Below are 71,243 nucleotides of genomic sequence, written 5' to 3'. Positions count from 1 at the left end.
ATTCCCATATTGACTGGGAACATGTCACCTCAAGACAAGATGCAGAGATAAAATTTCTAGACACCATTAATGACGGCTTCTTGGAGCAGCTAATGTTGGAATTCACAAGGGGAGAGGCAACTCTTGAGTTAGTCCTAAGTGATGCACAAAATCTGGTCCAAGAGGTGCCTACAGCTGAATCACTCGGTTATAGTGACCATAATGTAGTTAAATGTAACATCCCTGCAGATGGAAAATATCAAAGAAACCTACCACAGTAGCATTTAACTTCACAAAGACAAACTACACAAAAATGAAGAGTCTAGGTCATCAGAAATTAAAAGAGAACAGTCACAAGAGTGAAATGCCTACAAGCTGCATGGAAACTTTTTAAAAACACCATAAGAGAGGATCAAACTATATGTATACCCCAAACAAAAACAAAACAGTAAGAGGAGCAGGTCCTCAAAGAATCAATCCTGAAGCACTTGCATGAGAGGAAAGTGATCAGGAACAGCCAGCATGGATTCACCAAGGGAAGGTCATGCCTGACTAATCTAATCGCCTTTTATGATGAGATTACTGGTTCTGTGGATGAAGGGAAAGCAGTGGATGTATTGTTTCTTGACTTTAGCAAAGCTTTTGACACGGTCTCCCACAGTATTCTTGTCAGCAAGTTAAGGAAGTATGGGCTGGATGAATGCACTATAAGGTGGGTAGAAAGCTGGCTAGATTGTCGGGCTCAACGGGTAGTTATCAATGGCTCCATGTCTAGTTGGCAGCCGGTGTCAAGTGGAGTGCCCCAAGGGTTGGTCCTGGGGCCGGTTTTGTTCAATATCTTCATAAATGATCTGGAGGATGGTGTGGATTGCACTCTCAGCAAATTTGCGGATGATACTAAACTGGGAGGAGTGGTAGATACGCTGGAGGGGAGGGATAGGATACAGAAGGACCTAGACAAATTGGAGGATTGGGCCAAAAGAAATCTGATGAGGTTCAATAAGGATAAGTGCAGGGTCCTGCACTTAGGACGGAAGAACCCAATGCACAGCTACAGACTAGGGACCGAATGGCTAGGCAGCAGTTCTGCGGAAAAGGACCTAGGGGTGACAGTGGACGAGAAGCTGGATATGAGTCAGCAGTGTGCCCTTGTTGCCAAGAAGGCCAATGGCATTTTGGGATGTATAAGTAGGGGCATAGCGAGCAGATCGAGGGACGTGATCGTTCCCCTCTATTTGACATTGGTGAGGCCTCATCTGGAGTACTGTGTCCAGTTTTGGGCCCCACACTTCAAGAAGGATGTGGATAAATTGGAGAGAGTCCAGCGAAGGGCAACAAAAATGATTAGGGGTCTGGAACACATGAGTTATGAGGAGAGGCTGAGGGAGCTGGGATTGTTTAGCCTGCAGAAGAGAAGAATGAGGGGGGATTTGATAGCTGCTTTCAACTACCTGAAAGGGGGTTCCAAAGAGGATGGCTCTAGACTGTTCTCAATGGTAGCAGATGACAGAACGAGGAGTAATGGTCTCAAGCTGCAGTGGGGGAGGTTTAGATTGGATATTAGGAAAAACTTTTTCACTAGGAGGGTGGTGAAACACTGGAATGCGTTACCTAGGGAGGTGGTAGAATCTCCTTCCTTAGAGGTTTTTAAGGTCAGGCTTGACAAAGCCCTGGCTGGGATGATTTAACTGGGAATTGGTCCTGCTTCGAGCAGGGGGTTGGACTAGATGATCTTCTGGGGTCCCTTCCAACCCTTATATTCTATGATTCTATGATTCTATGAGGACCAAGAAAAGTCACAATGGCTAAACAACAGAATAAAAGAGGCTGTTATATACAAAAAGATCCCTTTTAAAATTGGAAATCAAATTCTACTGAAGAAAATAGAAAGGAGCATAAACTCTGGCAAGTCAAGTGTAATTAGGCAGGCCACAAAAGAATTTGAAGAGCATCTAACAAACGCCACAAAAACCAACAATTTTTAAAGTACATGAGAAACAGGAAGCCTGCCAAACAATCAGTGGAGCCACTGGATGATCAGGTTGCTAAAGGAGCACTCAAGGAAGACAAGGCCGTTGCAGAGAAGCTAAATGAATTCTTTGCATCAGTCTTCACTGCAGAGGATATGAGGGAGATTCCCACACCTGAGCCATTCTTTTCTGGTGACAAATCTGAGGAACTGTCCCAGACTGAGGTGTCAGTAGAGGAGGTTTTGGAATTGGTAATTGATAAATTAAACAGTAATAAGTCACCAGGACCACATGGTATTCACCCAAGAGTTCTGAAGGAACTCAATATGAAATTGCAGAACTGCTAACTGTGGTATGTAACCTATCACTTAAATCAGCTTTTGTACCAGATGACTGGAAGATAGCTAATGTGACACCATTTTTTTAAAAAAGGCTCCAGAGGCAATCTTGGCATTTACAAACTGGTGAGTCTAGCTTCAGTACCAGACAAATTCGTTGAAACTACAGTAAAGAACTGAACTATGAGATGAACACGATATGTTGGGGTAGAGTCAGCATGGCTTTTGTAAAGGGAAATCTTGCATTGCCAATCTATTAGAATTCTTTGAGGGGGTCAACAAACATGTGGACAAGAGTGATCCAGTGGATATAGTGTACTTGGCCTTTCAGAAAGTCTTTGACAAGGTCCCTCACCAAAGGCTCTTAAGCAAACTAAGCAGTCATGGGATAAGAGGGAAGGTGCTCTCATGGATCAGTGATTGGTTACAAGATAGGAAACAAAGGATAGGAATAAATGGTCAGTTTTCACAGTGGAGTGAGGTAAATAGTGGGGTACTCCAAAGATCTGTACTGGGACCATGAATTAGACCCCAGGAGTCTTGACCCCAGGTCCCCTTCTCTAATCCCTATACACCATTCCCGCCCCAGAGCCAGAGATGGAATGAGCCCTGTATGCATGTGGGTAAGTGAGGCCCCTGCCAAATCTGAGTCAGTTAATTGTTCCTGTCACAGTAGCCAGGACCCTGATCTGCCCTGACAAATTCCCGCCTTTGAACCTACAGGGCCTGAACCTTTCTGTTTTGGTTGTGGCTCAGGCTAGAGCACAGAGGGGCACATGTGCTTTCACCAAAGGAAGTGTCTTATTAAAGGTGACTTGGAAGAGTCAGCCTCTGGGGGTAGTGAATCCCACAAGGTTAACTGTAAGTGCCACTGCCTGACAGAAGAAAGGCCACCCCTTCTTCTTCCTCATCAATTAAAGGGAGTGGGGACCCCCACCCCCACCCCCCAGCTTCACCCCCAGGCACCAGAGAAATGACAGGGGAGATTATTTCCAGGTTGTTGTCTCCAGTTTAATTTTCTCCACTCTAATTAGATTGTGAGCGCTTTGGGGCAGGAATCGAGCCTCGCTGTTTATGCCTGGCCTGGCACAATGGGGCCCTGAGGAGCTTGATTACTATGATCCAATCCAGTGATTCTGTGCAAGGAGCTGGACTAAGAGCCCTGGAGGGCAAGGGCTTCTGTTTGTTCATAGAGCAGTGTCCTTCAAGAGTGCCTTGCCCTGATCCAGAGGGCCTTGCGCTAGGGGGCGAAAACAGGCATTGGGGCTGGAGTGGCCTGAGCTGGTGCATGTGTTGCTTTGGCTCCCCAGCTTGCTCTGCTGCTGGTGTTGGATGCTCTCCTTTGTTGCTCCTACCCTGTTAGGGCCCCACTCCTGTAGCACTTCTCCCCCCATCACAGCAGAGAAGAGAGCAAAAAATTAAATGCTGAAGCACTGGGACTTGGAAGTAAGAGACAAGAGGGGGGAGGAGGAGGAAAGTGCTCTAGCCCTATTCTCTTCCCGGCAGGTACAAGGCGCTGGAACGGAGGATGGCAGACTGCTGTCTGCTCCCATTTCCCTTTCTCTTCATTTTGTCTTAGCACTTCCCGAACAGACACATCTCTATTTGCTGCCACAACTGCCCTGGTGCATTATAACAAGATGACAATCAATTAACTGCTCACTCTATTGCAATAAAGAAGCCACCCAACCTTATATAACTCTTTTTAATTGTTTTCTTACATTATAACATTTTGCTAAACTTATTCTGCCATAAGTTATATCGTTTAATTTCTCAAAGTGCTAATAATTTAATGGCTTCCTTCCTGAAGACAAAGTGCCTGAACTGTCTTCTCCCATTCAGAAGATTATAAAAAAGGAGCTGGCATGAATACCTAAAAGGGCCGTTTTGGCTGGAAAAGAGGTTTCTCCGAAGTCTCTATGTTGAGTCTGAGACACAGTTGCAGAGGTGCAAAATACCTGTCCACTGCTGTCTCCTTGTGACTAGGGTATACGTTAATTGTAGTCAGTCACCTAATTATAGGATTGTTCTGTAAATATCGAGTCTCGCACGAAGAATCCTGTGGCTGTTGGGAAGCTCCTTAGTGCCATGAACAACCCCTTGGGAATGAAAGAGGAAATTTCCTTCAAGTTGCTAATAAGACCTTTCATGATGCTGCAAAGCTTAGACAGATTAGTCCGTAATTCGCAGTGCAATCACTTTACACTTTACATAGTTGTGCTTGAAAAAGTGAATTTACTAGCAGGCTTTGATTAATAATCGGCTGTCTGCAATTTAGACTTCCCTAGTCCTCTGCCAGTTGTATTTACCCTGTTTCTAGGAATATGGATTGATTATACCAGTGCTGTTCCTGGCCTTCCCTAGGCACACACCTCTCCTAGTTCCAGATTCCGTCTGCAGATGAGTTATGATGGGGATGCCATCAAATATCCTTCTAGGAACTGGGATTGTTTCACTTAACTGTTCTGGCTCAACTTAATGCTTCAGCTCACAGGGTTACAGACCCAGAGGGCAGTGTCCAATTCAGTCAGCTCTCTGACAGTGACACATCCTTGGGGATAGATCAACTGCTAATAATCGGATTACATTATTAAAATGAAATAACGTATTAAATGGTAAGAGGCAGTTGAATCGCTAGGACTCATGCAGCCTGACCACTTTGTCTTCTTACACTACCACATCTCTGAAGGTCAACAGGGTTATGGCAGGTAGGTTCTGGAATGGGAGATCTCCAAGTAACATCTAGGCCTGCTAGAAGTAGGGTTGCCATTACTGTCCTTTGAGCTAGTACCCGAGCAAGGTGGTGAAGGGCATAGTCATACCAGCTATAGACAGTTGGCTGTGGTGTAAAATCATGGTCCTGATTCTGTGTGATTCTTGAAGGTCCCATGACACTTTGTGTAAGTGTTGGTGTGTGAACTCCACTGCCCTGATCAATTTACATTTCTGCCAAACTAAACTCTGCACTGCAGTTTCAGTTGGGTACAAGACTCTTCTCTTTTTCTGTGTGTCACATTCCTGCTTGCTGCTAACCAGTGGCTATGTTACACACCAGATTTTCAGTGGCAGCTAGTGTGACTGTGTGTAGTTTGAGTTAGTAAGTGCTTTGGGATCCTGCAGAATGAAAGGCCCTACAGAAAATATAAATTGTTTTTGTGATCATAATTGTAATCCATCTTTCTGTAGCATTCGCAGCTGGGAAGGCATGTGGTAGGAGCATGAATTTCTTCTGGTTTAGGGATTTCACTTAACAAATTCCACAAGTAATAACAGCAGCTGGGATCTCATCTTTGGACCTGATTCCTGTTGATCATGACAAAGAACTGGCCTGATCCTGCAGTCCTTTATGCAAGCAAATTCCAGACAAAGTCAATGGATCTTTTTCCGCATGAGGACGGCAAGATGATTTCTAATATTGATATGATAGATAGCAGTGGACAAGTCTAGGTAATACTTGCTCTCTAGCCCTCACTGGTACTTTGGAGATGTTTCATCTGTGCTGTGGCATAATGAACTCTTCTAAAAGCAGCCCAGATTAGAGAGAGAGCCATTTCTACTGCTGAATGAGATCTACAAGAATTGCCACAACACCGAGCTCCCAGGCCTAAAGTGATGCCTGCAGCAGAAATGCAATAGGTTAGGTAGAGGGCTATGTATAAGAATGAGAGCGAGAGCGTAAACTCACACATAATGCTCTTTCTCCTTGTGCTACTCCATAACAGTAAGGAGAGCTCAGCCCTGAGCTCCAGACTCTGCTGCCACTCTCTTCCTGGAGCAGGTCAGGTCAGGGCATGCTCAGCAAGATTCCTGCCCAAGTCACTTCATATCAGGCTGCAGGGAAGACACCCGCCTGCCCAAAGGGCAAACAGTACAGGCTTGTCAGCAGAGCAAACCCACTCACACACTCAAGGGCTATCAGCAGGGTTTGCCCTTCAGACCTCCCGCACCACAGCGCACTCCACCGGCAACAGAGCTAAAGGAGTAGCTGAGTGAGCTGGTAGCAATAATAGGGTGCTGTTTTTGAAGTAGGGGACTGGCCACTAGCAAGGGTTAGAGCAAACTCTTTGCCAGTATGTTACATGAACATCCATGAAAATGATAACCAGGAACTTTGGGTCAGTCCTTCTGGGGACAGCCCTCTTGGGCAATGCTCATTCATCTGCTGGAGTTTCCCCTTTCACAATCAACTACCCCTTCCGTTTCAGCTCCTTGCAGTGTCAGAAGCCAACTTTCTGTCTCCAGTCACACGCCTCTTCCTGCAGAATGAGAGATGGAGGCAGCCCAGGCTGGGAAAGGGTTAGAGAGGCAGGCTGCTCCTTTCTGACCCCCGACCCCCCTCCCCCCGTGCCTGAAGGCTGCCATGTGCAGTTCCATCCCACACCACACACAGGCATTGGAAACGTGTCTCTAGTGTTAGGATTTCTGTGTTTTCTCAGATATCACAGCATCTTGCTAGACAAAGATGGCTAATAGCAATAGGCAATGAGTAGACTTAACACCTTATTCAGGATATTCCTGTCCAGGGAACAACCGGGTATTGAAGAGTGGATGGGCTGGTTTCACTCCAGATGTTAGGAAACCTGAGCTCTTCATCCAGCTGTGTATTATTATTTTTATAAAACATAAAGGTCTGTTCATGCCTCCCTCCTGAAAAACAGGCCCTTTTTTCAAAATTCAGTTTGCCACATTTTTAAGACATTTGCCATTTGTTCCTTTTGTATCAGAATCCATGACTGAGAAATCTGCATTGTACTAACCATAAATGGTGCGATTTACAGGGCAAGGAGCTGAGAACGAGAACTGGCTTTTCTCAGACCAACAGGCTGAGGAGGCAGGTGAATGGGTTGGGGGGGTGGGCTTAGCACAGAACTTAAGTGCTACTTAAAAAGAAACAAGCCACCAAGCAGTGAAAGAAACATCAGACGCAGGTGACATAGGTCTGATTGTTTGGAGTAAATCCATGGCTAGTCCTGAGGGAGCAAGAGCCAATTGCCCTCTGTTTTATATTTCCCTTCAGTACTTCCACACTGGCAGAATCCCAGTAATTAATCATCCTGAGTGTTAATTTCTGGGCTGGGAAGGATGGACACCGGAACCATGTGTCCAAGCCCAGTAGCTTGGGCCTTTGTTAACTAGACTGGACAAACCGAAAGAACAAACACAACAGGGACCAGTTCGGGTCTAGCAGGAGGGTGAATTGGATGATCTAATAGGTCTCTTCTATCTATAACTTGTATGACTCTATGATTCCTTTGCTCAGTCGGAATTTTCCCATCCTGGCCTCAGCTCCTTTAGCACAAACGACACAAGCCCTCAGTGTTTTCCCCACTCCTGAATGATGCAGTGCCCTGCAATAAGAATGTTAATGTCTATTTTGCTTCTATTTTATTTGTATGAGAGTTGAAGAAAAGATTTGCTTGCTAGCTTGCTCTGGGGCATGAGTCTTCCCCAAAGCTATTGTTGTCATTGAGGGATAAATCAGAGAATTGACCTTGCTAGTGATAAGTAGCCTCTGTTTCACATTGAGACACTTAACTCACCAATGAGGTCAGCCGTCCCTATGATAATTACTGCTTCATTCTATTACTGCCTCTCTTGTATCGTAGCGTAATGGGTTTCTTTGCTCTTAAGGCAATGTGCTACCTGCTTTTTATTTCCAGCCTAGGAGCTCATAATATGAGTGAAACATCTCAAATAATTGGACTAAATTGCCCAGACCAATGCGGGAAAGACATCTTTTTAGTTTTAGTCATTTTTATGCTTTTGCTCTCTTCCTTGCTAATTACAGCCTGGATAGAAGTATCAGAACCCAGAAGAAGCCTGGTGAATCCTGGCCATCATATCCTGGGCATTCTCCAGAAACCAAGAAGTTCAACAACCAGTCTGTTCCCACTATTGCAAATCCCGTGCATTCAAAACGCATAAGTCAGGCCCCCAACGCTCATGAGATTGGCTTGAAAATCATAATTTTTTTTAACAAAAAAGATAAATTGGGGGTTCTGTTTATGGCTTTCTGGTTTATGAGCCTTTGTGGTTCATGTTTTCCACCTTTTCACTGCTACAAACTAGTCAGGAGCTGTGGTTTTAGGAGGAACACCAAATATCTCTAGACTCACAATAAAATCTTGAGAGTTGTCAACACTGTGTTCCCATGGATTTTCCTTTGACGTTTAGTGTTTACGCTGATCCACTGCAAGACGTGAGGCTGAGGCTGTGCTCTAAAGGGAAACACGAATCCAGAGGGTGAAGTTCTGCTCTGGGTGGAGGGCACCAGATCGAGACCCAGCACCCAGGGACCACTTGGCCTCCTCCTAACACACTGCACAGGAGGGAATTGAACCTAGCAGGAACATACAGGCCAAGCTCCCCTAGGAGGAGGAGTCATTTCTTAGAATTCCAGCAGTGAAGTGGGGAAATCCCTATGATGACTGTTCCTAGTGGGATTCAAACTTCAGCCCAGCAATTAATTAATATTATCTACCTCAGTGGTCTCCAAACTTTTTGGCTTGCGCACCCCTAGGATGAAGACCAGAAGACCAGCCGCAGGCGCGCCGCCGACAGAAGAAGACTGGAAGATTTACCGCAGGCGGGCTGCTGACAGAAGAAGAATGGAAGACTTATCGCAGGCAGGCCACCAGAGGGGAACACCAGCCGTGGACGTGCAGAGCTGCCACTGAAGAAAAAAACGGCAGAGTGCCATCTGGCAGCACTTCTGCTGCCGCACACCCCCTGGGACCATCTCGTGCACCCCAGTTTGGAGACCACTGATCTACCTAACTGACTTATATGGCACTTTGTGCAGGGCTCAAAGCGCTTTGAAGAATTTCAGACTTTGGATCAGATCCTGCTTCTGCTGAATCCATGGCAAAATTCTCACTGAATTCCTTGGCAGAAAGATTGGGCCCTATATACCATAGCTACGAGGAATCAGATGGCTCTCATAAATATAGATATAGATGTAGATAAAATCTTCATACCATGTATGCATGCACACAGATGCACAGGCATGCACAAACACACATACATATATACACATTTGCACAAGCTTGTCTCATCCAGGTGTAACAAGGCCCCAGTCTAGACTAGTACCTCTGGGCACTACTGGAATACAAACAAATGATCAATAAAATAATAATAATTAATGGTAGCCTTGCAACAGATTTTAATGAATCACAGTGAAAAATGGCATCACCATCCAATTAGTGAAAAGGGTGACTACTATAACACACAAACGCCGTGTGACTCTCTCACATATTTGTTCACACTTGCTCACAGTGGGAAAAGGGAAAGGGAAGCAGTAGCTTTGCAGTAGACTGTCTGTACAACACGGGCGTGACCCTGGACCCTGCAGAACATTTGCTTGCAGCCTGAAATGGGGTTGGCTTTGTTTTAGACTTTATATCCTGTGCAGGTGAGACAGACCAGACCAGGGACTCAGAGAAGCCCAGGGCCAGGATCTGGGATTCTGACAGCCTGGGGCCATAGTATTGGGAGTATACCACCTTTCCACCTCTTCACACACTGGGGTAAGTAGCAACAGGGCCCTTCCATTCCCTTTGCCCTGACTGCTGCTTCCAGAAAGCCTGCCACTAGCCATCCTCTCCCTAACATGCCACAAGGTGGCAGCCTCTCAAAGCATTACTGCGGTGGCCATGCTGGTTTGGCTCAGGGTTCTGCACTCAGAAGAGTTAAAGGTCATGCACTGCGGTAACCCAGAGGCTGTGAGGACGGTGATTACTCAGGGCTGTTGTTATGGGAGATGATACTAATTTACATCACAGCCCCCCTCATCCTAAAGGGCTTTACAGAGGGCAGTGTGGGTACACACCGGAATCACGGTGCCACTGCAGGGCAGCCAGCTTTTGTGTGAAGGCTGATAACACACTGCACAGTAAGGCAGCTTAAGGCAAGGACACCAGGGAAAAGCTCCTGTGAGAAGACTCTGAATCGCCACCATCTCAATTGCAAAGGCTAAGGGAACCTTGCCAGGCTTCATACCTGTGACACCAAGGGATCTGGGCGGATGAACTAATGCACATGCCGCTTGGTATCTGCCTCAAGTGCTCAGGACATGTCTTGCACAAAACTGTCTCTTACAACAAAAAGAAAAGGAGTACTTGTGGCACCTTAGAGACTAACCAATTTATTTGAGCATGAGCTTTCGTGAGCTACAGCTCACTTCATCAGATGTTTACCGTGGAAACTGCAGCAGACTTTATATACACACAGAGAATATGAAACAATACCTCCTCCCACCCCACTGTCCTGCTGGTAATAGCTTATCTAAAGTCATCAACAGGTGGGCCATTTCCAGCACAAATCCAGGTTTTCTCACCCTCCACCCCCCACACAAATTCACTCTCCTGCTGGTGCTAGCCCATCCAAAGTGACAACTCTTTACATAATCAAGTAGGGCTATTTCCTGCATAGATCAAGGTTTTCTCACATCCCCCCCACCCCCATACACACACAAACTCACTCTCCTGCTGGTAATAGCTCATCTAAACTGACCACTCTCCAAGTTTAAATCCAAGTTAAACCAGAACATCTGGGGGGGGGGGGGGGGTAGGAAAAAACAAGAAGAAACAGGCTACCTTGCATAATGACTTAGCCACTCCCAGTCTCTATTTAAGCCTAAATTAATAGTATCCAATTTGCAAATGAATTCCAATTCAGCAGTTTCTCGCTGGAGTCTGGATTTGAAGTTTTTTTGTTTTAAGATAGCGACCTTCATGTCTGTGATTGCGTGACCAGAGAGATTGAAGTGTTCTCCGACTGGTTTATGAATGTTATAATTCTTGACATCTGATTTGTGTCCATTTATTCTTTTACGTAGAGACTGTCCAGTTTGACCAATGTACATGGCAGAGGGGCATTGCTGGCACATGATGGCATATATCACATTGGTGGATGTGCAGGTGAACGAGCCTCTGATAGCGTGGCTGATGTTATTAGGCCCTGTGATGGTGTCCCCTGAATAGATATGTGGGCACAATTGGCAACGGGCTTTGTTGCAAGGATAAGTTCCTGGGTTAGTGGTTCTGTTGTGTGGTATGTGGTTGTTGGTGAGTATTTGCTTCAGGTTGCGGGGCTGTCTGTAGGCAAGGACTGGCCTGTCTCCCAAGACTTGTGAGAGTGTTGGGTCATCCTTTAGGATAGGTTGTAGATCCTTAATAATGCGTTGGAGGGGTTTTAGTTGGGGGCTGAAGGTGACCGCTAGTGGCGTTCTGTTATTTTCTTTGTTAGGCCTGTCCTGTAGTAGGTAACTTCTGGGAACTCTTCTGGCTCTATCAATCTGTTTCTTTACTTCTGCAGGTGGGTATTGTAGTTGTAAGAAAGCTTGACAGAGATCTTGTAGGTGTTTGTCTCTGTCTGAGGGGTTGGAGCAAATGCGGTTGTATCGCAGAGCTTGGCTGTAGACGATGGATCGTGTGGTGTGGTCAGGGTGAAAGCTGGAGGCATGCAGGTAGGAATAGCGGTCAGTAGGTTTCCACTTACAACAGTGGGTCAAAGCCAGCACCCCAGTGAGTTGGCTCCTAACGACCACAGCTATGGCTTTGTTAGAGCCTAATCTGGGATAAACCACTACTGTGGGGCTGAGTAACACGCTCTTGTTTGGGGTGACAAGCACTGTTGTGCACAGGGCTGGTGTCCCGAGAGTGAAGGGACTTAAGTCCTGTGCTAGCTCTTTGCACAGGGTTGAATTTCACCCTGATTCCATCTTATTCAAGGCCTGTTAAACCCAGAAGCATCCACTAGGTGGCAAGCTTCTGGCCAGAACAGAAAGGACAGGCCTTAGGGTCCCCGAATGCTTTCAGCATCCAGGTGAGGACATGTACCCTTCTTAAGCCTCAGCAAAGCAAAATATCTCCTTGGCGCGTGCCCACTGGGAGCCCCATGTCACATGCAAGCTCTGCAGCTACAGGGCGCACCCTAGTTCTTCCTCTGGCAGCAGGCATGGAGGAGAGGAAACCAAATTTGCTAGACACCCACCCACACAAACATGCCTGTCCTGACTCTCCCTCCTCCCTTGGCAGAGTAGGGTCCTGTGCATTGCAAAGCTGGACCCCCTGTTCCTCTCAGTGCCTCTCCTCCCTCCATGGAGCTGGCTGGGGGTAGCCAGGGTGGAGAACAAAGCCTGAGGTGGCATGGCCATTGGGAGAGGAGAAGCAGGTTTATCTAACTTCTCTGATTCCTCCAGCCAAGATCAGTGAGTGTGTTCATGGAGCACCCTCCAAAGGAGAGCAGAACTATTCTCCTTTGGGGCTGAGAACATGAGCAGGGACATATAGGCCTGTGTTGCACAGAGCATTTGTCTGCAGAACGTCTGCCTTGTTCCCTTCCTTCCTGGGGGCTCTGATGAATGCGCATGGAATGCACATGGTGAGTTTCATGCTGTGGAAACGTGAAGGGCTGCAGTCAGTTTGGACACATGAGTGGGACAGCCACCTTCTCAACACCCTTCAGCTATCGGAGAGGAAGGGAAATGCTCCCATGCAACAGTCTGCCACTGAAATCATAGAATTATAGGTAGGGCCCTACCAGATTCATGACCATGAAAAACACGTCATGGACTGTGAAATATGATCTCCCCTGTGAAATCTGTCTTTTACCCTATACTATAAAAGTACCCAATATTATATGGTAAAACTATACAAAATACACAGCATTTCTCAAACTGGGGGTCCTGACCCAAAAGGAGTCACGAGGCTATTGTAGGGCTCATGGTATTGTCACTCTTCCTTCTGCACTGCGGCTTGTGGCAGAGCTGCCTTCAGAGCTGGGCGACAGGCCAGCAGCTGCTGCGCTCCAGCCACCCAGCTCTGAAGGCAGTGCAGAAGGAAGGGTGGCAATACTGTGACCCCCCTACAATAGCCTTGCGACCCCCTTTTGGTCAGAACCCCCAGTTTGAGAAACGCTGAGTCTTAAGGGCTTTACATGTTTATAGCTTGCTGTTTTCAAACACATATTCATATTTTGTTACAACACTGTGACATTTAAGATTTAAATATCTGAAATCATGAAATTCAAGATTTTGAAAATGCTATGGCCATGAAATTTACAAAAATGGACTGTGAATTTTGTAAGGCCCTAATTATAGGAGGTGGTGATGGGAAAGGCCTGTTGGGTCATTCTGTCCCTCCCTGAGGGCTCTGTGCAAGATTACACCTTACAGTACCTTCTCCAGGGCTTCCTCCACTCTCAATGGAGCTTTCGCCACTTCCATAATCTAGGGCACACCGTGAGGAAATGTTTCCTGATATTCACTGAGTCACGCCTAGCTATGCTCTAACCCGTTTCTTCCCCTCCTTGCCTTTTATGCCCTTCACATAACTGTAGATGGTTAATATCACCTCCCTTAACTGACATGAAAAGGAGTACTTGTGGCACCTTAGAGACTAACAAATTTATTTGAGCATAAGCTTTTGTGAGCTACAGCTCACTTCATCAGATGTATCCGATGCTCAAATAAATTTGCTAGTCTCTAAGGTGCCACAAGTACTCCTTTTCTTTTTGCGGATACAGACTAACACGGCTGCTACTCTGAAACTTAACTGACATGTGGCCATGTTGTACGTACTCATCCTTTAATATCCCTGCAGACCCCTCATATTTGTTGACTAGGTGGCACAGTCACCTATTCTAGATCCGAATGAACTAGAAACCAGATTCTCAGGTATCAGGCCCTATAAATTAATCTTCCCATCCATCGAGTCTGAACTGTGAGCCAAGCTTGTATTGAGGCTGCTCCTAGCACTAACAGCCTGTCTGCTCCAGCAAGCCATGGCTACATCCCTTAATCATAAAGTTGTGATGAACTTTAAAGGCAACCCTTTTGTCCAGCCAGTTTGGCTTTGACACGGGCATAGGGTGTCAGAATTCTGTTTCCAAGCGGAACTGGACACGCCAGATCTGAAACCTTAGCAATGAAGCAAAGGTCGATGTTCCAGTAATATAACTAATAACTGACATTTGACACCACCAGTGGGGTGGCTTCGGGAGACCACATATAACAGACAGGACCTGGATGACATAATCTTTGTCTGAATTCGGCTTTTTTATTAAACGTTTCACACCAGTTCTAACATGGGTGCTGTCACTATATCACTGTATAGTAGACGTGCTCTGAGCTGAGTTAGGGGAACAGTGGTTAAAACAACAGCAGCTCCATAAAGCCTGGCTCTTTAGCTCAAGTATAGAGGCTCATGCTTTCTGCTCTGGAGATGCCTGGTGTGTCAGCCAAGACACAGCCTCATGAGTCCCATCCTCACATCTTCTGGGGTTTAAATGAATGTAGAGGCCTGGCTATTGCTTCTCAAAGAACTGCCTTGACCAACCACAGCCGTAGCACATACAATAGTGCCTAAGAGGGGGAGGGGGGCTGTTGTAGCAAAATTGCACCTTGGAGGTAAGAAAAACTTGTGCACAAGCAAAACAGGAAGGCATTTCTAATTAAAGCCTTGGATCATTTTTCTGACTCAGACCTCTCTGAACTGGCCTAGATAGACCCACGAGTAGAGCAGAGAGCAGTCTCTAGCTCCCTAATCAGTTTAGTTAATTCTTTAAAGTGATTTTCTTTGAGATGTGGATTTTCGAGGAATATGTGGAGAGGCTCTGTCAGGTGGCAGAGGTGGCTTTTCTTGCTCCTCTTTCCCTGCCTGTCCTGGTGTGTGTGTGTGTGTGTGTGTGTGTGTGTGTGTGTGTGTGTGTGTGTGTGTGTGTGTGTGTGTGTGTGTGTGTGTGTGAGAGAGAGAGAGAGAGAGAGAGAAGCGCCTGCATTGTCAGTGTCGAATATTCACACCCGTGGAAGGCAGTTACGCTTGAAGCTGCACTACGCTGCTGCGCACCTTGTGTGTCATTCATGCCAGTGCAAAGTGGGTGCACATTGCTGCCTGTCTGATCCAGGAGTGTTTTACACTCAATTTGCACTGGGGTAAATGATTGTACAAGGTGCAGGGCAACGGAGAGTCAGCCCTTGCCTATGGCTTTCGGTTCCAAACGTCTCAATTTTCAACCATTGCTCCCCCCACCCCACCCCAAAATGGAAAAAATTATACAATAAAATACAGTTGTGGGGGAGGGGGCTCCTAAAAGAGGCTGAGCCAGAACTTGAGTTGCTCTAGTGACCCTACAGTAAATAAAACATCATCTGCCTCCCTGTCTTCTGCACTACATTCCCTTGTAGTAAAGGGAAGAGGCCATAGGCTCCCATTTCTGTTCTGTTTTTAGCCTTCTTGAGATTTCCTTGTCCATTTTTCTCCCTCGTCCTGGCTTTAGGGTTTTTTTTTGGCAGCTCTCAGAATTAGATTTGATGTGGAGTGAAATTTTCATAAGCAAATATGAGCCAAAATCCTAGTTAATCTTGAAATTCCTCAGCAGGCAATACCCTGGCTTACAAAGCACTGCTCAGCCTCTAGCCAGGAGGGCCCTTGTGGCACATAACACCATTTTCTGCCCTTCCTTAGTGTGAAAAGTAACAGCCTTCAACACCTACTTACTAATGCGAGTGGAGTTCCGCTTAGGAAAAAGTTTGTCCTCACGGCACATAACTGCACCTCCCTCCCTCCACCCCCTTTCAACTACAGGGCAATGACTTCACTTCCTTAGGGAATGCAGACTCTTTACCCTGCGGGTTTTTACAAAAAAGAGAGAAATCTGCTCCTGAATATTTAGAACTTGATTATCTTCTCATTTGCACTGTTGTAAATCAGGAGCAGTCCCAATGAAGCCAGCAGAGTTATACTGCGATAAAAAATGCTGTAAGTGAGACAAGACCCCAGGCCCTAAAACTGTTGTGAAGTCCAGTTCACCGGAAAAACTTCTTTTCTCCCTCCAGGCTGGGCACAGGTGATGGCGGAAGGGAGCATCACTGATTGATGCTGTCCCCGTCCTTGCCCCCTGCCAGATGTTTTCATAGCAGCCATGGAGCCGCCCACTCATTCACCTGCCTTACAGCTGGAGGAAAGTGTTTGACTCAAGGGTGCTTGAGCAGGGGGACACGGTGGCAGTGGGAAACGGGATGCAAAAACAGAACAGATTGGTGGATGTTTGCAGAAAATCATGGGGAATTTTCCTGATTTTTCTGCAGACTTTTAAAGATTCTTTTGCAGCCTGGTCATTCATGCATTCACTGTCATGCTCCTTAAAGGACCTGGCTGCACTATAAACAAAGCCAGGGTTGTAGGCCACTCTTTATTACCTGTGCAGTCAGGAATAAACATGCTACAGCCATGTTAGGGAACTACTTTTAGCCTCAGTCCATACCAGGGTTAAAGACATGGTTTTTTAGAAGTCTTTTCTATGGCCCCCCTCCCATCACCATGATGCCAGAGCACCACACAAACATTAATGATTTTATCCTCTCCAACCTCCTGGGAGGTAGAATTGTCCCCATTTTAGAGGCATGGAAAGATTAAGTGACTGGCCCAAGGTGGTAGAGCTGGAAATGGATCCCAGAGCTCCTGAGTCCTAGCCCAGTGCAGTAATCACAGGACCATCCTTCCTAGGAACCTCATCCTGTCCCTGACTTGTATTACTGCCATGCTTACACTAGTACTGTAGCAGAAATAATTCTTAAAGCCTTAATTAAGGTCAGGCTTGACAAAGCCCTGGCTGGGATGATTTAGTTGGGGATCAGTCCTGCTCTGGGCAGGGGGTGGGACTAGATGACCTCCTGAGGTCCCTTCCAACCCTGAGATTCTGTGATTCTTAACAATGTGTAGGACTAATTCTGTAGTATCAATAATACAGCTTGGTTCCAGCTGAAGCGCCAAAGCAAAATGCGTTGTAACAAGGCACTGACACGATTGTTTTCCCACTGTAATAGGCTCTTACGACTGGCTTCAGTCTTCAGACTTGACAAAGCCCTGGCTGGGATGATTTAACTGGGAATTGGTCCTGCTTCGAGCAGGGGGTTGGACTAGATGACCTTCAGGGGTCCCTTCCAACCCTGATATTCTATGATTCTATGATTCTATGATTCCCCTTCCAGACACTGTAATAAGGGCTTGGCTGCTCAGAAAAGTCGTACTGGTGTAAGCTAAGGTGTGAATTTAAGATGGTATGGTTATACTGGTATAATTCCCTGTGTGGACACTCTTATTCTGGTATGACTATTTTTAGTTTAGCTTTTGTTGCTTGGGAAAAGGTTTAAACGAAACAGAAATTTTATACTGGAATAAGAGTGTTCCCATGGGGTGGGGGTAGTGGAATTATACTGGTATAATTATATTGGCATAACTAGTGAAACTTTCCCATGTAGACAAGGCCTAAAAAGCTGGTCTTTGCAAAGCCCTCTCTTGCCAGATGATCTGCACAGCAGTTGGGGTTCTGAGCTTTGAGGCTCATACTTCATTCAGGTGCCTGGATTGCTGGGAGCTGACATTCACACCTTGGCTTCTGCTGCTGACCTTTGGCCTGGAGGAAGGTCATTCTACAAGGTCATTCGACCAGGACCAGGGCATGGTTATCCTGTCTCACCAGAATGCTGTGATGGCTCAAATGAAGAGTCCACACACTGGACCTGAATGGATGCAATCTCCACCCCGTTTCCTCAGAAAGAGTCTCATCTATCATTTATATTGCAGTCATGCCTGGATGCCTCAGACGCATCAGGACACCATTGTGCTAGGTGCTGTACAACACATGTTAAATGATGGTCGCTGCCCCCAAACAGCTCACAAGCTAACACATATGAATGACTGTGGGGGAAACCCCTAGTCTTCTGTACTCCTTTTGATAGTTCTCCTGAGCCAATGGCTCATGGGGCTGATGTGATCAAGGCCAGTCAGTCTCACAGTCAATGGTACAGGGGAGTAATGACTGCCCTAACCAACAGATCAGGTATGCATTTTGCAGCTCGATGAGTTGGAGGTGGCTTTGATAGGGGTGCATGAATTTTTCTTTTGATATGAAATGTCTGTTGCAATTAACCCTTTCAGGTATTAGGAGAAGAGTATGAAATTGGGGAGGTGAATGACAGGCTGCGTATTTGAAGGTAAAAGGCTGGGGCAGCTCCATTTGTCACTATTAGAGCCTTGGAGTCTCTGATGTTAACACAGTAACGCGTGTGGGTGGGTGGGTGTGTAAGAGAGAGAGTGAGTGTAATACAGTAAAGATTGCTAGGAGGGCCGTTTGTATTGTTCAGAGGTATGGAAAGTAAAAAGAAGATGTTTACTGAGGCCTCTTCTTCCTTCTGCAATATTGCTACTGCCAGCTGGGTGGGAAATTAAAACATTGTAAAGTAAATAAATATTGCAGTAGAAAATCCCATCCGGTTTAGAGGTCAGAGTGTAACCATATGTTGAAATCAGAGCTGAAATAACAAAGGCTCCATTATCTCTCACCCAGGAAATGTGCCACCAGTAAAAGTCAAGTTGTTGTTTTACAGCAGTCTGCACAAGTGAGAGTGAATTATAGCATGAGTATTTGGTGTTAATTAATTATTTTAAGCAGAAATGGAACAGATAGATCAACAATAACCTAACTGGGAGGTTCTTCCCATTCAGTCTCATCCTGACTATTAAACACAGATTAATATTTATAGCCTGTTTGTTGTTCTGGAGGTCACAAAATATCTAAAAATTCATGGAAACGAACAATATCCAGGCAATTTGCCTGAGCTGCAATCTCAACAAGGTAATCTCCTGCATTGAGGACTGAGTCCCAGCTAAACTACCCAGCTGCCATGGTTGTGGGGAAGAGGGGAGGAACTATGCTGAAAGATGTTAATTGCATGATAGAGTTAAAACATTGTTCAGTCTTGTCTGTGCAGACAGTGTTGAACTGTGATTGAGCTATGTTTTCAGATAAAGCTACAGCCTGATTTGGCAGAAGGGTTCAAAAATGTTTAATTGACTGTTATGCCAAATAACAGTCTGAGACATCCACATACCAGAGAGAGAGAGAGAGAATGTCTTACTCCAATCTACCATACTGAGGTTCCACATTGATATCTGTGATGTGCAGAACATGTCATTATGCCTAGTTTTCGTGTAAAGACTCACACCTTTTTCTTTCTTTCTTTCTTGACTCTCTCTCCAGTATCAATCTTTGTCTAGGGGATAATTTCCCCCAGAACAATATCTTCTTGTAACTGAGTCCATGGCCCCATGGAACTCTAAGGAGAAATTAAAAAACTTGAGTCCACATAGGTTTATGAAAAACATTTATTTGGATATGCAAATGACATTTGAACAGGTAAATGCAAGAGATGGAGCACCTGGTTTGCACACACAAATGTTGACTGTACATGCAGGTGTTTATTTCTGGGTGTGCAAACTCAGGGACTGGAATTTTATTTTATTTTATTTTATTGGCACTAAGTAGTTATACCAAAGAAATTGGTATTGAAAGCCACGGGCGCCTAGCTGGTACAACGGGACAGAAGGAGTGATAAATGCGAGTGATATTTTCAAAGTCTCACTGAAACTTTAAAAAAAAATCCTTCATAACAGGAGTGTAGATACTTTAAAAGCTGCTTTAAAATGACCCCCACGTTGAGTGTGAGTTGGCAAGCCTGGATGTGTGTATGTCCTGAGGGAGTCTGATGGTGTGAGCCGTGCACGCGCCGTGCCATGCACAAAACTCAGCTTAGCCCAGCTCTGGCTCCCCGTCCCTTGCAGACCTTTATGAATGAACTTTGGGAGTTTTTTTATGAATGGGAGCCCCAGCCTTGAATGAATCCCAGAGTGACGCGATCTGATTGGCCCTGGAAGCCGTAGCCTCTCCCCGTTCTGCTCTGGGTGAGGGCCAAGCCGAGCTGTGATTGGCGGGCGTGTCCCAGCCCGGGGCTTCATTCACAAAGTCAATGAAACAAAGAAGCAAGAAAGCAGAGCCTGGGAAGGAGGAAATGCACCAATGGGAGGCTCCCCCCGGGCACACTGTCTGAGCCGCCAGCAAAGCGAGCCCTTTCCCTGGGAGCGGGACTGGGGGAACATCTGCACGCACAGCCCTCGGGGCTGAGCCGCTCCGGGAGCCCCGCCGCAGGTGAGAGCCCGGGGGGACTGGGCGGGGGTGCAGGGTGGCAGTTCCCACTGGGGAGCGAGGCATCACCCCACCTCTTCGCACAAGTTTTGCCAGATGCAGCACGAACGACGTCTCGTTGCACCTCACACCCAGCGCTGCAGCCGGGGAGCAGGGAGGGGGCGGTGGGGCTGCTGCTGGTAACCTGCCCCCAGGGTCGTTTTAGGAAGGGGCTGAATCTTCGAGCCCCGCTCCTGTAGCTAGGACAAGCCCGTGGGGGGGGGGGGGGGGGGAGGGCGCGGGGATGGGAGATGCCACGAGGCCCAGCCTGGGACGTGGTGGGCTAAAGCAGGTGCAGCCGAGACTAAGGGGCGCGCCCTGTTTGCCCCCCAGCCCTTGTGAAACAGGCTCCCTCTGCCCGTCTCCCGCAGGTCGCTGCGCTGAGCTGGCTGCTCCATGCCCACGAGGAGCTAACGTATGGACGGGAGGATGAAAGGGTACTTGGACCAGCAAGTGCCTTACACTTTCACACACGTGAGTAGCGCTAGAACCGCAGGGCCGAGGCTGCAGACAGCGCCCAGCTCTCAGCCCCGGGGGGAGGTGGCCCAGGGCCCAGTCCTGACATGACTTTCCCAAGCTGGTTTGTCCTTTTCTTCAGAAACCGCCCGGAAATGGGACCCTCAGCAGCCGAGCTCTGATGGGCACCAGGAGACCCATGGACCCAGGCTTAGCACCCCCTCAGGACTCGGAAGGTAAAGGCAGTTGCAGCACCCCACGGGCAGTGGGGGTGGGGGGGGAGGCAGGGCTCATGGGGGACAGTGGGTGGAGGTAGCAGGGGGAGGGACAGGACTCATGGGTAGGGAGTAGATAGGGACCAGACCCTCCCCTCCCTCTGCTTCACTCCCCTATTTCCCCGCAGAGTTTGTGTTTCTTTCCCATCCCACATCACCAACCCTGGAGCATCCTGCTGTCAGTCCAGCCCAGGCCAGCCTTCAGTAAAGGCACCTTTCACTTTTCTTGCAGACCTCTTCCAGGATTTGAGCCAGTTTCAGGAGACTTGGCTGACAGAAGGTAGGCACCCATTCCTCTTTTTGTTTGTCTCTCATTTGTTTGTCTTTGGTGTTTGCTCTGTTCTTCCTTTACTTAGTTTGCCTAGTTCCAAACATTAAATATATTTTTCAGCCTGGCCAAACTCTGGTCTTGTGTAAGTCAAGGATTATGAATCACACTATTGTGCTGGGTATTTGCTTATGAATGGAACTTCGCCCTTGGCCCATTTTCAGTGTCTGCTGGCAACTGCTGGGATTTTGTGTTAATTTGTCACTTATCTTTGTTAGTTGCCAAAACACTGATGATTTCTTTAATAAACAATGGAATGTTGCCTTCAGTTTTGGGAGCAAAATGCTCTTCTGCTAATTCAGAAAAGCTAGTGCTCTGAGGAGGTTGTCTTGGAATTTCTTTGTGTCTCTAAACTGTGTATTTAGTTTTGTTGTCTAAACTGTTTTGCCTTTTGACTTCAGCACTGAAGGGAAATTATAAAATCTCTATTAGCCCAATTAATTTAAATTGCAACTAATTCTAAGTGGTCTTTTGTATTTGCTTTAACTGTAACGCTACCAGCGGCCTGTCCTCTGAAAGAGTTAAAATGTTTGTTTAATTTATTTATTAGCTGAAGAAGTACTCTTGTGTCTCAGAAAGCCCCTAGTATGTTGTTGGTACTTAACAAATATTTAATAATAATATCCTAAATACATATGGTAATCTGAGCAGCAATCTTTCCCCTAATTCTACCACAACAAGAAAATATACTCCTGCAAAAGCAGGATTTTTTTAAACAAAAATTTGTCAGTGGAATACAAAAAATTGGCTTTTATTTAAAAAAAATGTTTTCTATTCAGTTAAAACCAAAGTGAGAAGACCTTTTGATCAGGCAATGTTCAGGAATGCAGACTTCATGGACACAAAATATCATCTGGAGGCCACTCCAGGATTATAATACCCATTGTGTTCATGCTACAAGGGAAAAAGAGGAGGATTTGCTTGAAGTCCATCTATGTAAACACCCTTCATACACTCAGATTATGAAAGAAGTTCTTTTAACTCTCAAAACCTGTGGAGGTGTTAGTAAAAGGACTTCATGTCAGACTTGGGTTCTGGTGGAGTTTCAATTCTGGGCCTTCTGCTCTCTGATAGTTGTTTTAAGTTTGACACCATTAAAATTGGAAGAGCTTGCACAGAATCTCTTGTGCAATGTTCCATAAGTAAGCCCTGCAGTAACTAATTTGTGAAATTACTAGAGGGGAAGGAGAGGCCACATCAAGGTCTCACTGCTATGGACAGAGATAAGATTTCATTAGATAGTAATGCAAACCACAAAAAAATTTAGTGAAGAAATGATGGTTCTCTGCCTGGGCATACGTTGGGTGAAAGTTGTGGAAAGCTGCCTAATGGTTAGAGTGCTGGACTGGAAGAAAGAACTTCTGGATTCTGTTTCCCAGCTTTTGTCACCGGCTTTCTGTGTGACCTTGGACAAGCCAATTCACCTCTCTGATCTCCAGCTTCCCCACTTGCAAATTCATAATAAATGTTAATCCTTTTCACTTCTATAGTAACCTGCCATTCCAGGATCTCAAAGCACTTTACTGACAGTGATGAATGAACCTCTGTGAAGTATGTATTGCAATTCCCCTGTTGAGGCATGGAGCATCTCGGAGACTTGCTCCAGGTCGCACAGCAAGGAACAGACTCCAGGTCTCCTGATACTTGGTTGCACGGTATAACTGTAGGACTACACTCCCAGTCATGGGTGATAATATGGACCCACTTTACCCAGGCAATAAGTGTTTGTAAAGTGCTGTGTCATCTTTGGATGAAAATGCAGAGTTGTTATATTTGATTATTGAATATTTGTAGATGGGAAAATGAGATTTTTTTGCAGGGAGGAGTTGGTGGACTGGGGTAGACATTTCCCTTCCCCTGCCAAGGAAAGCATTAGATACAGTATATATTAGGGAGCGAAGAGAAGACCATCCATGATAAGTCTGTGAAGCTGCCTGCACCATACCAAACCCTATGGACTTTCCATTCCCACCACCTCTTTGTCTTTCATAAGATCTGACTTCCAGCGCAAAACTAAAGAGAAATCTTGAGCTTCCCAGTTATTTATAGACCACCTGCATTATAAGAAATGACCGACTATAACAAAAATGATAGTATTTATTTGTAAAAAAGTGAAATGCTGTTTCTGCGGGCACAGTTCTCCTGGAAACTGCCAAACTGCTAGTATTTTAAATCTAGCTCACTGAGTCTAGTCAGAGTCCAATTGGAGCCCTAGTTGAGATTGTGCACATGCTTTAACAATCCAGGTTCCGTTCCTTAGACTGTATGTGTATGGTGAAGTGGCTCTTCAGCTAATCTGAGATGCTGTAAATTTGTAAATGAAACAAACAAATTGCAGGCTGAGGATTTAAGTCCCAATTTCCCTGAGGAGAGCTCCCCTCTCAAGCAGGCTATTATTTGTTCTCCGTACTCGCATTCGCTGACGTGTTTGATAATCAGTTATTATCTAATGTCTGTGTATGTGGAGCTATCTGCTAGCATTTTTGTATCAGATTTAGACAATTCTAAACTACAGACATATCTTTGAACAGTGCAAGGGATAACTGACAAATTTAAGAATTATGAATAATGTGAAAAAGGTGAAACTTTTAAATATTTTATATATTTCCTGCCTCCACCTCATGCAGTTGAGAAATATAGCTTTCTGTTAAAGGCTTCCTGCAATTACTTTTAAAATAAAATACCGCAGGAAGGAACCAACTTGTAAATATAAAATCAGGAATTAGTTTGTGCCAAGCATCCAGCTATGCACAAAATAAAAAATGTAAGTATGTAACTTAACTTTGTTCTACAATTAGTTTAATTCAGGAGGTTTTTATAACAGCAAATAGGGCCCAATTTCCACATTGCACTGGTATAAATCACCAGTCTCTGTACATATGTAAGTCTTTTTTAGCAGACACTGGAATCTTAGGCCTTATAGCCACAACTTTCATGCTCTTTTCCACATCACTTTCTGTTTGAATTGGAGTATGTTAGAATGAAATGTGACTCTAGCAGTAGATAACTGTGGAACTAGTTTTGTGCCAACGCTTTCATAAACGTGACTCAGGATTCAAAGATGCAAAAGCTTCCCTAGAGAAAAGTTTCTGAACTTTCCTTAGTTGGCTGTGCGGACTCCATCTCTGTTTTTAGAACCAGTGGGGAAACGGGGTGGGGGAAATATTCTTCTTTGTGCGCCTCTGGTCTGAATGTGTTGGTTGTAACCCTAGGGAGCCCGTAAGTGCTATGGGATAAGATGGGGCAAGTGTTGATGGATTCAGGTTAAGTGACTAAAATAAGTCAGGAGAGAGGCTATGAGAAGCCTGTTTAGTTCCCAGCTCTCTTGGAAGCACGTCTGGTGGCTTAGGGGCAAAGAGGTTGGAAGTAAATTTCTTGGTTCTGTTGCAGTTATGTGAGATGGAGAACAAATTTGGAGAATTATGTTTCTCATGTAAGTGAGACTGACTGACAGCTCTGGCTTCAGGGCACAGGGCCTGTTGGTGCATCCTCCCACTGCCCTCCCCCAGCCCTACAGGGTTGTAGCTCTCAACCTTTCCAGACTCCTATACCCCTTTCAGGAGTCTGATTTAGCTGGTGTACCCCCAAGTTCCACCTCACTTAAAAACTACTTGCTTACAAAATCAGACATAAAAATATAAGTGTCAAAGCACAGTATTACTGTACAATTGCTTACCTTCTCATTTTTACAATATGATTATAAAAAAATCCATTGGAATATAAATATTGTACTTACATTTCAGTGTATAGTATATAGAACAGTATAAACACATCATTGTCTGTATGAAATTTTAGTTTGTACTGGCTTCACTAGTGCTTTTTATGTAGCTTGTTATAAAACTAAGCAAATATCTAGATGTGTTGCTGTTCCCCCTGAAAGACCTCTGTGTACCCACATGGGTACGCGTACCCCTGACTGAGTGCCACCGCTATAGGGCATCACACCTCAGAGTTGCATTCCAGCCATGCCCCTTCTGTTTGATTCCTCCATCTCAGAGCAGACACCATCCACTCTGTGGGGCTGAGATATGGACCATTGCCCTTTGTTCTCTGTTACCCTGAGTAAAACTGTCAGCAGCCCAGGGCAGGCAGCTGGCCATGATGCTCTATTAAAAATAACAGAATAGACATAGGCTCTTCGGGCAATAGACTGAGACCCCCAAACTCAGCTCATCTGTTGCTGAGACTGAATTTTAACCTACAGTCCCCTTGGTGCTATTGTCCAACTACTGCCTGGAGCCTGGGTGCCCTCGTCAGTCACTTGCGATGACAGAGTTCTCAGACTGTTCACTCTTTGAATTCTGTAGGAATTTTCTTTTCTTCACTCTTGGTTCCACTTAGAGCCATGCAGATTATTTCAAATGACAGTAAGTTGAGCTGGCAGAGTTTTACTGGCTCCAGTCTAGTCCGTTACTCAGGCCAGTACTGGGTTATTCCCTACAGTATATTTCAGGGGTGCTTTGTCCAGTCTAGTTTTAAGTGCCTCACGTGGTTGGGTTTCCACCAGTGGATGTAGCTGGTACCTAGTCCTACTATTGTAGCATTCAGGTAGCTGCTAGTCCTTCCCTACCTCTGTCCTTTAAAGCGTATGGTATCTATCCCACTTTCTGCAGTGCAGTTGAAAATGATTTTGTCCATTCAGCACTAGCAGCCGAAGTGTTTTCAGCAGCAATTTGATAGAGGCTTTGGGGAACAAGCATTCGCAGCTGGTATTCGTTTTCCTGCTGTGCAAAGGCCCAGGAAATGCTTGTAAGAAATAATAATAAAACATTAGCCGGGCCTGTGCTGTCTGGTCTGTATTGTCTCAAAGACCATTTCGTTTATGGCAATGGGCAGGTGCGGGGTCCTTTGGCAGATATCTTATGGACATGCCCTTTGCGGTCTCCGCACTGCGCTAGTGACCCGACGGTGTGTAACGGCAGGTCTGTCTGAGCGAGGCTCGGGACTCTGTCCCTATTTGTGTGTTCCAGAGAGCAGAGTTAACACTTAGCTAAGAGGAATTGGAAGAGTGGGCAGTGTGCACACAATCGCTAGTTGCCACCCTGATTCCAGCTCTGTCCCTGGGAGACTGTCTTGGGCTGTGAAGGAAATGTTTCCTGATATTCAGCCTACAACTTCCCCTGACCATTCAAGTGAACTGGCTATCCCCTGGGATCACACCCTACTTTTCTCCCATCCTATGGTCTTCAGAGACTTGCAGATGTTTTTCATTCCCTCCTGCCCCCATCTACATTACCTAACATTTTCCACTCTTTCACCTCCACTGGTGGTGCCAATGCAGAGAAGGGTCTTGATGCTGCCGCTGTGGTCACATAGACCTGCTCTGAGCAGGGTTGGCATCAAGGTGTTAGCGCACTAGCAGCTGCTGGAGCCCTGTCTATACTGGAGCCCCAGGGGAGCTGGACCCTTGGCAGCAGTGGCAGAAGCAGCCGTAGTTGCTATTTGTCCAAGCAATGCACATTTACCTCTCATCATTGCTTTTTGTGAATCAGCTCGAGTCATTCGTGCTGCACTTTTGAGTTCCGGTGCTTTATTGGCATATTCCTGGCTGGAGCAAATGAAATGGTCACATGCTCTTGGAGTGTTAAAAACAGGTTACAAAAAATTTGTACCAAAGGAAACTTTCCCTTCCTAAGTGGTGTCGATCAGAGAGCTGCTCCTGCATTTGCTGCTACCGCCCCTGCCCCAGTATGGCTCCGGCTGGAGATGCAATAAGTCCCCTCCTGCCCCCTGTGTGCCATGGGGCAGTCAGGACGGTCGTTTCAAATTACACTAAACCACATTTTTTACGCCAGCGTTTAAGAGTTACAGCACAAATGTGCTCCCTGCTGTGCAACAAGAGTGACCTCCTGTGGCAATTCAGGCAGCTCCTAAGTGCAGTGTCCATGGGCCTGTCCCCAGGGAGCACTGTCGGCTCTTCCTAGTTCAACTTGCATCTGTGGTCAGCGATACATATTGGTCACTGTGAGTCCCAACAGTCGGGATTCCAGGTGGGATCAACTCCCTTCCAGCAGGCTGGAACCCTCTTTGCCGGGTTTCTGCTTGTTACTTTGTGTTTTCTCAGCACTATCCCTCTACTGCTGGGAAACTCAGAGGGGCAGTTCGCTTCAGACAGTTTCTCTGTTCAGTCCCCTTTGAGTCACTTCCAGTTTTTCGTGGGACTTTATCTCCCCTCTCCAGAAGGGAGGAAGCTGTGCACTTCATTTTTGGGGCTGGTGAATGGTGGGGCTAGCAGCTAGTACCCCTGGGGGGTAGCTCTCTGTTTAGCAGCAATAGAATCTGACACTGGTGGCTGCAGCTGACAGGCCAGGTCCCTGCACTGTCTTCTCCACTTATCTGTGATACCAGGGAAATCCTTGTCTAGCTTCACTCCCCTGCATGATTTTCACTAGCCTTGAACTTTGGTTTGTAGAGTTAACTGGAAAAAAGAACAAAACAACTTGCACAAAAACTATCCGTTTGCAAGTTTCCTAACTAGGTTTAAATGCGAACCCTTAGATCTCTCCCGAGAACATACCTCTGCAACTAGACACTGTGCTGCATCTTATTGTTCCTTAACCTGCAGAGCCTGATGTCTCCACGCTCCGGCTTCTTGACAATACAGATGAAAAACTGTGGATATGGAACACTTTCAGCCCCTGAGGAAGAGCAGCGTTGTTCCAGCCCAGCCTGGCAAAGATTAGTGCTATTGTCTCCTTTGGTGTCACTGTCAGTTTCCCCCCCGCCCCCATTAGTTTCTGACAAGACTAGAGGTGGTGGCAGCATGAAGATCTCTCTTTAATCTGTTAATATGCAAGTAATACGGTAGCTGGTTGTTTAGACCCAAAATATTGCCTAAAAGTTAGAACTTCCTCCAGACCATAAACTTCTCTTTTTACCTGTAATAAAATAAACTCCCTGCTCTAGCCAAGGTGAGAACACGAGCTGTTATTTTCTAGTTCCTTAAGAAACCAAGTGAGTTTTTTCCTCTTCCTCCTGCAGCAGCAGCAAAGAGATGCTATTCTCTGGACTGGGCTGGCTGACCTACCTCACTGATGCTGTGAACAAAGTAACAGTAATAATATGTATTAGTATCTGTAAATTAGGCTCTTGTGTTCTCACCGCCCCTTGTAGGTGTAGGTGCTGTCTACATTACAAAGTGCAGCTATGCTGTGATCTGTTTTCAGGATTCATCTATATTAGAAATACCACCAAGACTTGCCTCTGACAGTGACATTATCTGTGGACCTGGCCATGATTAGAGAGCTCAGTTGTTCCTAGATCACAGTCCTGTGCGCTGTCCGCTAGATCACTCTTACAGCGTACAGAAAATGAGCTACGTTCCTTTCAGCTCTATTAGACACACAAAAGTTAGCCTTTTCACATAAAATCCATCTTTCCCAAGTGGACAAGAGCAAAAGCCAGTAAATACATCATGTTTCTCCCTTTGTTTGTAAAACCCAGTTCAAAGTTCTCATTGCTTTTAGAAGCATCTTTTCAACAAGAAAAGCAAAGCTGTATTCAAAACACACAAACCACTTACAAGTGAGCCAGTTTGATCTCTGCTGTCCAAATCTAGCATTTAAAATGCATGAAACAGAGCACATGTAAATGTCGAGAATTTCCATGTTGCTTATCTCTGCTAAGCACAGAAATACATATTTTCACTAAGCAGAGGGAGTAGGGTTGCCATGTCTCTGTGTATGTGATATACATTTTTCCTGCATCATAGTACCATGATACAAAATATATTTCAGGGCCATTGGAAATCGAAATGGATGTCGGAGCAGCTCTTCTGAATCATGTTGTGATGTCCCTTTTACAAGCCCGGTCTTAAATACTCACAGTGAGATTGCAAGTCTTGATTTCTGAACTGCGCAGTCTTTCTTCTTTACTTTAGCCTCATTTAGACTAAAGTTCAGCACCTACTTCTACAACTTCTTGCTAAGTCTCCTTTATTTCTATTTTAAAAGTTTCTATAGGATTTTGATCATCTCATTTCAAACCTCAACAGATGAGCTGCTGCAGCCTTACTCTCATTTTCCTTACAGATTGTTCAGATTTATATTTATATATATAGGGATATTTTTTTCCTCTGTGGTCTAACTAGAACATCTCACCATAGTCAGTGGCTTGGTTCCTTAATTTGTTTCATACAGAAATGCTTAAAGGGATACTGTCAACTTGAATCTGGTCTCAGATTTAATTTTTATTTTCTTTTTTAAAAACCCAAGCTTTTATAAAAATGTGAGACTGAAATAAATGTTTCCACCATTTAAAAAAAAATTCAGACAAACAGGTTTTTTGGAAAGGCTCAAAACCCGAGCAATGCAGAGCCATAAACTTGACAATGAAACTAGATATAAACAAAAGATGAACCATTGGCTAAGTCCACATAAATTGCATCCACAATTTTTTTTAAAGGGTAACATTAAAATCTATTAATCTATTCTTTGGCCCCATGCTATTTAATATCTTTATCATTGACCTGGCTAAAAACCCCAAAGTCATCACCAATAAAGTTTGCAGATGACAGAAAAATTGGAGGAGTAAACAATGAAGAGGACAGATCTCTGATTCAGAGCAATCAGGATCACTCGGTAAACTGGGCACAAGCAAATAATGTGCATTTTAATGTTGTTTTTCTAGAAGATTTGCTCTAGGAATTATTTTGGGACAGTTCTATGACCTGTGCAATATAGGTCAGACTACATGATCACAAGGGTCCCTTCTGGCTTTGGAATCTATCTATGAGTCTCCTCACCAGCTAAGAGAAATACAAAAAGTGAATAAAGAGCATAATATTCCATAATATTGAATGTTCCTAGTAACCTAGGGAAATAAATGTACCTGCTTGAAATGTGTTTTCAAGTTGACCAAGTCGCTCTAAAGTTCTGGGGCCTAATTGTTCCATCAGCAGGATCAGTCAATGGGAATTGTGTGTGTTCTATTGACAGGATAATGGGGGGCAGCTCCATGATCCTCTAGTTCTAACCTCTTCTTCCATTATTGGAGCTTTATCTGATGGATAGGGCTCCGTGTCTGTCATGGAGGTTGCAGAAATCACAGATTCCACGACTTTCCGCGACCTCCATGACTTCTGCAGCCACCAGTGTGGCTGACCCTGTGCTCAAGTAGACCTGAGGACAACCACACCGGCCATTGCTCAAGTTGCTCTGCAGCCAACCGCTCGGGCGGCCCCGCAGCCAGCTGCATCAGCCGCTACTGGAGCAGCCCCGGGGCCAGCCACACCGGCCACTGCTTGGACAGCCCCAGGCAGCTGGCCCCGGAGACTGCCTGAGCAGGGATCTTGGGGGTGGCAGGAGCAGCTGCTGCTCGGCAGCCTCCGGCAGCAGTCCTGGGGGCAGCCAGAGCAGTGGCAGTTGGGCGGCCCTGGGGGTGCCCAGAGCAAGCAGCCACTGCTCAGTGGCCCCCAGCAGCTGGTGCTGTTGACTCTCCCCGGCAGAGCCGCGGCCCTCCCTGTTCCCCCCCTCCGCAGCAGTGGCCCGCCAGGTGCCCCCCAGAGCAGTGGCCCCCCACCTAAGATTTAGTCAGGGATATTTATAGTACAAGGCCATGAATTTTTTATTTATTGCCCGTGACCTGTCCATGACTTTTACTAAAAATACCCCTGACTCCATGCATCTGATGAAATGGGGTCTAGCCCACGAAAGCTTAGGCTCAAATAAATTTGTTAGTCTCTAAGGTGCCACAAGGACTCCTCGTTATTTTTCCTGACTAAATCGTAGCCTTACTGAGGGAGCTAGCAGTGATAGATCTCATCTGGTGCTTCTGGCTGCTCTAACGCCTTGCAGTGAAACTTGATGTAGAGTGCTGGTTCTCGGGTTTTGAAGCAAAGGATTCTTGCTTCTTGCCCCACTCATGTTTGTGTGTTCTGTATGTGTGTGTTCATTTGCTCTGACAATTGTCCAAAGGCCTGGTACTGATGATGTGTCAGTGCAGTGGAACTGGACAATCAGGTGCCGGTTGTAGGCACTATGTGTCCTAACCCTTGTCCTATGGCTTTGCTGTGGGAATCATAGGCACCGACTCCGTGGGTGCTCTGGGGCTGGAGCATGGCAGCTCCCCACCCCCGCCCAGCTCACCTCTGCCTCGGCTCCACCTCCACCTCCTCCCCTGAGCGCAACACATGCCCACGTTTCCCCCCTAGCTCCCAGCGCTTGTGCCGCAAAACAGCTGTTTCGCGCGGCTGGGAGGGAGGGGTGGAGGGGGAACGCGGCACGCTTGGGGAAGAGGTGGGGCCGGGGCAGGCATTTTGGGAAGGGGTCCAGTAGTGGCAGGGAGGGGGCGGAGTTGGGGCAGGGACTTTGGGGAAGGGGTTGGAATGGGGGGGACGGGGCAGGGGCAGGGAAGGGGTGGAGTCAGGGCAGGGCGGGAGGGCGCGAGCACCCTCTGGCGCTGGTGAAAGTTGACGCCTATGGTGGGAATATGATGAAAGCCCCTCGAGTTGTGTGGCAGCTGAGGCCCCCTTTGAAGCCTGATGCCAGCCTCATGGAATCTGTGGCAGGTTCTGTTTGGGACGCCCTGAGCTCCGGGGTGGCTAATATGGGCTTCAACCACTGCTTGTACTTTACCTAACTGCCTGTATCCTTCCGATTAGCATCCCAGATTGTTCTGTGTGACTCCTTGGGAGGCAAAGCGTCCCTGGTTTCTGAAGAGACAAGTCTGGTTTCTCGCCTTCAGGCCTCACTCTAGATTTCTAAGGAGGAAACTGGAGCTGTGCTTAGCCTTATCCTGTTAAATTTGCATGAGTGATGTGATTCGGAGGAAAAGGTGCATCTTTTATGTCGTGATAAACCTGCCTTGATTTGCCTACTTTTGAGCAGTTTGTTCTGAACCCAAAATGTGGACTTTTGCCTCCAGTGAAGAAAGATGTGCAAATCACCCCGCCTTCCCTCCCTACACATTCACCCATGCCTAACTACTGGGAGTCTGGGACGTTCTTCAGAGTAGCAGCCGTTCTTGATTGCTAGAGAATTTGTCGACACTGACAAGCTTACAGCAGCACAGCTGTACTGTCCTGTGCCTCTGCAGATCTCCCGTGTAGCTGCTTCCCCAAACCACCCCCAACAAGCGGCGGTAGCTACATTGGCAGAAGAGCGTCTCGCACTGACATAGTGCTGCTTCAAAACATAGCTGCTGCTTGTGTTGACTCGTGGCATTAATTCAAGCCAGCTCTTTGAACCCTGGTGAAATGGAAAGAGTCTCAAAATTCAATGACAAGCTACACAAGTGTTGCCAAAGTGTAAAGGTGACAGGAGAGATCATGTGTCTCTCAGAGGTGTGTACAGGCCAAGCTCCTGCCGAGGACAGGGCCTCACAGTGTATCTAAGCCTTAGTCCCCTGGGTCCAGGGTCCTTGAGACTGAGTGATGCCTGACTTGCCAGAGCTGCTAGAGGTCAACATGCATGTCTCAGCAGAGCTCCAGGGAACCAGACTTGGAAACATGCTGCATTGGCTCACAGGGAGCGCCTTTGTGGGGACTTGTGATGTGTTTATAACTTGTTGACTGTCGTCCTGACCTCCTCATTACTGACAGTTTTCTTTAACATTTTGCATGTTGTACCAGCACGGTGCAGCCCTACGGGGCAGTCTAATGCAGATGAGGTGCCAGTGTGTCTGGACTTGTTCAGACAAACTGGGAAGGCAAGCAAGAAAATGCAGGTGACTAGAAGGATAATTAGATCTTCCTGCTTTGGCGGAAAAGCAATAGCTCTGGAGGCTTTTCATTTGAAAATTGAAGGCGTATTCTTCTGTGTGAGAAGGTAGGGTGGGAAGGTAAACTTAGGGGGAGGGGTGTTTGCACAGAATTGAATGCAGATGTGCAGCTATTCTGAAGAAGTTCGTTGGGTGTGGGAACTGCAACTCCCGATATGTTGCTTAGGGCTGAAATCTCTGCACAGTGTAAGCTCAGACTGGCTGGAAAAGAGTTAATTGTGTATTGGTACAAGGGCCAATTTCTGAGCAGCAAATGCTATGCTGAAACCAGGATTTGATTCCTATACTGATTGCCTCAGTCTCTTTGCTGTTCTTAGTAGCTCACGAATAGCTCACGAAAGCTTATGCTCAAATAAATTGGTTAGTCTCTAAGGTGCCACAAGTACTCCTTTTCTTTTTGCAGATACAGACTAACATGGCTCCTACTCTGAAACCTTAGTAGAAGTGTGTCTTCTCATCCAGAAATTAAGGGTGTTCTAGAATAAATACAGCTAGATGTTGTTGCTTTTGAAGACAAAGCTGGGTTGGTACCTTTATTTTTTATATTTTTGTCCCATAAGGGAGACGATTATGAGAGAAGAACTTCAACAACACTGTACATCCTAGGTTGAGGGCAGTCTATTTGAAGTTAGTCTGGACCAACATGGCTCTCAATACCTGGAAAGACACTGAACAAATTATTAATCAATTTGTTAGCATCTAGAGGATAATAGGGTTATAAGGAGAAGCAAACTAGGGAAATGTGATCTAGAGGAAATTACTATAAGGTGGGTGCAAAGCTGGCTGAATGATCGTATTCAAAGAGTACTTGGTTTACTATCAAACTGAGAAGATGTATCTAGTGTGATCATGGAGGGGTCTATCCTGGGTCCAGTACTAATCAATATTTTCATTAATGACTTGGATAATGGAGTAAAAGTATACTTATAAAATTTGCAAATGACACCAAGATGGGAGGGGTTGCAAGCACTTTGGAGGACAGGATTAAAATTCGAAATGACCTTGATAAACTGGAGAACTGGTCTGAAATCAATAAAATGAAATTCAATAAAGTCAATGCAAAGTACTACACTTAGGAAGAAAAAATTAAATGCACAACTACAAAATGGGGGCGGACCGGCTAGGTGGTACCGCTGCTGAAAGGGATCTGGGGTTAGAGTGGATCACTAACTGAATATGGATCAATGTGATATAATTGCAAAAGAGGCTAACACCATTCTGGGGTGAATTAACAAGAGCATCATATGTAAGACATGGGAGATAATTGTCCTGCTCTACTTGGCATTGGTGAGGCCTCAGCTGAAGTCCTGGGACCAGTTCTGGGCACCACACTTCAAGAAGGATGTGGACCAATTGGAGAGCATCCAGAGGAGAACAACAAAAATGATCAAGGGCTTAGAAAACCTAAGCTCTGAGGAGAAGTTAAAAAGCCTGGGAATGTTTAGTCTTAAGAAAAGAAGACTGAGGGGTGACCTGATAAGTCTTCAAACCTGTCAAGGGCTGTTCTAAGGAGGGTGGGGATCAATTGTTCTCCATCTCCTCTGAAAGTAGGGCAAGCAGTAATCAGCTTAAACTGCAACAAGGGAGATTTAGGTTAAATATTAGGAAAAAAATTCTAACTAAGGCTAGTTAAGCACTGGAATAGGCTTCCAAGGGAGGTTGTGGAATCCCTGTCATGGAAGGTTTTTAAGAACAGGGCCCTGGACTAGATGACCTCTCATGCTCCTTTGAGCGCTACATTTCTATTCTCATATAGCTACAGCAGAAGGAAAATGGCACAAATAACCTGGGAGGAGGGTGTGTCTACAGACTCATTATAATTGGAAAATCTGACTGAATTACTCCTTCTCTGAATGTTTGAGGGGAATGTTCATTAAAGCTCTTCCTAGCAAAAAAGAAAAGTGGAACAAGAGCAAATCCCTATCTGCCTATTCCCTGAAACTGAAAAGACGTATAACTGAAGGGTGCCTATCTAAGGTATTAGTAGAACAGGAATGGGCTGTAGCATTACGGCACTATTAATATAAAGTTTGTAGGCTGGAATACCCTTTCCAGGGCATGCCCATAGAATTTGCTATGTCAGCTCTCCTGGTGAAGTGGTTTAGTCCTTGTTCCTTTACTGTATATGTTTTACTCTATTTTATTGTTATTTATATTGTGATAGTGCCTAGGCAACTCAGTCATGGACCAGGGCCCCTGGTTCAATCCCAGAACAAAGAGACAGTCCCTGCCACCAAAAGCTCACAGTTTTATGACCAGAAACAGGTAGATACAAGTAGGCGGGGAGCATGAGATAACAGTGAGTCACCGGGAGTCAGCATGATAGGCAGCTGCCCAGCACACCAGCTGCCTCACCATTGTCAAGCTTTTCACAGGCCTCGTGTGGAAGGAGGATTCTAGGATTTAAGTCTGTTTAATTGAATGTTTGTGTTAGCTGTAAGAAAAGTTGAAACAATAAAGCCTGAGAGGGGTGATTAAGATTCTGACCACCCTACAGGCTTGTAACCAGTTGGTGGCTCCATAAGGTGATTTGTGACCCATAATGTACAACATGGTTAAAACTTGCTTACCAACCAAAGTGGTGACAGTGTTTTGTCCCTGCCCGAGCCCTAGTCTGGAGCACAGATGGCTATCTGAGGTCATCACACAGTGGACAGGGCGCCCTAAGTATATTTGTGTAACCAGTTTGGCTGGGCGTACTTACTCCCAGCTGCCTGTGAAGTAGGATTCTCCAGGGTGCATTGTTCTGTATGTCCTCTGGGTACTATATCCCCTACAAATCATGGATTTGCACTGCTACAAACATGGTCACGATACAGAAAATTTGCTGTGTGCAGACACAAAGTGTTACTTGTAACCAACTATGGCCACTGCACAACCAGGTATGGCAACTGCACATCTACCTGGGTACAAAATCACAGTTAAGCGGTGCAGTGCGGAGAAGGCATACATGAATTCATGTCTACTTGTCTCCTGGTGCCTCAACCTGAGTTGAGGCATCTCCATGAAAACTTACAAATGTATGCTTTAAAGAGGGTCAAAGAATTCTTATCAGAAGAAAGCAAAGAGCCGTCCCTGGAAAGGATTCTTCATTTGTTCTAGATTCTTTATTTGTGTCTCTGTAGTAGAGGCTGTGGGGATCTCTGCACATGAGGTTTTATAGCTTTCTCCAAAGTCTAAGCTTTCATTTAAAATAATAATAATTAATAATTCTAGCCCTTTGGGATGTGGGGAGAAATCAGAGTGTAAACTGCCTAGCTGTTGTCTTTTCATCCCTGCAGACAAACAAGTGTGGCTTGATGAGGCATTAATTCTTGAAGTCTTGTTATTACTATTGAGTTGCTAACGCTGTTAACCATTTCATTGCTCTTCGTGCTCCCACAAGATGGGATGGTCCACGGGGAATGAGGCTGCAGATATTCAAACACCTTTATCAGACAGTTTCTGGATTATTCAAAAACCACGGAGGCCCTTGCTATTGTCATTATGATGAGCGCTGTCTACAGTATCTTCAGCAGGAAGTGCAGGCCTCCTGCAGTGTGACTGTGAGCTGTTCAGTGTTGTCTTTGTGAAGAGAGAGGTCAGGTGTTTGGCAGGTCATATAAGATGCCAATATGCTACAATTTTCTCCTAAATTTCCCACCTGAGAGATCATGCATACAGAGGGGAAGCTTTCTCTCCCTTTCTCCCACACATACATGCAGAGTTTAAACGCTTTCTCTGAAATGCTCCTTCTCCTGTTAGTAACTTACAAACTCCAGCCTTCCCCCCCAAGCAATCTGCTTTTTCTGGAACGATTGCTTTGCAAAGGCTACGTCCGTGCAGAGACATAAATGTTTCTTGCTTCTCTCAGGACCTTGGCATATCGTTCCCAACTTGAGTTTCTCAGTCAGTAGCTATTTGTGCCACAATGAATTCTCTAAGATTCCTGGGTATTGGGAAATAATGAACCCTAGTTAGAAAGTCATCTTGACTTCGAAGAAAAGAGGGAAAGAAACGGAGGCCTGATCTACACTACAAAAGTAGGCTGACAGAAGCCACCTTATGTCAACCTAATAATGTGTGTGTCTGCAGTACCGGGTCCCTACCGCTGACCTAATTCGCCTGTAATGTCGACTTAAGTACTCCACCTCTGCGAGAGACATAGCGCTTAATTCAATGTTGATGGGTCAACAGAGAGGTGGTGTAGACACAACATTGTGTGAGTCGACCGAATTAGCCTCTAGGGGGTATCCCACAATGCTCTGGAGACTGTTTGCTCTGGAGATAGTTTTCAACTCCGCTGCACAGCAGCCAAGTACACAGGAAACAGCACCTTCCCTGTTAAAGCCCCGGGAACTTTTGAATTTTCATTTCCTGTTTGATCAGCATGGAGAGCTCGCCAGCCCAGCTGATCATGGTAACTCAGTGCCCCAGACATGCTCCAGCCTGGAAGTTGTGGATCTTATTGGTCTGTGGGGAGAAGAGTCTGTGCAGGCACATCTCCTATCCAGCCGAAGAAATGAAGACATCTGTGAAAAGCTTGCGCAGGGCATGGGAGAGAAGGGCTACACCAGGGGCATGCAAGAGTGCCATGTGAAAATCAAAGAACTTAGGCAGGTGCACCAGAAGACAAGTGAGGTGATCAATCATTCTGGTTCTGCACCACTGATGTGCCACTTCTACAATGAGCTGCATGCGATTCTCAGCGGTGACCCCACCACTGCCCTCAAACGCAATGTGGATACCTCCCAGGAGTCTGAGTCCTGGGCCACCTCAGGCAACAACGAGGAGGACATTCTGGACGAGGAGAATGTGAGACAGGCAAGTGGTGGATCCATTCTCCTCAAGAGCCAGGAGCTACTTTTAATCCCATAGCCCAGCAAGGCACAGGACAGCATGGTGGCCAAGCATGATTCTGGGGAAGGCACCTCTGGTGAGTATGCAATTCCAACCAAACTGTAGGGGTTACACGCTCTTATACTTTATGTTTAAGATGAAGAAAAAGAGAGGTGCAGTGGGAATCCGCTTCCCAGTGGCCACTCCAACTACGCAGAGGGTGTACTCCGGAAAAAACTGTTTATGTGCACAGGGATGGTCTGGGAATCCTCCATGGAGACCTCCGGGAAACTTTTGGAGGTACTCTGCAATCCTTTGCAGAAGGTTTCTGGGGAGGACTGCCTTATTTCTTCCACCACGGTAGGACACTTTCCCACGCCACTCCAGTATTAACTCTGCTAGCTTCATTGTAGTACACAGCATAGCAGCATAAGGACCAGTTCTGTACCCAGACGCTTGCAGCATCTGCTCCCTTGCCACCTCTGTCACCCTCAGGAGACTGATATCACATAGGGTCACCTAGGGGAGACTGTGGACGTTTTCATTACAAATGCTCGGACCACAAACAATCATTCATGGTGATTTCCGAGTCTCTCAACTACGGTTTCCCTAACATGCCAGTGTTTTGGTTGGCAGGGAATTCAGAATCTCCAAGCCCAGAGTGACTGTTGCCTGCTGCGTTAAGGGAAGGGGAAGGTGTGCTTCCTATGTTTTCTCATGGCCGCAACGCCCTCCCCCTCCCCCCACACACACACACTTTGGAGCTGCCTCAGATAAAAAAACCTCAATTTGGGAGGCTTAACGCTGGTCCCCAGTCTCCAAGCACCGTCCATGTTGCTAAAGGGAAGAGGCATTGTCCACTTACACACCTGGGCTCCCAATGCGCGTTTCCCACAAGTTGCAGCACAAGGCCCGTCGCCCATGCCACTGGGACATATTCACCACGGCAGGAACAGCAAACAGATTTATTGAATGGCTAGAGATTCTGATTATGTTCTGGCTTGCACTTGAGTGTAATAAGGAGAGGGATATTTAAATAGCATCCTTGTACCAGACCCCAGGTATGCACTGATAGTGGTTGCCTTGTGCTTTGCATGCCTTACAGTGGAAAGCCTGGCCTTCAGCACAGCCTCCACACCAGCAGAGAGGCTTTTGCAGATTAGAGGATGGAAAAAGAGACCGTGTGATGACTTGTTCAGCGAGATAATGAATGCGTCTGGGACAGCGGACATGGAGCTCAGAGCCTGGAGGATTTCATGGTCTGAAAAACGACATGGACAGAGAGAACAGGAGAGCATCCCAGGAGCACAAGAGGGCTATGCAGGATGAGATGCTGCGGATTACGAGGAACCAGTCAGACATGTTGGAGCGTCTGGTTGAGCTTCAAGAAAAACAGCATGAGGCTAGACCCCTGCAGAATGGCCTGCAAACATCACCCTATTCCCAATTGCCCTCTCCCAAACGTTCCAGGAGGCGGGGGGGGGGGGGGGGGGAGAGATGCAGTATCCCTTCCACTCAACACCAGCGGAGGGCACAAAGAACAAAAGGTGGCCATTCAAAGACCTTTGATGGGCAGGACTTCTGTGCTTTCACAGACAAGCTGACTTGGTTTCTCCCCTCCCAATTTTATCTCACGGTTTACCCAAGGTTAAAGTATTTCCCTGCTCTTTCAGTTTCTGTATGTTTGTGCAATAAAAGTCAATGTTTCGAGAATGAAATGCTCTTTATTTATTGCGAGCATGAGGGTGTGTGGGGGGGAGGGGAGGTGCAGGGAAAATGATGCAACAGAGGAGATGGTATGGGAAGGCACAACGCAGATAAACAGTGCACATTACTGTGGCTCATTACTGAACCAGGTTTTCAAACCTCCTGGAGACAGAGCTGCTCACTGGGTTCTTCTTATTGCCCTGGTATCTGGCTGCTCAAAATTGGCTGTCAACCTATCTGCCTCCATGCCCCACCCCTGCGGAAACTTCTCTCCCTGGGCCTCACAGATATTGAGCACACAGCAGGCAGCGATAACAATGGGGATATTGCTTTCACTGAGGTCTAACCCAGTAAGCAAACTGCTCCAGTGACTCTTTAAATGCCCAAAGACACATTCCACCACCATTCTGCACTTGCTCAGCCTATTGTTGAACCGGTCCTTACTGCTGTCCAGGTGGCCGGTGTTCGGCTTCATTAGCCATGGGAGCCGGGGGGCTGGGTCTCCCAGGATCACTATTGGCTTTTCAACATCATCAGTGGTTATTTTGTGATCTGGAAAGTCCATGATTGCAGCTTTCTGAAGAGACCGGAGTTCCTAAAGATACGTACGTCATGCACCTTTCCTGACCATCACACACTGATGTCGGTGAAACGGCCCCTGTGATCCACGAGTGCTTGCAACACCAAAGAAGAGTATTCCTTTCAGTTTTATGTACTCTTTGGCAAGATGGTCTGGTGTCAAGATAGGGATATGTGTTCCATCTATAGCCCCACTGCAGTTAAGGAACCCCATCGCGGCAAAACCATCCACTATGTCCTGCACATTGCCCAGATTCACTACCCTTCTTAGCAGAAGTCTATTAATGGCCCTGCACACTTGGATCACAACAATACCCACGGTGGATTTACAAACTCTGAATTGACTCCCCCCAGTCTGGCCTTGCAAGCTTCCTCAGAGAGATCGCCACTTGCTTCTCCATAGTCAGAGCAGGTCTCATTTTAGTGTGGCTGCACTTCAGAGCCAGGGAAAGCTCTGCACGAAGTTCCTGGAAAGTGGCCTTCCGCATTCAAAAGTTCAACAACCACTGCTCGTCATCCTGCGGTCATGCTCGTCATAGCTGCATAATGATGCGATCCCACCAGTCACTGCTTGTTTCCCAGGGCCAGAAATGACACTCCACCATGTTCACCTGCTGTGCAACTGCCAGCAGCAATTGGGAATTGTTTCGTTTCTTGGGTTGCAGCAGGGCTGCTTGAATAACATCACAATGTTCCGTGCGGCGGCTCCTGTCTCAGCTCTGGAAATACTACAGGATAAGGCTTGAGGTGTTTGTAATGCTCACAACAAGAGTAAATAGCTGAGCTGGGTCCATGCTTCTTGGTCTATGGCATATGCGCAGCTAAGCCAGGCTTTCAAAAAAGGCACAAAAAACTATGGGTTGAATGCCGTTGCTATCAGGATAGGGAGGGAGAAAACTACATCGTGTAAGGTTGAAGCCATGTTCCCATTCTCATTCCCCCCTGCAACAATATTTTGGTCCCATGAGTCATTGCAAGCCCTTCCCAAAAACCCCTGTAGCTAGTTGCACTGCTTTGTGTATTGATGCAAGGGCTGCTGGTGAGGAATGCAAGGGCTGCTAGTGAGGACGCACTCCACCGACACAATGAGTGTGGTATAGACTCACCGAACCGACTTAATTCCTGCGGCGGCTGGATGTCGGCTTACATTAAGTCGACCTAACTTTGTAGTGTAGACGTGCCCTGAATCTGCAGGGGGAAGAACTGCATCAGTGTGCTTGTAATCCCTAAGGGAAACCAGCCCTAAAGAGCCTTCCAGCCGAAGGCTCTGATTTTACACACAGAGACTCATTTCTGCCTCACTGTTTAATTACAGCTTACTAAGTGCCAGATCTGATTCTCCGCATCTCTCTTTCTTCCTCTTTGCAGCTCAGGTTCCAGACAGCGATGAGCAATTTCTGCCTGACTTTCATTCGGAAAACTGTAAGTACCGTGGGAATGTGTTTATGGGGAAGGGGCAGGAGCTGCTTCAACCAAACAAATGTATCAATGAGAAGATCACTGTGCCACATGGAGAGTCAAAGCAAAGGCACGAGCTCCCTCCTGCACCACCCAAAGTAGAGGGATAGTGACCACCTCTCCCTTTCTTGAGAAGACAAAAATATCCCTATCTAATTCCAGTCAAAGGCATTTGGCACATTCCTCTAATACTGAGGTTCCAAGGCTGTTGGCGTTTGGTGGCAGATGTGTATGGTGGTTAATTGGGCAATTCCAGCCAGCTAAGGAGTGGCATTGGCATGAGCTGCAAGGGCGAAACCTTCACCTATAGCCACCAAGCTGAAGGAAATTGGCTTGGATGGAGATGTTCTCACTGGAGGGAGAGGAGAAGAGGGAAAATAAAAAAGGAGGGGAAATCCATCTTTAGTCATAAGTCAATTATTTTTGGTTAGGATTTTATTTCCAAAGCTCTTGAGGTGGGACATTAACAGTACGGAATTGGGGTCTGGGTTACAAATGGCATCAGCTCCTTTAAATCTCTGACGTCTGGAGTCTGAAGGCACGTACCCACCTTTGGCTATAAATGGAAGTGTGCTGAGAGCTCCCTTGACGTATTGGGAACCTCCTAATTATCACTTCTGCTGGGCTCTGATAATCAGCTTTGACACCTGCCACCTGGGCAGGGGATTGGATTAGGAGCTGGGTACTGTGTAGGGGGACTTGGTGCTGCCCAGATTGGAGACACTGTGAAAACTGAACTCTCCTGAGGCCGACCTGCAGTGGAACAATCAGTTTCCTAAATAGATCCATGCTCCAGCCTGATCCTTGTGTTTTACCAAACTTCAATGAAACAATCACATGGGTGTGTTTGCCCATGTGTGTGGGAGCATTTATATCACCCACCCTCATTCTAACACCAGAGCACTTCTGTTCACAAAGGAGGGTCTGATACAGCACGGTTAGTGCAGCACCAGGGAGCTGTCTCTGTATAATAATGGTGCTCAGTCCTTGCAGAGCACTTCCATCCTCCAAGGGCTGAGCAGGCCCTAAGGAACATCCCCGGGAGGGATGGCTACTTCCTAGGTGTGGACCCAGACGCAAGGTCACACAGGCATCACTGGCAGCGCTGGGAAGAGAGCCCAGGAGTTCCTGCCTCTCCATTCATGGTCCATCCCTTTCTCCACTCCAGGAAGCCCCTGTGCTGACCCCAGCCTGTCTACATGGCACAGGGTGGTATTTTGAGAGCCTAGCTGGATCCTCATCAGAATTAACCTTGTAACTGGGAGCCATTGAACCTGCTGTCCGTTGTCCTGTGCAACTGCCTGTCCCATCCAGCTGATGTTAACAGACTGTTTTGAGTAGAGAGTCTGTGTTCCAGGCTGGCCGAGAGAGCCCAGAGCCTGGCGTGTCAGAGCTTCAGGAAGCCCCGCTCCCCTCTCCAAGCCCCTGCACATGTGAACATCTCACACTAACTGAGAACAGAGGGAGATGGATGTTTAAAGCCCTTCCAGACAGCTCTGTGCTTTTCCAGGGACGATGCTCCTCACTCCCCATCAGCTCCAGGGATGGGTTCCCCTCCCCCTTTCTGTGTCTGCTCATGAAAAAAAGGACAACGCACTTTTTCTGATTGCTCCCCTCTCACCCTCACTGGGATTTGGCTTTGCAGCACTGGCCCAGCATGTGCTCTAAGTCATATGACTTCTTTCTTCCTCCCGCTGACCTGGAGCTGAGGAGAGGGCTCGTCCCATGTTTCATTCTGAATGAATGAGCCAGTTGTAATGTAATAGCCTGTTCCAGCTATTAGGGGCCGGAAAGGGTTGGCCGCTCCTAGCACACTTTGCTTCATGAGGCTTGAATGGAGCTCAGTGTACTGGCCAGTGGGGTTTTTTCTCTCCCTTGACAGCAGCATTTTTGTGGCTGGTTCTGTAGTTTCTGTTTACTCTGTAAAACGAATTGAGCTGTCACAGACAGAAGGGGAAGGAGTGCTCCCAAGCTATGGAAAGAGACGTCTCTTCTCCACCCCTGCTCCTGGGACCTGCACTGTTTGCACAGATGTCATGCTTCAGACACTGAATCTCTCCCAGGTGTGGGACAGGCCCTGGGGGGCGGGGTTTTGGGGGGAGAGAACTCGCTCCTGTTCGGTTGTGCAACGAGCTATTCATGAGCATGCCACTCCACTGTGATTGATGGACACCTCAGGTTTGGCCGTAGGATCAAGCCCTCAGCAATAAGGACTAGGAGCCTCCCTGCTGTTGCGGGTATATTTATTGGTGTTGATTTCTACCTGAGGGTCTGGATCCCTTGGGGGTCAGGAGGGATTTGAGGAATAAGCACATGGGCTCTTCTCCTCTGGGCTGAAAGTCAGAGCAGGTGAAGGGGGTGAGGCTCCAGGTGCCTGTCTCTCTCTCTCTGATTGAGAATGGATTTGTTTGGAATGACAAGGCGTGGCCTAGAGCCACACTGCGGTGATAAGCTGCCCCCTTCTCCAGTCCTGGGATGCCTGCTTATTTACAGTTGAGGGGCCACACATGTCACCTCCACAGAGAACTTACTTTGGATTTGAACCCAGGACCTCTAGTATCATTAGCCAATATTGTACCATTAGGCCATTGTAACAGGTCCAGCCACCTCCTAGGCCTCTCCTCTCATGGCCAGAATGCCCTGCTACCAACTTCTGCCCTCATCAGGGCCCCTTAATAGCTTACAAGCCACAGGTAATTTCAACATTCCCCTCCTGAGCTACCTATATGGAGTCCTTACATAACAGGCCTCCAGGCTCCAACCCTGTTCAATCCCTCTCTCCCTTTATATAGGGAGTTCCCAGCCCTCCTTCCCAGAGCTAGGCCCCAGGTCAACATCTTTCAGGCTTTAGCTGGGAGGAGCTCAGCCTCTCTCAGCTCTCTGGCTTCCAGTCCCTCACCCTTTTCTTGGGCAGGATCCTTAGCAGGAGCCTCCTGCTCACTACAATTCCTTGCTCACAGACCCCTTGGGCTCAGAGTCTCACCCCTGCAGGAACCATTCACGCTCTCTCTGCCACAGCCTACCCTTCCCTCCTTCATGGGAGCCTCCTGCTGCTCTTTATAGGCAGCCACCCTGATCTCTCCCAGGAGTGGATCGTTCTCTCCAGCCCATAATGGGTGAGCTACCCTATTATAGCCTCCAATCCACTTCTACCCCAGGTAGGTTGTTTATGGGGCATCCAAGGGAACATCTTCAGCATCTCACAGAGCAGAAGAGAAACACCAAGGGCCAACTCTGCTTTCAGCTACAATAGCATAATTCCAGAGTAACACAAAGTCATTGCTCCAGATTTAGATTGCTGTAACTGACAGCAGAGCTGCTTCCAAGCATTTGTTTCCAGCAATATCTGCTCATGAAAATAGGAAAGTTAGTACCTAAAATGTTAGAAATTTAAAAACAAACAAACAAACCCAAGCCTTTTCCTGGAGAGCTCTCAATGGCCAGGCTCCTGGGTGCTCAGTAAGGCTTCAAGAATGCTCAAAGGTGCCTCCTTGTGCAGCTGAAGAGCAAAGGTGGCTGGGTTGGAGAACGACTGCTGGGGGTGATGGGAATAAAAAAAACTGGGCAACTCTTGGCAGTAAACTAGCCGGACACAGTTGGGGTGTTGCTCTTGTTATTCCTGGGGGGATTCTCAGGGGATTGTTCTCCCACCTCAGGCGCACTAAGAATTTCAGAATTCACTTTGACCCCCTCTTGTAGGGGGTGAAGTACGTCTTGCTCCCTTCACCAGCTGCTGCAGGGCAGAGTGCACAATCCTCATGGACAGAACTCTGCAAATCAGCCAGCGTGGCTCATCTCAGAGAGAGCTGTCTCCTGTTGGCAAAGGGTCTGGCATGAAGTTGACTGGCCAATTAACATCTCAAGTTACTTAGTGCTAAAATAAACTGAGCAAGCCATTCACAGATCAGTACTTAACCTTGCCTAGGTTTTTAGGGAGATTTTTAAGCATCTGAACTTAAGTGAAATGGTATCAGCTAGAGTGGATGGAATTTTTAACTAGGCATGAACTGGTGATTGAGGACCAAACATAGACCTGGTGCAAGAGTGCACATCTCTCTGTACCTAACCCCTCCACTCCTTATGCTGCTTCTTCCCTTTTCTCCCCTCTCCTTGTTGAATGCTCAAAATGGGGCATAACCCCTGTAGCTCTTTCCTTCCTATGTCCAGCAATGACTTGAAGGAAGTAGTGGAGGCAAAGGCAGAAGGTACTTACCTTGTTCATAGAGCTGCATGTGGCCCTTAGTCTGGGACATGCTCCTCGGAAGAGCCTGTAAAGAGATTTTGCTCCCTGCTGGATTTAATTATGCATAAGAAGTAACAATATCCGCATCCCACTTCCTGACCCTGTAAACTGCAACCCACGTTTGTTATTCATTACATTCTAGCCAGCTCAGAAATATTTCTTCCCGCCTGCATCAGGCCAAAGCCACTGGCTGGAGCGATGAAGATGGGACAGTGCTCTTTCTTTAAATAAGGAATGCTTTAGATGAGTGTGGAATCAACCAAACATGCGCACATACAGAGGACTGCGATTAATTGTTTTCCATGATCGCTGAAAGTAGGATAAGAAGCAATGGGCTTAACCTACAGTAAGGGAGATTTAGGTTAGGGATTAGGAAAAACATTCTAACTCTAAGGATAGTTAAGCTCTGGGTCAGGCTTTCAAAGGAGGTTGTGGAATCCCCAGTACGGGAGATTTTTAAGAACAGCTTGGACAAACACCTGTCAGGAATAGTCTAGGTTTACTTGGTCTTGCCTCAGCGCAGGGGACTGGACTTGATGACTTTTCGAGGTCCCTTCCAGTCCCTTCACTTCCACAGTTCTGTGATTCTATACCTTTCCACAATGGTTCATGCAGTAACATGGTCCCCACGCCCATCACTCACTCCTCTTTCTCCCTTCCCCCCCACATCTGCGCACACGCTCCTATGGGGGGCTACTACATCTCCTCTGCAAATTCACTCTCTGGCAGTCTAGCAGTTTGGACCAAACAGGCTGCTTGTTTCTCCCTGCCCCTCCTTCAGCATGGAAAGAAGCCAAGTCCACCAAAGGAAATTGCCACAACCCACCATGCCACTGCTGCAGGAACCTGGAGCAAAGTGGCAGACACTTGAGCTGTTGCAGGATGAGTGGGGTGCAGAAAATGTAGGCACGTGTGTGCACTGCAGCTGGGAGCTGGGAAGCATTGTCCTTCCTGCTGATGTGTAATGTGCTAGCACCTGTCCAGAGAAGTGGTGGCACATTGAAAATTAAACGGGACAAGACACTAGGGAGCACTGGGTCCCCAAGGGATGGACTGCGTGTGACCTAGTTGGGCTTTGCCAGCCCTAATTAAAACATTAGACTAGAAAACCTGCCTTATAGTGATAGATTCAAAGGAGCTACTTAGCTTAACAAAGAGAATGTTAAGGGATGACTTGATTATAATCCATAAGGACCTTACTGGTAAACAAAGATTTGTTAACGGGCTCTTCAATCTAGCAGGCAAAGGTCTAACGTGATCCAATGGCTGGAAACTAAAGCTACACAAATTCAGACTGGAAATAAGGTGTGTGTTGTTGACAATGAGGGTGGGTGTCACAAGGGAACTCTCTGGCTTGTAGCTGCCTACTGGCTCTGCCTGGTGGCTTTCCATGCTGTTGATGTCAGTGAGGGCCTGTTGGTTTGTATCTGATTTTGGTCCTTATCTGTAGGGATTCTGGATAAAGAGCATTTCCTAAAGATCTAAGATAAAATGCACTACGGGCAGACTGACTGTGTGACTTTAAAGTACACAGTGCTTTGCTGAGCTGTCACTCACTAGGCAAACATTTACCTGGCTACATTGGGCCTTTCTCCAGACAGCTGCAACCCAGAACTCTGTGTGACCTGCACTGTTCTCTGTTCTAAATAGATATTGAAAAATAAAAAGGAGGGTGTTGGGGAAGCAGTGGTTATGTCTCCTTCACAAGAAATATCTCCTCCTCCCAGCTCCATGAGCAGTCTCTTTGCGAGAGGGCACCGGGGAACATCCCTCATTGTTGTATGTTGTCTGAACCCATGCTGTCAAATGTCACATAGCATGCAGCCGGCTGTGTAATGGTGCTGCAGGTGTTAGTGAACTGTGTGGTTACACTTAGCTGGTTCCCAGGAGACAACCTGAAATTTCTAATGTTACAAGGGGGCATCTTGCTGATACTGCTAGTTAGGAAGGGGTTTTAATCTTCCAAATTAAAAAAAACAAACAAAACTCCCTACCACTGAAAGCTTTGACCTCTGAGCTGTGAGTCCAATGGTCCTGTGTGATACAGTCTGTACTGACCTCTGGTCAGAGACCTTGGATAAAATTTTCAAGAGCCCCTAAGTGACTTAGAAGCTGAACTCTCATTGAAAGTGAGTGGTATTTAGACTTTTAATTGTCTAAGTAACTTGAAAATGGAATTTAGCCTCCTAAGTCACTAAGGGGCTCTTGAAAATATTAGTCCTTGCTTTCTTCTGCATTGGTACAGGACTAAGGAGCGAAGATGGCTCAATAAGTATAATAATATTTCCCTACAGACATCCTTCAGCAGCCAGTGTAGCCGTTTCTATGGTAACCATCTTAAATTGTTTGTCCTACAGGACAAACTAGCGTATCATGAAATGTACCTCATGAGACTGTCAGTACAGTATGGCACAATGAACGACATGGCGATGTCACTCACAACACACTGTTAGCACCCATGTGAACCTAAGAGCGTGGTTTGCATAATGCAAAGCCAGACCTTAGGGTCTAGGTGTTGAAAAGCAGAATATGAATGTGTTACCCTTTGGGTTATAACACAAAATAATTAGACACCCACTCACTATGTCACCTCTCCCCTGAAGGGCTCAGTATGAACCTAACTAAATATTCGGACAGCAGCTAGTGCAAACAAAGGGTACGGAGGGGTATTTGGGACAGAGTTCGGGAAACTCCAGAGAACAGTTGTACCCATTGTTATTCTGCTTCACCTAGAGCCAGGTAAGTAGGTCAGGCAGTGTGTGCGCATGTGTGTCTCAGTTGCCATTAGTTTCTCCGCTGGCACAAGTGCCATCTCTCCAGGCCCAGGAGGAGTTTTGACTTGACTGTTTCTTTCTCTCTCTCAGTAGCTTTTCACAGCCCTCCTGCTAAAGTTAAGAAGGAGCCACAGAGTCCCTGTTCTGACCCAGCACTGTCCTGCAGCCATAAGCAGCCATTTCGGTACCGCAATGGCGAGCAATGCCTTTACGCCAGGTAATGCTGCTTGCATGCAGGAGGGAGGGAAGGGTAACTAAAGGTGAGGGAGTGCTATTGCAACGTGTCCTGTTCAGTCCCTGGGTCTCTCCTGACATGCTAGTGCAAACTGATTGATGGGTTACTTCCCGTTTAACACTGCACCCCCGGCAGCCTCCTCATGTGCTAGTTAGTGTACAGTATTACACCCAAGAAAATCAGTGCCAGGCAGGAGTGGATTTACCATGAAACAAACCATACAGTAGCCCAGGGCCCCCAACAACAGGGAGGCCGCCAAAATGCAGGACAAATACCTGACAGCCAGTCCCCAGGTCCCGGCTGGTGGCGCAGCAGGGCTCAGGCAGGCAGGCTGCCTGCATGCTGTGGCTGGTGGCCCCACACCACTCCTGGAAGTGGCCAGCTGCTGGCAAGTCTCTGCGTGCCCCTGGTGGGGGGAGGCAGCTCCACACGCTGCCCCACTAACTCTAAATCTGCCACTGGTGCCAGCCAGTTTACTTGTTCAAATAAAACCCTCCTAACGTAGCAGTGCTCTGCTGTACCCCTTTCCTCAATCCCTGCACGGTCCCCTTGCATCTCCTTGTTGATGTCTTGGCTGCTCCTAACGCTTAGAACAATTTCCCTCTTCTTGTCTGCCAAGCACTTTCCCTCTCCTCCTTCATCCCTCCCTTCCCCAGATCCTCCCTGTACTGACCTTCCCACCACTCCTCTGCACCTCTTTGTATTTGCACTGTAAGCGCTTCACCACCCAGGCCTTGTCCTCCCATTCATAAGAACATAAGAACAGCCACTCTGGGTCAGGACAACGGTCCATCTAGCCCAGTATCCTGTCTTCTGACAGTGGCCAATGCCAGGTGCCCCAGAGGGAATGAACAGAACAGGTAATCATCAAGTGATCCATCCCCTGTCGCCCATTCCCAGCTTCTGGCAAACAGAGGCTAGGGACACCATCCCTTGCCCATCCTGGCTAACAGCTCCATGAACTTATCTAGTTCTTTTTTGAATCCTGTTACAGCCTTGGCCTTCACAACATCCTCTGGCAAGGAGTTCCACAGGTTGACTGTGTGTTGTGTGAAGAAATACTTCCTTTTGTTTGTTTTAAACCTGCTGCCTATTAATTTCATTGGGTGACTCCTCTGTAAAGTGCCATTAGTTTGATCAAGGAGAACGATCAGTAATAAGAAAGAGGGAACTTTACTCAGAGCGCTGCATTGCCAGGTGACAGCCTGTGGCACGTTCTCCCCAGGTGAATGGAATGGGTCGCTGTCAGGAGATTGTAATATTCCAATATCTGTTTGACTGTCCCAGTGCCTATGACCAAACCAGACAAGTTGGACTCAAGTCCCCAAACCCAGGAACCCCGATACAGTCACCGCTTCAACATTTCCCTAGGCAGGACAGGAGCTTCCTGAGCCCTCGGGGGCCGTCCCAACCCACATCCAGCCGTGGATTCCTCATGGAACACAGGTGAGTGTCCACAGCAGTAGCAAGGTGGTAGACAGCCTCCAACGAAAGGGGCTCCCCTCCCCAAAGCTCCCTTGACGTTCTCCCCCCTTCCCCCCATATCTCAATCAAAGTTGTCTCTTTCCAGCAATCATAGACCTTCCCTCTTGTTACCAGCCTGGGTCCCAAGCTGCTGCCCTGTGCCTATGTGGGGGAAGTCTATTGTCTGAAGCCCATTCAGCTCTATATCCGTAGCTTCTATATGACCTACGGCTATGCAACAGCCCCTGGGAATACCTTGCTAGAACTGTGCACGTGTGTCTCTTTTGATTAAGCTACAACCCTCTAAAATCCCTGTTCCTCCTACCACTGCATACGGGTCTCAAATAGTTTGTGATTAGGGAAAGCAGTCACCACATCAGATATTTCCCCCCATTTAGCTCCATCTACCAGCCACCTACGGAGATGTGCCGTTCCTTCCCCTCCTCTCAGGCCATGGGCCGAGACGCTCCAGTTGCCTACCAGCGCCAGATGTCCGAGCCCTGCCTACATTACCATCCGCAGGACTTTAAACAGGAGTACCACGACCCAATGTATGAGCAGGCAAGCCAGCTGGGGGGCAGCAGTGACCACTCGTACCCAGCGGGAGTGGTGATCAAGCAGGAGCAGACAGACTATGCCTATGACTCAGGTAGGGCAGGAGAATTATCCTGACTAAAGCAATACATGCAGGCCAGATGCTGCTGGGTGTGCTGGCTCCTGGGGAACCTTCTCGCTGGCATTGTCACGGGCTATGGGGAAACAGCACATAGGTGCTTTGGCTAACAGCCTCCCTCCCCCTGCAAAACCTCCCCTCCCTATTTCCACACCCTGAGGGAGGTTTTCTGAGAGCAGGGAAAGAGCTGTGAGAATGATTCAAGGTTGGAAAACATGACTTAAACTGAGTGAGAGGCTTCAGAAGCCCAGTTGGTTTAGTTTATCCAAGAGAAGGTGAAGAGGTGACCTGATCCCTGTCTATACGTACCTGCCTAGGGAAGACATTTCTGACAGGAAATGGCTCTTTACTCTAGCAGAAAAAGGCAGAACAAGACCCACTAATTGGAAGCTGACATGAAATAAATTCCACCTGGGAAAAAGGCACCCATTTTTATTAGGGTGGGTGATTAACCATTGGAACAATTTACCTAGGGCCATTGTGGATTCTTCATCCATGAAGTCTTTAAATCAACACTGGGTCTCTTTCTAAAAGACAAGCTCCAGCTCAACCAGCATTTAGAGGTTTGATGCAGAAATTACTGGATGAGGTTCTCGGGCCTGTGCTATGCAATAGGTCAGACTAAATCAGGGGTTCTCAGACTGTGGGTTGCGACCCCATTTTAGACTTGCTGATGCCTGGGACTAAAGCCAAAGCCCGAGCCCCACCACCTGGGACCAAAGCCCAAGGCCTAGGCAGCAGGGCTGAGGTTACAGGCCCCCGGCCTCGGGCTGAAGCCTTTGGGCTTCAGCTTTGCGCCCCCCCTACCCCACCAGGGGTGGTGGGGCTCGGGCTTTGGGCTCCCCCGGCCTGGGGCAGCAGGGTTTGGGTGGGGCTTAGGCTTCAGTCCCCTCTGCTGAGGTCATGTAGTAATTTTTGTTGCCAGAAGAGAGTCACAGAGCAATGAAGTTTGAGAACCCCTGCACTAGATGATCAGAATGACCCATTCTGGCCTTGAACTCTGTGAATCGATGAATCAGACTTTCCAGGCTGCAGAAGGAGAATCCCTCAGCTGCAGCTGCCCAGTAGGAATTTATGTTGTTAGTGTATTATTTCTATTTTAATATTGCCTAGGGGTTCTGGTCAAAGAGCAGGACCGTATTGTGCTGGGTGCTACATACACACATTGGATGTCCCCAAAGGGAAAGGGGACAGAGCATCTCAGAGGGTCTGCGGGAGATTACAGGTCACTAGGCTACTCCCCAAGTCTGTCCTCTACCTTCCCCTGAAGCCTACGATTACATCTCAAAGAGAGGTGTGGCCTCCCTCCCCCCTGTGCCTGAGCACTAATTACAGGAATACTGCCCTGCCAGAGATACTTGTGGCCCTCAGAGCTGGGAAATTAATGAAGGCTAATGCACAGTAATGCATGTTCTTTACTAGCCTGTTATTGACAATCTTAAGTGGTGAAGCAGCCAGAGATGGAGGCCAAGAAGCGTAATCTCTCTGCCTGGCCCTAGTTGGCCTATTACAGAGGACATTCCACGGGCTCTCTGGAGCAAATTCCTTTCTCCCTGAATGATAAAGTGGAGGATTTTTGGAAAGCAGTGACTTTTGAGATGATGATGAGTCTATAATTGCTTAGAAAATGGACTGCTGCCCTGCCAGTTTCCAGTGAAACCTCAGAACTGCTTGGCAGTATTGGTAGGGATGCCATGTCCCGCCTGCTCAGCATCCCAGTGGGTTCTGTGCTGCCCACAACCCTGCAGGGGTGGGACGATCCTGCACTATTGCGATCAATGGCAAAGCTCCATCAGCAATGCAGGACTGGGCCCTTATTGAGCCCAGTTTGTAAAGAGTCATGGAAGTGCCTTGGAAAAAAGCTCAAGTCCTATATTCAGTCTTTGATTCATGCCCCACAATCTGCCTGCTAACAATAACAATAAATAATAACTTACGCTTCCTTAAAAAGATCAGAGAATGTTTCCTGGTAGGAGTTCTGACTCCTGCAATCTGCAGAAATGCTCTGGCAGCTGGCCAGGCTGCAATGACCTCCTCTTGAGGGATCTGAGAACACTGAGCAGGACTCTTGCTTTCTGGATGTATTTTTAGTCATGTTCTGGTTGGATTCCAAGGGTAAGTCCTCAAAAGAAGGAGCCCTTTTCTCTGGATCCAGACCTGTGTATGGGCAGGGTAGGTCACATCTGGTTTCTCTGCTTCCTTGAAGAGTCCTGGGGGTGCCTTGTTGTCTTCTGACCCCTCCCCCAGCAATGCACAATCACTAATCCAGAGTCCCCAGTGAATGAATGAGTAAGTGACAAAAAACAGAGGGGAATGGAACTCTGTGTGTGTTCCTCATACCACAACATATGAACTGCCACTCCTGATCAGACCAGGGGTTCATCTAACCAGGCTTCTCTCTGCAACAGTGCCCAGCACCAGATGCTTTGACAAGCGATGTAAAACACCCTACAATGGACAGTTATGGAATAATCTTCCCCTATCCCCAGGCACTTAGAGGTTGGCTCATGCTCTGAAGAAAAAGTGTTTAACACCCCTATAAATTTGTATTTTTTAATGTAACTCTGGATAGCCTCATGATTTACATAAATGTCAAATCCCACTCAGCTCTTGGCCTCAAAATATCATGTGGCAGTGAGTTCCAGATGCTAAGTATGCATTGTGTTTCAAAAAACCCAAGAAGGATAGCATCTCAGGAGCTTCATTTGCCCCCTTGTTCTTGTGACAAGGCAGGTGAGATAATATCTTTTATTGGACCAGCTTCTGTTGGTGAGTGAGGCAAGCTTTCGAGCTACACAGAGCTCATCCTCAGGTCTGGGAAAGGTACTTGGTGTGTCACTCACTTGTTTTGGTGTCATGAGATGAGTCAGAAATGAAACACTTGTTAGTGAAGACCACTAGGGGCTTCAGTGTGGCTCTTGGTTTTGCATGGAAAGTGCTCAGATACTGTGCTGATGGGAGGCTGCTGTTACTCCCTATTTAAGAGGTGTGTCGGGTGGGATCGAGCTTAGTGCATGAGCTAAAAGCCAACTGGTTGTTAGCTAAGGTCTGTAGAGCAGACTCATTTTATCTCGCTCTCTCTCTAAGTGGTCTCGGTGCCACTAGATGGGCCAGAACACCACACCCAGAAGGTGTGTGGGTTACACTAGCTCTTAGGAAGAGCTTTGGCCACCTAGGAGGCAGCAGTGGCCAGAGGGAATAGCAAGTGGGTTCTGCAGAAAGCGGTTTTCTTACCCGGGCAGTGTGTGCCAGGGACGCTGGAACAGTTTGTATAGTTGAGGTGCTGAGAGCCATTGAACCAAACTGGAAAGGCTGTATATAATGGAAACCCCTTCAAGGGAGGCAAAGAGTCCTGTGGCACCTTATAGACTAACAGACATATTGGAGCAGAAGCTTTCGTGGTGCTCCAATACGTCGGTTAGTCTATAAGGTGCCACAGGACTCTTTGCCGCTTTTACAGATCCAGACTAACACAGCTACCCCTCTGATACTTGACACTTCAAGGGAGCAGCTGCATCCCTAGTTCCAGCACCTATGGTGTGCACGCTGCAAGCTCCCCTGCATTCTGTTTAGCTCTCTGCAGACTTTGCTGTGTTCAGCCTTGCAGAAGTTGCACAGAAATCCCTTTGTCAAGAGCTGCAGAAGGGAGTCCAGTGGCTTGGAACTAGGACAGAGAATGCACTGCGGTCTCTGCAGCGCCAGTGACCTTCAAATGCTAGGGGAGCTGGAGCACTCCTCCCCAGTGCCAGGGATTGCATTACATAACCTTGAACCGTGCTCCCGCCCTGCAGCTTGGCACACATTGCTCCTCTCCCTCTGAATGGAGTCAGAGGAATTTCATTCACAAAATGGAGGGCTGGGGAAGGAGCTGAGCTCCCAGTTGGGCTGGCGGTGGTGTCAGCTTTCACCACATGCTTTCTTTTCATAGGCAGCTGACATCAGCCGGTGGCTGGTAACATGAGCTGGTGTGTTGCTGTCTGACTGCTGCCTGGAGCGAGTCAGGGACAATGAGAAACGACTCCCTCGTTTGGAGGTTAAATCGCAGGATAAACCAGCTTTGTTCTGAGAAGCAAATCTTTTCTTTTTACATCTGTGCCACTAACACCAAACTGGAGAATGGGAGCCACTCCCAGCACAGCTGGGCCTGTCTGCTGCGCTAAGCAGAAATTTCTAATCAGCTGGACTTACTATCTTCCTCTTGGCTCTGTCACCCCCACAGCAAGCATCCTGGGGGAAGTCAGGGGTGAAGACCCAGTATCTCAGAGGATGCCAGAGCTGATCACAGCACTACAGAAATGTTTATTAATAATCTCCAAAGGGAGCTGCCTGGGAACCCAACCAGTCAGAGACTAAAGTTAGTTTCTCTCAGTGAAACTCCAGCAGACTCCTGTCTGAGGTGTGGGCACATGCTGCCGTGATCCATACTAGATTAATCCCCCTTTGAAGAGAGAAGGCTGCTCCTGTTCTCCTGGTGTTTTAATGGCCACTTTGGACTGGTTTTCATGAGCAAAAATAAATTCAATCACATTTCCCACTGGGGTTCTGAATGTATCTCTGTCCGCCATGGAGACATACCCCTCACTGAGTGCCTCCACCCAGACATGGGTAAAAATGACCCTGCTTCCAGCAGAATGGCTTTCGTGAAACTAGTTTATGTCTGTAATAATGTACAGTGCAGACTGCAGTCAATTCAGTGTACCCCTGCCTTTTGCATCAGCAGAAGAGCGCTGAAGGCAACTGCATTATACAAAAAGGCATGAGAAATGTGAGAAAACTCTTCCAAAGTGTCCAGTTAGTTCCCTCATTCCAGCCGGGGCTGGAAAATTAATGTATAAACTACAGTAACCAGTCATACTGTATGTGCAGTATGGAACCTTTAAAACTGCTGCCCTCTTTCACACCCACCTTGTTTTTACCCTTTCACTTTTTCTAATGCTCATGAGAACTAAGACCCCAAGTGCTTGCAACAATATACCTGAAACAGACTGTCCATAGTAGCACTATGCAGCAGGGGCCCTGCAGTCCATAGCTGCACTGTAGCAAAATAAGAACATAGGAATGGTCAGACCAAAGGTCCATCTAGCCCAGTGTCCTGTCTTCTGACAGTGGCCAATGCCAGGTGCCCCAGAGGGAATGAACAGAACAGGTAATCATCAAGTGATCCATCCCCTGTCGCCCATTCCCAGCTTCTGGCAAACAGAGGCTATGGACACCATCCCTTGCCCATCCTGACTAATAACATCCTCTTCACCTGTAACAATCAGAGTGCAGTCCAGTGTCACGCATAGCTTCCGACTCCGTGGGTGCTCCGGGGCTGGGAGCACCCACAGGGAAAAATTGGTGGGTGCTCTGCACCCACCAGCAGCCAAGCTCCCCACCCCAGCTCACCTTGCCTCCGCCTCCTCCTCTAAGCGTGCCGCGTCCCCGCTTCTCCTCCCAGCACTTGCTGCCGCAAAACAGCTGTTTCGCAGCGTAACAAGCTGTGGGAGGGAGGGGGGAGGAGCGGGAACGCGGCACGCTCAGGGGAGGAGGCCGGCAAGAAGCGGGGCCGGGGCGGGGATTTGGGGAAGCAGTCCAATAGGGGCAGGGAGGGGGCAGAGTTGGAGCGGGGACTTTGGGGAAGGGGTTAGAATGGGGGCGGGGCAGGGCAGGGATGGAGTCGAGGCAGGGGGGAGTCGAGCACCCACTGACACCAGGAGAAGTTGGCGCCTATGGTGTCACGTCACCCTAAACCCTAAATGAAGGAGAAATAGCAAACAAATTTAACCTGTGTTAATATTTCCGCTCTCTCTTTGTCATGGTGGATAAAAACAGTGCTTTGAGTGGTGTCACAATTGCACATTAATTTAATCCATGGCTATTGAAAATGTGGTGAGAGGACAAGCCCTAGAACCGGTCTGAGCTGGAGCAAAGATGGGATCTAGAGTCTCAGTTTTCTCTTAGGAGGGCACAAGGCTAGTGGTTGGCCCAGCTGTTTCAGGGCCTGAGGCTGTGATCCCGTATGATGAGCAGGCCGGCTCTGATGGGTGTTGTGCTTGGCAGTGATCTGTGTGTGTTGATCATTCTGTAGATGTTCCTGGCTGTCCTTCCATGTACATGAACACTGAGGGGTATCAAAGCCATTCAAATCCCGAAGGGACATTAGGTAAGAAACCTCCATGGCTCTGTCTCCTCTTCATCTGCTCCTGCAATGGACCTCACTCCAGTGCTGCAGCTTGTCTGTGTTCTCTGATTGCATCTGCTGCTGTCTCTTCCAGGCTATGGCTACAACAAGCAGATGAGGCCATTTGCTGATGATGTCTGTGTCGTCCCAGAGAAGTTTGAAGGTCAGAGAGAAACCTGTGTGTCTTCCAAATCTTGGGGTAGGATGAGGTTACCCCAGGCCCTATGTAGCCATGTGAGTGGGCATAGTCACTGCCAGCTCTGCTCACTCTATTTGTGACCCTATTCATTCGGAGATGCCGCACCTGGATGTATGAGTCATGGCTGATGTTGTACTTCCTGGGAGTTTGTTTTCTGAGTTTTCATAGAAGCAGACAGACATTTCAGCAGCTGAGCCCCGATCACTGCAGTTGGTGGTGAATTTCTCCTCCTCTTCACTCCTGTGCAAACTGAAATGTTGTAGGCAAACACTTGAGAGATGCTGATTTCTGCACAGTAGTTGAACCCAGGATCACCCAGCCAGTAGCCCCATTTCCCAGCCTTGTTATTGGTGTTGGGGCACAGTCCCTCTTGATTACTGTCCCAGCTCTCCACAGGCACCCCCAAACCTTCTCGCCAAGATCACTGCCCTTTCCTAGTGCCAGCTGAGCACGGCACCCCAGGGCCTCTTTACCAACCTGGCTTCAGTTTACAGTAGTCCCCATACACCCCTAGAGTCGCTGTGTGGTTGTCAGTGTCACTCTGAAGGCAGTGTGCGTCTAACATGGGCTCACTCACAGTAATGGAGCTTGGTCCTGATGTGCAGCCTGCCACCCATACAGGTCAGAGTGTGTGGGATTGCCCTGGGATGAGACACAAGCTGAAAACATTCCAATGTGCTTTGCTGCTGCAGGAGTCAAGCCTGAACATGTAAATGCCTTGTGCCAGAAGCCAGGCCCGGCATCTGCCCAGAATCTTGGCACCTGTATTTCTCAGCCTCTCTCCTCGCCCCCTTTGGGATTCGCCCACCCCCATTGGGACCCAAGGGCCAGCCCTGCCTTTTGTGAACATTAGAGGAGGAGATTACCTAATGGGCTTTGATGCTGGGCATCAGCCAGCTGGGCTATCTGCACATTAACAGCAGTTCTGAGCCTGGGCCTGAATGAGTTGCTAGTGATTTCCCACTGCCCAGGGATGCGGGAGTCAAGGGAGGTGGGAGCCAGTCTCTGAAGGGGACAGTGACGCTGGGGGGAAAGCACATTTGGTGTAAAGCTCTATTTCTGCAGAGTTCTCTCAGAAATCAGAGGGCAGCCAGTTCCTTTAGCATCCATCTCTGGAGGATGGGGCTCTACTGGGAGCGGATGCCATGTCCTACTGCATTAGGGTCTTGTTGCATTTACACTATGAAGTGATCCCTGAACTACAGTAAAACTCTCCCAACTTCTTCCAATTAAACCAAGAGCGAGCAACTCTTTCGGCTGGCTTGTCACATGATTCCTGCTGCACTCTGGGCTCTGGCTTTCTGACCAGACTCTCCTCTTGGGTAAACAGCAGGTGAGAGGAGGTTAGTCCTCAGGCATCCCTGTAGTAACCTCTGTAGGTGGCCTGGAGCCTGCTTTGTCTTTTGTGGCTTTCCACCGAGAAGCCCTCTCTGCATCTTCCTCCCATCAGGAGAGGCAGAACTGCTGGAGGTCAAGGGAAGGGACATAGCAAAACCCTTTGTGTTTGTTCTGCTCAGCAGGAGACATCAAGCAGGAAGTGGGCGGGTACCGGGAAGGACCCCCATACCAGCGCCGAGGGTCTCTTCAGCTCTGGCAGTTCCTGGTGGCTTTGCTGGATGATCCCACCAATTCCCACTTCATCGCCTGGACCGGCAGAGGGATGGAGTTCAAACTCATTGAGCCTGAGGAGGTGAAAACTCTTCAGCTTCTACCCATGGAGCAAGAGGGGCCCCTGGGCTGACTTACTGATTCTGCAGATTCCTAAGGGCCAGGGCCTTTGCCACATGTAAGGCCTCCTGCCTGCCAGTTGCCCTAAGGGTCACCACTGAGGCTGGGGTTTTAGAGGAGGAGGCCACAGCAGCTGAGTGCCAAAAATCCCAGCTCTATGATGGCGGCGCCCATCATCTGGGCTTCAGCAGGTGAACAGTCTGGGTCAGTGGGTTCCAGATACAGGAGATGGCAGTTTCCCCTCCAATAGCTCCCTCATTAGGATCTCAGAGTTGCTAAAGGGAATTGCAGTTGGTGGGTTTCTCAGCTGGTCTCCTTCTTCTAAGGGGTTTTACTCTTGGGCTGTCCCATGTTGGTTCTGTGCTACCTATCTCATGGTCAGTGCCCGATGCTGTCTCGGAGATCCGGGGCAGGAGTGTATCTCATTGATCACAGCATTTTAAATAAAAATCTGGGAGAAACCGTGTCCTAATCTGGGGATGGATGGATTCGAACTGCAATTAACAGATATCATTTCTAGTGCCACCATGTTCCAAACAGAGCAATAAACTCTGATAATAGCTGGGAAATGTGTCTGGAACATCCATTAATGTCAGGATCCGATTTATGGCTGTGTTTAGCAGCTGCTCCAGCTAATCCCCCGACTCTTACGAACATGTGCAGCGCAGATGGGCTGAGTCACTTTGCTGGGTCACTTCACTATTAACATTCGTTTACAAGTGTTTTCTCAGCCTCTTTTTTGTATAATAGTGCTCATCGTTCAAGGGTGAAGGTGGTTTCAGGTGAAGTGGTCCTTTCCCAGTGCTGACCTGGCGGTGGGCATGTCCCGCCAATATAGAGGCACTGGCTAAAAGTGCCAAGCACTTTGCATGTAGTCTGTAGTAACATGTGACCTTTTCATCAGCTACTCAGCACCCAGGATTTCCAGTATTCTCAAACCCCTTACTTTCTGTCAGAATGTTGGGGGATCGAGGAAGGGAGTTTGTGGGCCGGTGACAATGTTTGCCTACTGATGGACTTTTCCATCAATACAATTGCCACAGGGACATTTGCACGCACACATTTTCTCAGTGATGAAAGGAAGCTTCTGTTTATCAGCCTTGCCCTCCTTGTTCACTGCAGTGAAATGTGAACGATGCTGTATTTATTAGTTGTATTCCATTGTTTGCCTACTTTAAATTATTATTTATATTACCTTTTGAGCAGCATCCTTCTCTCAGAAAGGAATCACACGGAACATCCCCCAGACAGATAAACACAGGCATTTGTCATGCGCTCCTTTCCTCAGAGCTTACAGACATTAATGCACCCTGGCGTTTTGTCCTGCAGGTGGCCCGGCTGTGGGGTATCCAAAAGAACCGGCCAGCCATGAACTACGACAAGCTGAGCCGGTCCCTTCGCTATTATTATGAGAAGGGCATCATGCAGAAGGTCAGTTTGTGATGGGATCCAAGTTCTATGCTCGTCCTGACACTTGTCTTGCTTGTGATTGGAGGCTGGGCTGGCTCATGGCAAGTTCTGAACCCCCTGACTTCCTGAGGTTCCCTCTTTCCCTGCAACTCTCTCCCTGGCCCACCATTCGCAGAGCAGGAAGTAAAGAAACAAGACCCCTGAGGAAAGGTTGAAGGAGCTGAATCCAGGCATCCTAGGGGAAAGCTGATCAGGGGGCGGGGTCATGCTTTCTCCATGTTCGCCTGCGTTGGGGAGCAAGGGGGGGATCCTCTCTACAACAGTCAGGGTGCCTGTCATGGGATTAGTTGGCAAGGGAGTCTCTTGTTGTTATTAGTGCTAGTTAGAGTTATAAAAAGGCTAAAGGTAGCACCTATCCATGTGCTCTGGGCACCCTTAACATAGCCTATAAATACAGCGTTCAGTCCAGCAATTGAAGATAACCCACGACAAATCCTGGTCCTCATCGAATGGTTCTCCGACCCGACAGTTAAAAGTCTCTTTCCCACCCTCCCCATTTCCAGCCCCCTAAGAGAAAAGCTGTACCTTGCAACATGGCCCGCCTGCTTATCGGGTTGAGATGTCACCATCCCTGGAGCTATTTCAGATGGGACTAGGGCAGCAGCCACAGAGAATGCTGGACGAAGTGGTGAAAACTCCCTCTCTGACATGGGGACGGTCTAGAGGAGCCCAGGGTCTTTCCTAGCTCTATGGGGTCCCTCTCATCCCCCACTGAACAACTCATATGCCCATGGCTGCTGTCATTCGCTGGGAGCAGCTAGCTGCACGCCAACTGGGTGGGACAGAGACTGTAGCATTCACCTTGTCTCCTCCCTGCAGGTTGCTGGAGAGCGCTATGTGTACAAGTTTGTGTGTGAGCCTGAAGCCCTTTTCTCCCTGGCCTTCCCTGACAATCAGCGACCAACCCTGAAAGCAGAGTTTGACCGGCAGATCAGCGAGGAAGATACTGTTCCTCTCTCCCACCTGGACGAGAACACGGCTTACATCCAGGATCTTGGGAGCCTCCCTTCCCAGCCTTACAGCAAGGGCTACCCCTACTAATTCCACCAGTAGCCCGCTGCACAGCCGTTGTGTTTGTATCTATGGAGACGTTTGTTAGTAATCGATCTGCATAGAAGCTTTCCTGGGCCAGCTTGGGCTCCACTAGACTCTTTGAATAGCTGCCTTTGAAACAGGCAGAGGTGATGCGAGCCCATCCTTGGACAGCTCGCCAGCATCTGAGGCTTTGAAAGACATTAGCTGCACCTCATTCACCCAGGATGTGGCCCCAGACTTGGTGCAATGGAACTGGCTCTCTCACCAGTACAGAAACCTCTCCGGGCTGCCAGCAGCAGCATCCAGAGCCAGTGCTGCCTTCATTCAGTTAAATGTGTGATTGTGTCACATCCCTGCATCGATCCTGTCTCTGGCTTTGACCTCCTGCCGAGCAGGGTGGGGAGGAAATGGGACCCTGTTGGGCTCTCTCCTCTGATTTTATGATTCTGTGAAAGCTGTTAATTCCCTCACTTCCCCAGACACACACACTCCTACAAAGCTTCCCTCAGACACCCAGCCCACCTACAAGCACTGTTATTACCCCCACTACTTCTTACGTGCTGGGGACGTAAGAAGCAGTGCAGTAAGCAGGGCAGTAGGGAGCTGAAGCAGGGCAGTAGGGAGCTGAAGGCTTCAGCTCACACTTGTTCCATACAAACTGCTTGGCGGGAATGGGGAACATTTCTTCCCTTGGATGCATTTGCTCCTGTCTTGGTGCCTTCTTGCTCAGGATGCTTCATCTCTGGGCTGTTTAGTGTTTGAAGCCTGTTGTCATTCTGGCAACGACAGGAAGGGGACCAGCTGCCACCAGCCAATGCTGGCGTGGTTCTGGTCTGCTTGATAGGAAATGTCACCGAGGGTGAGCCATGGAGCCCCTGGACTCCACTGGCCTGGAGTGTGGCTCTGAGCCAGAGGAACCCTGCAGATAACTGGGAATTTGAGGATAGAGAGCAAAGTCTGAGATGGGGTCCGAGGAAAGGGATGCTGGTGCCCATGGGCTCCAATGCCCAAGCCGGTGGCTGGGCTGCTGATTGCTCCTGACTGAGCAGGGGCTACCTACAGCAGCCAGACTCTTCAAAACTGAAGAGCTTCCACCAAAAACATCCTCAGCAATTTTGAGAGACTCTAAGGTGCCACAAGTACTCCTTTCCATTAGCGCTGGTCAGACCTGCTGTCCCTGGGCAAGTGGGTAAACCCTGGAGGTTAGAAAACAGTCTCAGCCTCTGGATGGGAGGCATTTGCTTTGCAAAAAAGCCACACTCTCCTTGTTCATCTGATTCTGGCCTTCCCAGAAGGGCACATGCGAGGGGTAAGGGAGGAGTTCATGAGAAGCTGTCAGGGGTCCCAACTGGTTAATGCAGCACAGGCTGCATAACGAGAGATTGTTATGCCATCTCTCACAGCCTTCTCACTGAGAGGGCCCCTCCCCTGCCCCCACTGTGCTAAGCAGCCCCACCCAGGCACAACCACAGCAGGATCACAGGAGCAGCAATGCCTGTGTGGTGGAGCTCAGCTCTCCTTGCGCCCTGCTGCTCCTCTGGATGACTTTCAGACTCCTGAGGGCAGAAGGCTTTTGGCTCAGCCTCATGTGGCAGTTTGGAGGGAAAGTTTTTTATATTGCTTAAGAGGCTGATTTCCCAGGAACTTCCACTCTATGCAGCTAGCAGGGATCCTTGCTTCAGCCCCAGGTGCAATGTCTGGAGGGGAAGCTCTCTGTGACCCACAGCGGGGTGGGCATGTTCCATTTACAAAGTGCTCAGCCTGCTCCTCTGCCCCCTTGTGAGAACCTCCCTCCTCCTCTACTGGCCCCACCCCTCCTCTGGGCCTCTGCAGCCCTCGCCCTGCTCACTCCTCTTGTGCGAAGCACACTTTCTCCATTGCCCCACGAGTGAAGGAGAGGGGGAGCTCTTCCCATCAGCATCACTTATTTTTATTATTTATGAGTGTAAAAAAATACTATAATCAATAAATTGGTCTATATCTTTGGCCAGTGCCCCTTCATTCAGCTCCCTGGCTTCTTCTACCTTCCCTTCTAAGCTTGCTCTGCTTGTGTCACGGGCATCAGCATGCAGCTTTGTATGGACTGATTCAGCCAGACGGGGGATGTGCATTTATTTTCATGTTCGGTGTAGGCCAAGGTACTGTAACTGGCCGGAACCCTGTGGACTAGTGACCTGCTCCTGTGCAATCACTTGCAAAGGGACAGTTCCCACTCAGCAGCCTCCAGTTCCTTGTCCTCCAACCCAAGTCGTGTCTGCCCTGCTGAAGCCCACTCCAGAGGGCGAGACAAGGACAGGAGCAGTGGCAGATCATGGGCTCGCAGTGCGAGCTGGACACGTGCAAGTTTTATACCAAATATTTGGGGGGATGTTTTTTCTCACTGTGTGTTTAATTTTTCTACCTGGCTAACAGCATTTGCTTTTTATGATTTGCTGTCAACTCTCAATGAAAACAATGTACATTATAAGACTGCACTAGCACCAGCTGCCTAAGATAAAGGTGCAAATTCTCCCAATGCTATAAACCACCGTTTTGGGTCAGCCCCTGTTCAGATAAAGCCTTTACAAATTACAGTGCTGGGCATTACAAAATCCCTTCCTACAATCCCAACCCATGCATGATTCACCCTGCAGCCCAGCACCGGCTCCAGTCTTACTGGGCCATTGTCAGGGTGCTGAGAGTTGCTTTACCAATATACTAGCTGCAGATGTTTCCATGGGAAATGCTATTTGAGCTGTTCAAGCCTGCCCAGGGCTGGCTGCTGCTGGAAGGAGGATGGGGGCAAATACTAGATTTATAAACTTAATATTAAGTGAGAAAATGGAGTGTTTTGTTTTGTTCCCTGCCAGGCTGTGCAGGCAAGAAACCCAGAGTGAATGACTTGCCTTCACACTGGCACCATGCTAGGCTTCCTCTGCATGTTAAACTGCTCCTGTCACAACACCGCATAAGTCCCTGTTTAAAGGGGAAGTCGGTGGTCCAGCAGAGCCTCTCCATTGCAGGAGGGCTGAGAGAGTGCACATGTCCACACTCAGGAAGAGATTGCGATACCTGGACAAACCTATGTGGCTTTTTCACTCCTCAGAGGTGGGCTCTGTGACCTCAGGCATCAGTGAGCACCTTTGGATTTGAGTGCCTGCAAAGTGCATCCCAGCAGGAGTCCTGCACTGAGGGAGCTGGGCCTCCGTGCTTTGCACAACTGCCTGGGTGGCGGGAAGCAGGTGAGAGGGCAGTGGTGGGCTGGGGAGAAAAATACACCAGGAAGCAATGGGGCAAGAGAAGAAATGTGTTTCATAGCTTGTCATTTCGGCACAGGACGACTGGAGACGCTGGCTGGGCTTGTGGGGGTCTGGTCATGCGAGGGTGACGCTGGGACTCTCCCTTTAAACTTGGACAGGCAGGGGTTTTAATGTTGTGGTAATGCCCAAAAGAGGAAAGGTGCTTGTCATGACTCCACGCTCGGCAGACTCTTTACTCCCTCCCTGAGCCTGTCTGTATTCACCATCCTCGGACCCGAATAAAAGAACCCACTGTGCTTCATCCCACCCTGTCTCCATGTTCTCTGTGTGAGGATGTTAGCAGACGGCTTCTCCCCCTGCCTTGGCTAAGAAGCTCTAGGCCTGGGGGTTTCCCCACAGAAGAAGGATTGTCCAGAGTCCCAAATCCCCCGGTCCGTTTCCATGACCACAGACCTTCTGTCCATCTTCTGCTATAGAGTGCCGGGAAGGAGGGAACCCCGGAGAGTCACAAGCCAGGTGAATTTACTTCTGAGCTGAATCTCTCCTGACCATGGGCCTCTTGACTCTCATCGCAGGCAGGTGCATAGGGTCAGAAGGGTGGAAGCTCGTGTTAAATAGGAGGGTTGAAGGGCTAGGAGGGAGGAACGGGGTGGGTGCTCTGAAGGTGGAGCTGTTGAGACTTAGCACAGGAGGGGAGGCTGACAGCTCTAGGCTGGGAATGGGGGGCCCCAGCAATGCATCTCTCTCCCCAGGTATCACTGCTGCTAGCCCCGGCCCCATCACCCCAGTTCCTACCTGACCCCAAGCACCGCGGCAGCCACTCCAGTTCCCACAGGTCCTGCTCTCATTTTCATCTGTCCCCACCCACCTGGCGCATGCATGCAGTTTACAGGGAATGACACACGAGGGTGCACCCCCACAGTATTTCCATTGCAGCAGTGCTAGCCTCCACTTCCACACCCTCTGTGCTGGTTCTATCCCCCCCATGCTGGGTGAGAGCCTACCATACTCCTGGATTAAATGCTGACTTTAAGGCTCCTGAAGGTACAGCACAGTGGGGCTGTGAGCTGTGTTGTAATGCACATGTACAGCTACCTCCCAGCCTGGCCTTCAACGTTACAGAATGTGAGCGCTGCATGGGATTCTCTGTGCTTAGTAAAGCTTATAAAGGTGCTCTGTGTAAGCAGGGCACTGGGGACTCTGAACTCCAGCTGAGAGGCCAGGGCACCAATGTGCAAGGTGTGGGATCTGCAGAATCACTGGCTGGAAAGTCCACTTGTTTCTGTCCTGGCTCTATAGTGTTTGCAGGGGTGGGGAAATCCCTGCTCTGGAAACGCCTGGTGTGTTCTGTGGTCCAGTGGCTCTTGCCTGGAAGGAGCTATAGCTGCTCCTGCTGCAGAAGCCCCGTCCTGGCAGTGAAGCCAGGAGCTGGGTTTGTGGTGTCCCCCGGGGTGTTGCTACAGGATGAAGGAGGAGCAGACTGAAGGCTTTGGGGGACATGGGAAGAAGGAGAGTTCATTATCAGCCCAGCCTGCCTCAGCGTGGCCCTGGGGGCACTGCCGTCCAGCTCAAGCGCTCGTTAGGACAGTACACAATGAAATCAGTAGTTTCCTGCTGCACCTGGAGCCAGGGGAGTAGCTATCTGCCTCTGCAGAGAACATCCCCCACATTCCTCTGCACAGTCCCAGGCTGATAAAGGCTCCTGCCATTGGATCTCAGCTCTGTTATTTTAATCAAAATTGTCTTTCCCTGAGCCTGCTCCATAGCACCACCCTCTTGTTGGAAAGTATCACTGTGAGCACTAGGGATGAGCATGGGGCCATCTTATGGCTGAGCTCCCAGACCCTAGCTGCAGAGCTGCCCGTATAATAGAACAAGGTGCCATACAGGCAGTAGCAAGCAGGATGACATCACCCAAGTGCACAGCAGAGGTAATAGAGAAAAGCCATCCTGGGAGGATGCCGGAGGCGCAGTCATCCCCTCAGCTGAGCTTCAGAAACAGCCTAGGAAATGCTGGATCCAGCCAGCAACTGGCACAGGAGCCATCTCTAAGCCCAGGAATTCTTCCTTGCTGCAACGTTGCCTCCTGCCCCAGGAAGGTCTTGTACATTCCTAAAAATTATTTTCTCTCTTCTAGGAACCAAACCGTGCAGCTGTGAAAAAGGATCTGAGCTAGCCCGCTGTGTTCCCTGGTGTTGCACTTGCTGTCTCATGAAAATTAAGAACAGTGGTAGCTTGCATTTATCTAGCGTCTTTCACCCTGCAGGATATGACAGAGGTCTATTAACTCATGAATGGTGTGGAGAAAGTGAATAAGGAACACAAGAACCCCAATGAAATTAATAGGCAGCAGGTTTAAAACAAACAAAGGCAAGTACCTCTTCACACAACATACGGTCAACCTGTGGAACTCATTACCGGGGATGTTGTGAAGAATATAACTAGGTTCAGAAAAGCACTAGATAAGTTCTTGGAGGATAGGTCCATCAATGGTTATTAGCCAGGATGGTGAGAGATGAAACCCTATGCTCTGGGTGTCCCTAAACTTCTGACTGCGAGAAGCTGGGATTGGACGACAGGGGCTGGATCACTCAATAATTGCCCTGTTCTGTTCATTCTGTCTGAAGCATCTGACACCAGCCACTGTTGGAAGACAGGATACTGGGCTAGGTGGACCACTGGTCTGGCCCAGCAAGGCCATTCTTATGTTCTTATCCTGAAGTGCTTTGCATACACATTATGCTGCAATTTCTGTGCTAGTGCTCAGCCCAGCCAGCCCCTGTGCAGGGAATTTTGGGGACTAATTCACTTTCAGACAAAAAGTTAAACTTGTGTCTCACTTTGGATTTTTCAAGTCACTGCAATAGGATGGACAGACATGGGGGGTGGTTCTGGGAGCTGGTGAGATCAGGTTCTCATAACTGAGGAGGAGTGAGCTCTGAAGGATAGAGATTTATAATCAGCAGATCAGAGCCCTGGCAGTCAATAAATCCACTCTGGGTTTCCAGCTCAGCAAGAGACTGATGGGGCAGGTGACTAGTAAGGGAACTGCTCAAATATTAAAGCCCACATCTTCCATCCCTAACTCTGCACCTGAGAGGCAAGTATTGTTCTACCAGATAAAACATTTGTCAATTCTGGGCCTGACCTACATAATGGTGCACATGCTAGTTAGTATATTAACGCAGCAGCAGTTCTTTTGTTACAAAGATCGTTCTAAAGCACAGCAGGGTCTGAACAGAGCGGAGTTTTCTCTTTGACTCCCATCTTACTGTCACTACAGTAGATTTTCTTAAATGTGTTAGCTGCAGTTAATTGCTTGAAAGTGTGTCAAGCTGGCAAAACACACAACCTCCCCCAACCCATTAGAAAAATTCACAATAAAAGTTTTGTTCCTTAATGGGCAGATGCGGAGAAAGGCCATGATCTTCTTTATGGAACCGCCAAAAGTCATGGGTTCTGTCACAGGAATTCTGATCAGGACAAAGAGCCAGACAACTGGGTACAGTACATATATTTGTAAAGTTCTCACCATCTTTTCCATTGTTACTGATTACACCTCTTGTTTTAGCCTGGTGAATTATCCACTAGAATGTGACTATGCTACAGGACCAACTGGAAAAAAATTCTCCATGATCATTTCTTTGTGATTTAGTTTTTCCTAATGTGGATTTTCTATTTTCGGAGCAGTTTCTATCGTTGCTCTAGTCCCACAGCTACTCCTGCTGTAGGAATAATACAAAGCCCAGCAGGAAGCATCATAAATCTACTACCCAGAGTCTGATGCAAAGTTCCTTTCTGGTCATACTAAATAATTAACGTAACGTTACAGTCTGTCCCAGATGTGCCCTTAGACTACGCTGTAAGGGAATTAATCCTAATATGAAAGGATGGTGATGCAGAACTGCACTAGCATCAGAGTGCAGGCTACATAAGAAATTGTTGGTAACATAAAAGAATCCTCCTACTCTGAAATATTAATGAATAGAGATACTGAAGGACACATGCAGCAGCAAAATTCCTATTGAAGGTGGAGCCATGAGTGAATAGGAGAGGGTTAGGAGAGGAGGATTATATTATATGTTGCATCGGTCAGATGCAATCATTTATAGTGCCTTGTCCATTCTGCTTGGGGGTTCTGAAAATGCTTCCTAGCACCATGAGTGAAGCAGCATTTGCAGCACTGTGCAGGCGAGACACACACTGCTGGAAAGGGATTACTGCCTGGCCCCAATCTCCTGACCTGGGTCAGAGTCCCAGAGGCCACGTGACAGGGTGAGTGTTATCATGAACATATAGCTTCCCCGCTACTGTTATGTGTGTTTCCAAATAATGTCTTCCTGACAGCCCAGCATGTTGCTGCTGAACATTCCCTTCCTCCCACTGGCCTCTGCCAGAGAGCCCAGTTCTGTGGGACGCCCAGCCTCTGCATGCTGACTCAGTGCAAAGCAGCTCACCAGTTTGGAGAGAGCTGGATACTGGCCCATCGTTCCATTAATGCTAGTGGAAGGGACTGGAGCATATTAAGCAGACAATCTACCCTACAGCCACTGGGATCCTGACCTGCAGTAATGCCTTGCTCTCCCAGGCAAGGAAATCCCATTGAACAGGGCAGTAACACTGCAACGTGGACTGAGACTCTGGAGCGAACTACACCTTCACTTGTGACCCCATGATGCCCTCCCAGCCCCACCATGAGATGCGTCAATATCATTCACCCTACGTTACCAAGAAGGAAACAGACACCGACAAGGGAAGTGACTTCCCAGATGCTCCGAGAGGAGTCAGTGCCAGAGCGGGACGCAGGAGTTGCATGCTCCCTATTCTGGGGTCAGCCCCGTAGACCACAAATCCCCTCTGCTTCACCATATCCGAACATTGGGATGGGCACTGGGACAGGGAGCCTGTCCCCTCAGCACATACCCTGCCCCCCCCGCAGTGAGAGAGCTGACACACAGCACACCTAGAAACAAGTCAGCCTCCATTCCCTAGGCCACGGCTGGCTTGGTGTCGTGTGTCACTAGGCCAGCCCCAGGGTGGTTTATGTGACAATATTGGGATGTTTGAGTCCTTTACAGCTGCGTAAAGCCCCTGAGAAGGAGGTTGGCATGAACTTTGCTGATATTCTCAGGAGATTCGTTCTGTCAAATGAATCAGCCCTAATGCTACCCATACATTGCCTTCCCCTCTGCATTTCAATCACAGTAATATCGTAATCCACTACAACACTGGAAACCACTTGGTACAATGAATATTGATCTCTGTGTACCTTGATAGCTGATATACTCGTGGAAGGGCAGAAGGGGAAGTGCCCACCACCATGTTAAATGAGCCAGACAGAATGAAAGAGCAAAGTAGGGACTCAGCAAGGGCAGCAGCCCTGTTGGTCCAAACTCAGCAGCTGTCCCAACCCCATCCAGAAACGTGTCTGCACTGAAGACATAAGAACAACTATACTGGGTCAGACCAATCATCCATCTACCCTAGCATCCTGTTTTCCACCAGTGCCCAGTGCCTGATGCTTCAGAGAGAACTAACAGAACGGAGCAATTGTTGCATGATCCAGCCTGTCATCCAGTCCCAGCTTCTGGCAGTCCGAAGTTTAGGGACACCCAGAGCATGGGGTTGCATCCCTGACCATCTTGGCTAGTAGCCATTGATGGACCTATCCTCCATCAACTTATCTAATTCTTTTTTTAACCTGGTTATACTTTTGGCCTTCACAACATCCCTTGGCAATGAGTTCCACAGGTTGACAGTGTATTGTGTGAAGAAGTACTTTATGTTTGTTATAAACCTGCTGGTTCGCGTGTTATGTGAAGGCATAAATAACACTTCCTTAGTCACTCTCTTCACACCATTCATGATTTTATAGACCTCTATGACATCCTCCCTTAGCTATCTCTTTTCTAAGATGAACAATCCTTGTTTTTTTAATCTCTCCTCACATGGACGCTGTTCCTTACCCCTAACCATTTTCATGCCCCTTCTTTGTACCTTTTCCAATTCTAATCTATCTTTTTTGAGATGGGGTGACCAGAACTGCATGCAGCATTCAAGATGTGGGCGTACCATGGATTTATATAGTAGCATTATAATATTTGCTGTCTTATCTATCTCTTTCCTAATGGTTCCTAACATTCCATTAGCTTTTTTGACTGTTTCTGCACACTGAGCAGATGTTTTCAGAGAACTATCCATCATGAATCCAAGGTCTCTTTCTTGAGCTGTAACTGCTAACTTAGACCCCCATCATTTTGTATGTATAGCTGGGATTATGTTTTCCAAGTGTGCATTACTTTGCATTTACCAACATTGAATTTTATCTGCCATTTTGTAGCCCAGTCACTCAGTTTTGTGAGATCCCTTT

The 71,243-nt window shown here is 47.8% G+C and overlaps 1 protein-coding gene across 5 annotated transcripts; it reads left to right on the top strand.

The window, feature by feature from the left end:
* The first annotated feature begins 20,089 nt into the window (after positions 1 to 20,089).
* Positions 20,090 to 65,179, top strand: ETV4 (ETS variant transcription factor 4). 5 transcript variants are annotated; one of them, XM_048830397.2, is made up of 13 exons: positions 20,090 to 20,275; positions 20,683 to 20,785; positions 20,910 to 21,003; positions 21,275 to 21,322; positions 41,561 to 41,614; positions 48,761 to 48,884; positions 50,190 to 50,348; positions 50,765 to 51,015; positions 57,110 to 57,184; positions 57,297 to 57,365; positions 58,922 to 59,091; positions 60,459 to 60,560; positions 61,419 to 65,179. In XM_048830397.2, the coding sequence occupies exons 2-13, from the start codon at positions 20,729 to 20,731 to the stop codon at positions 61,638 to 61,640; spliced, it is 1,425 nt and encodes a 474-aa protein (XP_048686354.1). In that variant the 5' UTR covers positions 20,090 to 20,275; positions 20,683 to 20,728; the 3' UTR covers positions 61,641 to 65,179. The 5 variants fall into 5 exon arrangements, with proteins under 5 accessions (XP_048686354.1, XP_048686353.1, XP_048686355.1 ...); XM_048830396.2 differs by having other exon boundaries at positions 58,919 to 59,091; XM_048830398.2 differs by having other exon boundaries at positions 48,758 to 48,884; positions 50,274 to 50,348; positions 58,919 to 59,091.
* The last annotated feature ends 6,064 nt before the right edge of the window (positions 65,180 to 71,243 follow it).

The sequence above is a fragment of the Caretta caretta genome, chromosome 27 (genome assembly GCF_965140235.1).
Source record: "Caretta caretta isolate rCarCar2 chromosome 27, rCarCar1.hap1, whole genome shotgun sequence".
NCBI classification, from domain to species: Eukaryota; Metazoa; Chordata; order Testudines; family Cheloniidae; genus Caretta; species Caretta caretta.
Note: the sequence above shows the minus strand (reverse complement) of the source record. Positions and strands in the feature narration are given on the sequence as shown.

What these genes read in the sequence shown, in the direction of transcription:
- ETV4 (XM_048830393.2), top strand. Translation starts at nt 20,729, where the DNA reads ATGGACGGGAGGATGAAAGGGTACTTGGACCAGCAAGTGCCTTACACT. An exon ending in TGCCTTACACTTTCACACAC is followed by an intron (nt 20,786 to 20,909) that starts GTGAGTAGCGCT and finishes CCTTTTCTTCAG; the next exon opens with AAACCGCCCGGAAATGGGAC. An exon ending in GGATTCCTCATGGAACACAG is followed by an intron (nt 50,349 to 50,764) that starts GTGAGTGTCCAC and finishes CCCCCCATTTAG; the next exon opens with CTCCATCTACCAGCCACCTA.